Source organism: Schistocerca piceifrons, chromosome 3 (genome assembly GCF_021461385.2).
Source record: "Schistocerca piceifrons isolate TAMUIC-IGC-003096 chromosome 3, iqSchPice1.1, whole genome shotgun sequence".
In the NCBI taxonomy this organism is placed as follows: Eukaryota; Metazoa; Arthropoda; class Insecta; order Orthoptera; family Acrididae; genus Schistocerca; species Schistocerca piceifrons.
This window is the reverse complement of record NC_060140.1, coordinates 49,395,687-49,467,775: the sequence shown is the minus strand read 5'-3', so window position 1 is coordinate 49,467,775 and position 72,089 is coordinate 49,395,687.

Below are 72,089 nucleotides of genomic sequence, written 5' to 3'. Positions count from 1 at the left end.
CACAAATTGTTTTTACTGCTTACTGGCATTGTTCTTATGGCTGTAGAGTGGTAATTCTGTTACGTGAATTTTTTTACAAATGTGATGTACGTATGGGTTTCACTTTTCTATATATCTTTTTATAAGTGATATCTTATCATTTCTCTATAACTAATAATTAGGCCTATACCACATTCTGAAAAGTACAGTTTCATAGTTTTTGTGTGATATGTTAGGTGTTATTTACGATGCTCTACATACTAATTTAAACTCTAATATTTGGCATCAAAACAAAACGTTCAGATCCTAGTGCTGTTTAATGTGGCAATTATAAGAAGAGCAAGGGCACCAAAAAATGGAACAGAAACATAATAAGTAGAAAATCATAGACGAAACCTGCCATTGAAGATGCCATTGCAGAGAATAAAGTTGAAACGCGTATAGCACGAAAATTGTGTCTCATTCAGTTGTAGTCAGACGTCCCGAAAAGTAAAAATCATGAACATACCGTAATATTACACCCAGATGAGGAAGAGAGGACTACAGAAGTTGCAGGGGCCATGAAGTGTCTCGCCGTGAGCCGTAACGCAACAAGGAGAAGATACTGACGACACACATTCGAAATTCATAAGCTTAGAAGCTAGAGAATTGTAATGGCGCTCTCATGTAAAAACTTGAACAATAAATGTGACATTCGTTCGTCGGCAAAATCTCTAACCTACGCACAATGATCAAATTTTGGAATCTGATTCAATGAAACTGAAATGAAAAGTGTTGTTACATGACGTTTAATAATACGGGGCAACTCCACACTCGTAGCCTAATTCCAAATTCTTTGCTGTACGAGCAACACGAGGTCAGATACCAGATTCAGCACTTTCATCACGAAAGTAATGAAACGATGGAATTATTTGTAAGAAAAATATTCGAAAAATTAGTCGTTATAAACTTTACTTTGCTGCAAATATTGCTTTATCGTATATTAAATTCCTGCCTGGTAACACACGATTGCAAAAGTTATTTGTCCCCCCTCATATTAAAAATACCTGCGAAACAATTAACGTAATCAAATTTTCAGGCAGAGAGAAACGGTTTTTTTTAGACACGATACAAACACACTGCTACGTGCTGCAGAAATCTGCGGTGACAGGAATAATAATGTCACCAAGAGCCAAAATCGCAAGCGATCTGGGCGCCAGGTCTGTTTCCCAACTGCGCAGTGGGAATCAGCTCGCACCGCACCGGAAATCTCTTCTTTGATGCATCAGGTTTCTCACAGTTATCTACCTATAATAGTGAACAGAAGTTAATCACAAAATAAAAGGGAAAAGAGGAAACAGAAAAGACTCAGTATGAGCAAGCGTTATAAATCACCATCAAAACGGAAGTGAGGTATATCTATAGGAATGGCGACTTTTTCAACACAATATGACTTTTTTTTAGGTTTGCGCGTTTCAGTCGGTAAAAACGAAACCCTTATAGGGTCACTTTCTATTGTGTCTGTCTGTCTGTCTGGCCCACTGTTAATACTCCACCCTCTCAGGAACCCGTAGACGTGTCACATTGAAATTTCTCGCTTGCCAAGGTATGCGGTTCCTTGGAGATGCAAAAAACTGGAGCTTCACCGCCAATGAAATCAAAAGCACTCATTTTGATACAAACTCATTCATCAAAACTTGTATGGTGCTTCCTGTTGACCTAGAATCACAAAATTTGAGTTCATAGTGAAAGTAAACGAAACAAGCAGAAACTGTTAATTTTTAGTTATATCACACGAAAAAATATTTCTTTTGTGATTTGTTATCCAAATTCAGACTTAAAACATTCTGAAAAGTCTTGAAATTTCCGCACACCGATACCTTACGGTTATCAGTGTCGATAACAGGCAAACACTGGAGAGATTCTCGATGGGTGAGCTGTATATATACTATTTTACGTTTGTATGGAATCTTCAGTGCGAGTTCTACTCGCATTGTTGTACCACTGTCTTCTTCAACTACAGGTTCTACAAATTCACCTAAAGGAATTTTGTGAGACCTACGTATGTCGTTGTCAGGGCTTCCCAATTCATCTCTTTGAGCATTTCTATTACACTGTCACAAGAACTATACCAGCCTGTTACAATCGGGTCTCTGATTTGTTTCCTGTCTGTTGTGATGGCTGCTTGATAAGGACACCAAACGCTTAGAATTGTAGTTTTGTATACGGCTTTCTTCACAGATGCACCGTACGTCTCCAGAACCTTTCCAATACACAGTAGCTGTCTATCACCCTCCACAATAATGATTTTACCTGATCGCCCTTTTACATATCGCGTCTTAATATAGCCAATAAAAACATATACACTATGTGATCAAAAGGATCTGGACACCTGGTTGAAAATGACTAACAAGTTCGTGGCGCCCTGCATTGGTAATGCTGGAATTCAATATGGTGTTGGCCCACCCTTAGCCTTGATGACAGCTTCCACTCTTGCAGGCTCTCAATCAGGTGCTGGAAGGTTTCTTGGGGAATGGCGGCCCATTCTACATGGAGCGCTGCACTCAGGAGAGGTATCGATGTCGGTCGGTGAGGCCTGGCACGAAGTCGGCGTTCCAAAACATCTGAAAGGTGTTCAGTAGGTTTCAGGTCAGGACTCTGTGCAGGCCAGTCCATTACAGGGATGTTATGGTCGTGTAACCACTCCGCCCCGGCCGTGCATTATGAATAGGTGCTCGATCGTGTTGAAAAATGCAATCACCACTCCCGAAGTGCTCCTTAACAGTGGGAACCAAGAAGGTGCTTAAAATATCTATGTAGGCCTGTACGGTGATAGTGCCACGCGAAACAACAAGGAGTGAAAGCTCCCTCTACGAAAACCATGACGACACCATAACACCACCACATCCCAATTTTACTGTTGGCAGATGACGCTCACCGGGCATACGCCATACCCACACCCTCGCATCGGATCGCTACATTGTGTACCGTTATTCGTCACTCCACACAACGTTTTTCCACTGTTCAAACGACCAATGTTTCCAAGCGAGGCGTTATTTGGCATTTACCAGCGTGATGTGTGGCTTATGAGCAGCCACTCGACCATGAAATCCAATTTTCTCTCCTCCCGCCTAAATGTCATAGTACTTGCAGTGGATCGTGATGCAGTCTGGAGTCCCTGTGTAATGGTCTGGATAGATGTCTGCCTATTACACTTTACGACCCTCTTCAACCTTTGCTCTCTCTGTCAGTCAACACACGAGGTCGAACTGTGCGCTCATTGGCTGTTAGTGGCCTTTCATGTTTCAACTTACGTCTCACATCGGAAACAGTGGACCTAGGGATATTAAGGGGTGCGGAAATCTCGCGTAGTGACATATGACACAAGTGACACCTGATCAGCTGACCACGTTCGAAGTCCGTGAGCTCCGTGGAGCGCCCCATTCTGCTCTCTCACGATGTCTTATGACTACCGAGGTCGCTGGTGTGGAGTACCTGGCAGTAGGTGGCAGCACAATGCACCTAATACGAAAAGCATATTGTTTTGGGGTGTCCGCATACTTTTGATCACATAGTGTGTGGTATCGACAGTTCCAATGCCACAGCGTAGGTTGGCGCTACGAGAGTGGAATATCTTCGCCGACGACAGCGCCCTCTAGCTAACGCTGTGCGGCTCTACGAGAGCCGCTCGACTTTCGCCCCGGTTCATGAAGAGCAGACGGCCGAGAACCGTCGCTTTAGCTTAGCGTGATATCGAGACTTTCTTATCTGGACTTCAGCTGCACACCTGCGTGCTCTTCACCTAAAGTTATGTAATATGTTTGCATATGTTTATACTATAGTAAAACCACTTGTAGTACCGACGTGCCTTACCTCACCTCCTCCCACTCGCTTCCTTTCATTCGGCCTCTTTGTCACATTTCAGGAGCAGACCCACGCGCCGCCTTCCAGGCAGGATACAAAATAGTGTACACTGTGCAGTCACATTGTTGTAAGCACCTGTCAAAAACCTGAATAATGAACTCGTACAGCGCAGGCCACTACGAGAGGTGCAGGGAGGATGGTAGTCACGTTCTGGAAGGCACTGGCGGGGATGTGGAGCCATGCCGAATCCAGCCAGTGCCGTGGCCCGCTGTTTAGGAACCATGCCGCAAACAGCCCGATAGAGGTGGCCCCTTAGATTCTCGACTGGGTGTAAATCCGGTGAGTTTGGCAGCCAGGGGAGTATGGTAACGTCATCAATGTACTTTTCGGACCACACACGTACACTGTGAGCTGTGTGACTGGTTGCATGGTCCTGCTGGTACACGCCATCGTGCTGAAGAGAAACAAATTGCTTGTAGGGGTGGATGTGGTCCCCAGTGATAGATGCGTACATAGCAGGTGTAGAAGTATGAAACTGGAATTTGGCTGCAGTAATTAGACGTCTGTTGTTTAAAACTGTTAAACAATATTTTATTCAAATTTATCCCCACAGATGCATAGATAGCAGGTGTGGAAGTATGAAACCGGAATTTGGCTGCAGTAATTAGACGTCTGTTGTTTAAAACTGTTAAACAATATTTTATTCAAAATTATCTCCACTGTTATTTATAAATTTCTCGCACCTCTCCGGCAGGCTATGAATGTCACGCCAAACAACAAATCTTTTTTGGAAGTGAACCAGTCAGCCAGCCATTTTCGTACTTTTTCATACGAATTGAAGCGTTTTTCAGGGAGAATGTGTCCCATCGATGCAAACAGATGATAATCGGACGAAGACAAGTCTGGAGAATAAGCCGCGTACACTAGCATTTCCGAACTGATGGTCTCGGTCGTTTCCCTGACCCCGTTGTTATGTGTGTGATGGGTCGCTATCACAGAGCAATACGACTTTGTGTTGCCTTTCTCCATTTCCGCTCGTTTTTTGCGTAATTCTCAATTTAATTCGATATTTTGCTGTTAGTAACCATCAGTATTATCGGGTTCACCTGGTTTTAGCAGCTCATAATAGATGACACCCTTCCGATCCCACCGAACACAGAGCATTGTCTTCTTTCCAAAGCGATTTGGTCTTACAGTGGATATCGATTGTTTGCCTGGAGTCACCCATGATTTACGACGCTTAAGGTTCTCAAAACACATCCGTTTTTCATCACGTGTCACTATTAGATGGAGAAACGACTTTCTTTTGTATCTGGAGAGCAGCATTTCATAAGTGGTCTTTCGATCTGCTTGCTGTCTTTCATTCAATTCACGAGGAACCCATTTTCCCACTTTCTGCGCCTTTCCCATGGTTTTCAACCGAAGAGAAACGGCTTTCTGCGTCACGTTCAATTGTTCCGCGAGTTCCTGTTGAGTTAGAGTATCATCTTCATCGAATAAGGCCTGCAATTCGTTGTCATCGAACTTTTTCGGTGGTTTCCCGTGCTCTACGTTTCTCACATCAAAATTACCAGTTCTGAATTTTTTGAACCACTCGAAACACTGTGTTTTCTCAAGCGCATATTTGCCGAAATCACCGATAAGCAACCGATGCGATTCTGCAGCAGTTTTCTTCAAATAATAACAGAAAACCAATGCTATCCGCAAATCGTAGTTCGTAGGCGAAAAACTCGACATGTCTACGAATTTGAAACAGATACTGATGTATGGAACTTGGGTTGCTGTGTATTGAGATTCGTTGCCAGCCGTCACAGGAAGCAGATGCCGCTGCAGACACGGTCTCACGTGCCATACACTGACCGCTAGCACCCTCTATAGGGAAATTCCGGTTTCATACTTCTACACCTGGTATGTTAATCCATAGTGACATACAGAATAACGAAAGAACCCAGGGAACGCCAAGAAATTCCCCAGACCATAACGTTCCCTACTCCGGCTAGATCTTTCCGAAGACTTTTCCGGGTATCTTCTTTCAAACGTTCCGCGCCATACGCGCCGACGGCCAACTGTCCGATGGAACACGCAACGTGGAAACTCCAGAGTCGTATAGAGACGTATCAATTGCATACGCCCAACACCATTACAGAGCTTTTTTCACTTTCTTGCTCTTTTACCCAACCCTGCTCATTTTGTATGAATGAACAGTTTACACTTCATGTATCTGGTCATTTCTTTCAATTGATATTCCTCTCCCAACTAGCTGCACTATTCGTCTATTTTAGCAAAGACATTCTGTCGTGGCTTCCTCGCAGAGTCTCCAAAACACACCCTCTTCACAGGCGGAGCGGTAGTCCCATATTTGTTCTCCTTTGCTTCTATTGGCTTTGTTTTGCATTGGCTGCTCATCTGCTCACACGCTCCTATGCTAAGTCTTGAAATTTTCCTTAGCTTTCATCATTCCCCTCGAACTCAGCCATATATCTTGGACAAGCATTTTCACCCCACTTTTTGCCTGCCATAACTTCTCCTGCATTGGAAGTATAGGTTAATCCGTTTCGTTCTGAAAAGTCGAATCAAGGTTTGTTACATCCGACATTCTTAAAGCAAATATCGTTTCCCCAAATGTAAGAATATGCTCTTCTAATTCGTTTTCAACTTGGTTTCCAAAACGTTTTACTGCGATTAGAAGCTCTCATATTACAGATTCTATTTTTGGTTTTGTTGTATCCTAGCCAGTAATGCCAACCGAGCCCGCTGCCAAAAGGTTGGCAGCATCAAAGTACGGACGCCGTCCGCATAAGCAGCGCCAGCGAGACAGGAAATCGCCGCAAGTCTGCGCGCGCCACCGCTGGCTTCTGGCTTCTTAAGCGCTGGAGTCGCGAGCGCTAGGACAGTTCTGTATTCGCCGCTCAGTTGTATACTCGCCACCGAATTGTGTACTTGCTAGACAGTTGTGTGTTCATCGCAGCAGAATTGTTGTTTGACGTCAGCCGACGCTGACCTAGCCGCTCCGACTTGAACTAGACAGATTTCCGTAGACACGGAGTTCACTACTGTATTTCTGTATCTTCGTAATAAAGATAAGTACCGACTTTTATTTAATCAGAGTGTTTGGGTTTTCATCTTTCTGTTCACTGTTCCAGCGGACCGGTCGGCCCGCTATTAAAAGTGTGGCGGTGACTTCGTAAGCCATTTCTACAGCGAATTGTTTGTCGCTACGAACACCGCCACAAAACTGGCGACGAGGACTTCCGAACTCGTGTGCAGGGCTGGTTCAACTTGTTTCTGGTTTTCCTAATTGTAGCGATAGAATTTTGGGGGCTGGTTTAATTTGTGTTCACTATGTCTGCCGAATTACAACAGTTGATCTTCTTACAGAGTCAGCAAATACAAAGTCTGGTGGAAGCAATCGCCAAACAAGCGGCTAATCCACCAACACAAAAGGAACAAGCACAGGCAGCACCACAGTTCCGGGCTTTTGAGGAATCCAGAGAAGAATGGCGAGAATATTTCGCGCAGTTGCAGGCGCACATGACAGTCTACAGAATCACAGGTACTGAGCGGCAGCTTTATTTAATTTCCACTGCAGGCGTGGAAATCTATCGACTACTTTGTAAGTTGTTCCCGGAATCCCAGCCAGAAGCTTTAGACTATGACGTTGTTGTTAACAAGCTTGCTGAGTATTTCGAGTCGCGAGTTCATGTGGCAGCAGCCAGATTCAAGTTCTTCAGATTAAAGAAACTGCCACATCAATCTAATAAACAGTGGTTAACAGATTTACGGGGCCTCACCCGTCAGTGCCGATTTAATTGTGTGTGTGGAGCTTCCTACAGTGATGTCATGTTACGAGACGCTATTACGCAAAACATTGCAGATTCTCGTATTCGTGCTGCTATCTTAAAGTTGCCTGACCCGTCATTAGAGACTGTGATGAACATCATTGAAGCCCAAGATACTTTTGACTATGCTGAGTGTGAGTTAGATCAGCCATGTATTTCTCAAATTGCCTGTGCTAAGCAAGTTATGTCACGCCCGAGGCCCCACCGGCAGAGTCAGACTGTAAACACTAGCCGGCCGCGTCATGTTAAACACATTAGTCAGCCGCGTGTGCAAAATGATAGAGTTAAGTCTTGCCCTAAGTATGTTCTTGCTCATCCTCGTGAACGTTGCCCGTTGAGAAACGCGGTTTATCACTTTTGTCAAAGGAAAGGACACATCCTGACTGTTTGTTTGCGTAAACGCATGAACAATTCTAGTGCTGCCCAGCCCATGGATATTCATGTTCTTCAAAGCCAGCCCGCCCAGAAGGTCGCGTTTAAAGACTCTTCCACGGTTCGTGTGGGTAATAAACTTGTTCGCAATCAGCCACCCACCCAGCCCTCTGCTATGCGACCCAAGCGTAATTCAAACGCTGTAAAAAGTAATGTACAGACTGCAAGTGAAGCGGGAGTTGTTGTTCCACCCGCCCAACCCACGAGTTGTCGTAAGCAGCGAACACGCGCTAAACGCGCTGATTTTGTGTCTTCCGCCTCCACTGCACCGATCCAGAGACAGTGTAATAAACTATTTGTGAAGCTACGCATCCAGGATAAGACCTTCAATTTTCAATTAGACACTGGTGCGTCTGTGACTCTCATCAATAGTGCTACGTATGCGGCTATCGGCCGCCCTAAACTTTCAGCGGCAAAACATTCTTTGGCTACTTATAGTGGAGAACAAATTTCTGTGTTAGGTGTATGTAGCGTGCCAGCCACATTCCGTGGCAATACAAAAACAGTTTCATTCACAGTGCTCCGCGCTACAGACAGTGTAAACATTTTCGGATTAGACTGTTTTGACTTGTTTGGCCTGTCTATCCAAGACAATGTGTTGCAAATTAATTCTGTTGTTGTTCCTCAAGACAGCATAACCGAGTTGTGTACACGATACAGTGACATATTTAAAGACGAACTAGGTTGTGCTGCGAACTTTGCCGCTCATATTACGTTAAAAGATAATGCTCAGCCTCGATTTTGTCGTGCTCGTCCAGTGCCTCACGCCCTCCGGGCACCTGTAGAAGATGAACTTCGTCGTTGGCAAAACAACGGTGTTATTCAACCCGTTTCAGCGAGCCAGTGGGCTTCTCCCTTAGTTATTATAAAGAAACCGTCTGGCGAGTTACGTTTGTGTGCTGATTTTAAGTCGACAGTTAATCCTCAGACTGTCATTGATTCTTTTCCTTTGCCTAGACCGGACGAGCTGATGGATAAGTTAGGGGAAGCTCGTTTCTTTTCCAAAATTGATCTCCGTGAAGCATATTTGCAATTGCCCCTCGACGAGCAATCACAACAGTATGTTGTCATAAACACGTCGTTGGGGTTGTTCCGTTTTCTGCGTTTGCCTTTTGGTTGTGCGTCAGCTCCAGCTGTTTTTCAGCGTTTTTTGTCACAACTTCTGGCTAATGTGCCATCGTGTTGTAACTATTTAGACGATATTGTTGTGTCCGGTCGGACGCCTGCTGAACATTTCCGTAATTTGGAGTGTTTGTTTAAAGTGTTGTCTCAGGCAGGCCTACGTTGCTACATCGATAAACGTTCATTTTTCCTTACGGAGCTGGAGTATCTGGGACATGTTATTAATGCTCAAGGCATTCATCCCTCCCACTCATATTTAGCAGCTATTCGTGATTTGCCCGCCCCTCGCAATCTGCATGAATTGCAAGCAGTTCTTGGAAAATTGACATATTATATTAGGTTTATACCTAATGCATCACAGATTGCTGCACCGTTGCATCGTCTCCGCCGTAAGAATGTTCTGTTTGTGTGGTCAGCTGATTGCCAATCAGCCTTTCAGCAGCTTAAAGAGGCTTTATTGAATGATCGTTGTCTGGTCCATTACGACCCTAACAAGCCTCTGGTGTTAGCTTGTGATGCCTCTTCTTTCGGCCTCGGTGCTGTGTTGTCTCACCGAGTCGGTAACACCGAACGTCCTATTGCGTTCGCATCTAAATTGCTCAACAAAGCTCAGTGTAATTATAGCCAATTGGACAAGGAAGCGTTGGCTATTGTGTTCGGTGTCACAAAAGTCCATCACTACCTCTATGGTAGACCATTCTATTTAGTAACAGATCACAAGCCCCTGACGTCACTGTTTCATCCGTCTAAACCAGTTCCTCAGCGGACAGCTCAGAGACTACAACGTTGGGCTCTTTTGTTATCACAATACCAGTATGAGATACTGTATCGCCCTACAGCTCAACATGCAAACGCTGACGCGCTTTCTAGATTGCCGATTGCTGCGGATGATGTCTTCGATTCCTCTGAATACTCTTGCCATCAGATTGACGCCGATGAGCATCAATCCCTCCGGGATTTTCCGCTTGATTATCGTCAGGTGGCACGTGAGACAGCTACGGATCCTCATCTGAGTTTACTATTACGTTTTGTTCAACGTGGTTGGCCGTCCAAGGCAAAGGACATATCGGATCCTGTGGTTCGTCGCTATTATCCGCAACGTCATCTGTTTTCTGTTTCGCACGGAGTTTTGCTGTTACGCACCGAGAATGACCAGCTTCGTGTAGTGGTTCCCCAAGTGCTCCAATCCAAGGTCCTCGACTTGTTGCATCAAGGTCATTGGGGAGTGGTCCGCACCAAGCAGCTTGCCCGCCGTCATTGTACATGGATCGGCATTGATAAGCAGATTACGCAGATGTCTACAGATTGTTCGACGTGTGCCGAACACCAAGCTGCTCCGCCTCAACGCTATTTTGCGTGGGCACGCCCTGCCGGTCCCTGGCAGCGAGTACATATTGATTTCGCTGGTCCATATTGGAATTCTCGTTGGCTTATCGTGATAGATGCATTTAGTAATTTTCCGTTTGTTGTGCCCATGCAGTCTACAACGTCTGCACAAACTATACAGGCGTTGACTTCAATTTTTTGTATTGAAGGTCTTCCAGAAGTTTTAGTGTCTGACAATGGTCCACAATTTACCTCTGCTGAATTTGAAAGTTTTTGTTCTGCCAATGGCATTCGCCATGTTCTTACTCCGCCGTTCCACCCTCAATCGAATGGTGCAGCGGAACGTTTTGTACGCACATTCAAGGATCATATGGACCGCCTTCGTGTTACGCACTCTCGTCAGCAGGCCCTCATCACGTTCCTGTCGTCGTACCGGACCACGCCACGCGACGGCCCTTCGCCTGCGGAGCTTCTCCACGGCCGTCGTCATCGCACCCTACTACGGTTGTTGCACCCCCCGGATCGACCCGCCGCTTCTGAGCATCGCACGCGTTTTCAGCGCAACGACGCCGTTTTTTTCAGAGTTTATCACGGTCGCCGTCGTTGGGAACGTGGTACCGTGATAAGTGTCCAGGGTCGCGGTTTTTATACTGTTCAAGGTGCTACTGGGGTGCACAGGAGGCATCAGAACCAGTTGCGCCGCGCTGGCCGCCCGGATTCTGCCGCTCGTTCTTTGTCCACAGATTTGGTCCGCGGCGGGTTCCAGCAGCGCCTTCCGACTTCGCTGCCGCCCCCAGGGCAGCAGCAGCAGCAGCAGCCGTCGCAGCTACCACGCCGACAGCCCGTCCCGTTGATGCCTCCCGCGCAGCTTCATTCGGGAGCGCCCCAGGTGGTCGCTCCGGCGCCTGCGGTCCCTCTTCAGTCGCCACCGCCTTCGGAGCTGATGGACGTCGACCCCTCAGCCGGGCCGCCTTCCCAAGCGGTGGCTGTGCAGCCTGTCCTGCAGCCGCTTTCCTTGGGCACCCCCAAGGAGTCTGACACCGCAGCGCCTTGTCCGGCGCCCGCTCAGCAGCCGTCGACGCAGCGTCAGGAGACGCTGCCTCTCTTCGTGGGTCCCGACGCCCCGTCGCGTCCAGTACCAAGAGCTGCGCCCGTGGTCACAGGCGTGCACCCTGACCTCGGTTTTCAGTCGGTGTTTCCCGGGGCCCCGCGCAGCCAATGCTGGGGTGCGGACCGGGGACTGCCACCGACAACAGTCTCCGCCCCGGTCTCTTCTGCTACGCCTGCGGCCGGACCCCTCCCCCGCCGTCGACGCTCGCCACGTCATTATTCAACGACGGTGCGGCGATTTGGGGGGGAGGAGTGTTATATCCTAGCCAGTAATGCCAACCGAGCCCGCTGCCAAAAGGTTGGCAGCATCAAAGTACGGACGCCGTCCGCATAAGCAGCGCCAGCGAGACAGGAAATCGCCGCAAGTCTGCGCGCGCCACCGCTGGCTTCTGGCTTCTTAAGCGCTGGAGTCGCGAGCGCTAGGACAGTTCTGTATTCGCCGCTCAGTTGTATACTCGCCACCGAATTGTGTACTTGCTAGTCAGTTGTGTGTTCATCGCAGCAGAGTTGTTGTTTGACGTCAGCCGACGCTGACCTAGCCGCTCCGACTCGAACTAGACAGATTTCTGTAGACACGGAGTTCACTACTGTGTTTCTGTATCTTCGTTAATAAAGATAAGTACCGACTTTTATTTAATCAGAGTGTTTGGGTTTTCATCTTTCTCTTCACTGTTCCAGCGGACCGGTCGGCCCGCTATTAAAAGTGTGGCGGTGACTTCGTAAGCGATTTCTACAGCGAATTGTTTGTCGCTACGAACACCGCCACAAAAGGTTTCACTTTGAGCAATTCACTAAATTGTTGCCTTACGCATTTTCATTCAATCGAGGATCCACATGTAATAATTATGCTTTTGCAACTAAATGCAAATCTGTGCTTCACTTTTGGTAACGCCTTTCTGTTGCCATAGTCTAATAAAAATAACTGTTTAATATACAACTTAGGATAAAGGACCCATTGCAAAGTGAATCACACAATTTCTAAACATTATGTTGCACTAATAGTGTTAAACAGCACCGGTGCTATATCGAAAACTTACACTGAGGTGATAAAACACACAGACGGCGGTAGTAACACGTACACAAGGTACAAAAGAAAGTTCATTGGTGGAACTGTCATTTCTACTCAAGTGATTCACGTGAAAAGGTTTCCGACGTGATTAGGACCGCAAACAAGTATACAATTTTTATGAATTACACTGCACCACAGCACAGTGTCACAACGTGATTGGTTTGAAGAAGTTCTCGACTGCTACAGCGAGTGACTTGGCCACCCAGATTGCCTGACATATACCAGATCAAATATTTATGAGAATTATCTTGAGGTCAATTCGATCAAATAATCCTACACCGACAAGGCTTTCGCAATTATTAGACAGGATAATATAGCCGGCCGCGGTGGTCTAGCGGTTCAGGCGCTCAGTCCGGAACCGCGCGACTGCTACGGTCGCAGGTTCGAATCCTGCTTCGGGCATGGATGTGTGTGATGTCCTTAGGTTAGTTGGGTTTGAGTAGTTCTAAGTTCTCGGGGACTAATGACCACCGATGTTAAGTCCCATAGTGCTCAGAGCCAGTTGAACCAGGATAATATAGAGGCAGCATGGCTCAATATTCCTGTAAAGGACTTCCAACGACTTTTTGAGTCCACGTCACGTCGAGTTGCTGGGGGGTGGGGGGGTATCCCATCGTCTCAGTGTACAGCGGTACATTACAGGCAACGACGCCATTTTCTCTTTGTCAGTTTCCTACAAGCAAACCACAACGACTGCAGACTCATGACTGTCTTAAGATTACTTCACATATATTTGCCAATAAATCAAAACATTATGATGCCACTTACGATATAACAGTGATTGCCTTCGCCTTGTACACAAAAGTGAGATGAAAACTGTAACAAAACGAACTGCGTCGTCAGACAATGTGCTCCGCGAAACTCCAGCTTACAACTGACGCTATGGCTCCCGGAAGCGCGTACCTCACTAAATATCAGATGGCAGAACAGGTGGTAATTTCATAGTGGTAATACAGATTGGAAGATGGTACAATACGGAAAACTCTCCTTTGCCTGCTTTATGATCTGCAAGAGGTGTAGGAATAAAGTACGCTTTGTTGCTCAGCACCGCTTTTTCGTGAATCTGCGCTGAACTATGTAGAAAAGCTTGTTTTTCTCAATCGACATCATAATGTTTGAACACGGAAAATGCTCTAGGGTCCTCCAGTGGATGGACTTCCAACAACATCGGTCAGTAATTCTAATTCTGTATGTCTAATGTTTCAAGCTGCCTCGAATGATCTACGTTATTTTCCGCTGATGCCGGTCTCTTCACTCGGCAAAAGGTTTCCGATAAGTATTATCCCGCACCGTATTCAGTGTAAAATCTAACTGGGACTCAGGCAGGCCCTGGCATGTCTGTAAATGTGGGCGCTAGTAGTAATCCTTGCATTAGCAATGCCTACGCGTATCTCTGTACTTGCACTGAATACGATGTTCCCCACACCACCCCCTACGGCCGTACTGGTCTATTTCCACTGAAATGGCACTGCATCCTCTGTCACAGAATATACGACCAAAATAATTCTTCGAATTGAAGCGTAATTTGTTTGGGAAGTGCACATTGATTCATCCATTCATGGCCTAACCTCAGCAGTGTCACTGACGTAACAAAAACTGTATTATCTGGCCAGTGCTGTGGGCGGGGCGTATGACATACAGATCAAGCAAATTTTTCTTTATTAGGGCATGAAACAGTAGTCGAGAAGGCAATGTAATTCAGTCTCTACATTGAGCAAGTAGTGAAGGAAACAAAGAAAAAATTGGAAAGGGAATTAAAGTTCAGGGAGAAGAATTAAAAAATTGGAGATTTGCTGACGATATTGAAATTTTGTCATATACGCAAAGGAACTGCAAGAGCGGATGAACAGAACAGATGGTGTCTTGGAAAGAGAGTGTATGATGAATAGCAACAATTATAAAACAAGGATAAAGAAATATAATAGAATTAAATCAGATGATACTTACAGAATCCGATTAGGAAGTGAGATCATAAAATTGGTCAATGTGTTGCTATTTGGGCATTGAGTTAACTGCCAATGGCCGAAGTACAGAGGGTTCAAATGCGGACTGGCAACGACAACAAAAGCGTTTCTGGAAGAGAGAAATTTGCTAAAAGCGAACATAAATGTGTTAGAAAGTGTTTTCTGAAGGTCCTCGTATTGAGTACATCCTTGTACAGAATCCAGGACCAAGCTTTTTGAAAGGAGCGAAGAGAGGAAAATGAGGTAGGAGAGAGATAGAATGGGAGTATTCTGTTAGAACTGGAGCGGTGAGTAGATCTGTGGACGGATTTCATGACCAGTTTGGAGGATGCGGTTGAAGTTTAGTTGGTACATGGCGTATGGTGTTTGTGTGTATAAATGAATTTGTGGGTCCATGTTGGTACAGGGCGGCGGAGTGTGAGGGTTGATGATCAGGAATGAAACGATAGGGTGGTTGATGTCAGGTTCGGGAGAACTGTAAGAATGCCAAATTGTGTAATGTTGTAGCAGAAAGGGAATATGTTGATAAGTCCTTACAGGATTCCAGTAGTGATGGAGTTTTCGAATATAGAAGGTGAGTGATGCTACGTGGCATTCGAGGATTTGGAGGAAGTGACAATGTTTTGATGAAGTGGAAATCTGGGCAACGTTGTCATAACTGAGAACTGATCAGATCAGGGCTTTTTGAGTGTGGAGTATGGTGGCAGGACGCAGCCCCCAAGGTCAGACGGTTATAGATGGTCAATGACAGGTAGTACATCCGTTTAATAATCATTTCTTAAATGTAGTAGAAAGTATAGCAACAAACAGTTCAAGAGACAAATTATAAGAGTTTGTTGAACAGTCATCTGGCACAAAATCCAATCATGTTAGGGTCTCAGCCAATTATGCTTCTTAAATTAAGAAAGTTATTTATTGTCTTAAAAAAGAAAGCACATCAGGATTTGATGGGGTTTCCAACAAAATATTAACGACGTGTTGCCATGCAACAAGCAATGGGTATCCTGTAGTATGTAACCATCACTAACTGAGGGAATTTTTCCATAGAGATTGAAATATGCCATTGCTAAACACCTCTGTAAGAAAGGTGAAGAGGGAGACGTCAATAACTATCGATCCATTTCATTAATAACATAATTTTCCAAAATTTTTGAGAAGGTCATCTGATCTAATCTAAGATACCACCTGAGCTATAATAATATCCTCAGTAAATCACAGTTCTGATTTCAGAAGGATTGCCCAACTCAGAATACCGTTTACACATTCAATCGCCAAATTTTACAACCACTAAATAACAAAATAACACCAGCTAGTGATTTCTGCGACCTGTTTAAGGCATTTGATTGTAACACTGTAGTCTCCTAGATAAACTGAAGTTTTCTGAAACTGGTGGCAAGCAAAGCAAACCAGTGGATAATGAGATATCTAACTAAAAGAGTGTACAAATTTTTAGTTAATATTCAACCAACGTAATGAGATAAGATTCTTCTGACTGGGGAGAAAGCATGGTTCGCACGCTGACAGTTATTGATGGCCCAGCATTGAAATCAGCAGCAATTTGCGGAAGGGTTGCACTTCTGTCACGTTGAACGATTCTCTTCAGTCGTCGTTGCTCCCGTTCTTGCAGGATCTTTTTCCGGCTGCAGTGCTGTCGGAGATTTGATTTTTTACCGGATCCCTAATATTCACGGTACACTCGTGAAATGGTCGTACGGGAGAATTCTAACTTCATCGCTACCTTTGAGGTGGTGTGTCCCACCGCTCGTGCGTCGACTATAACACCACGTTCAAACTCACTTAAATCTTGATAACGTCCCATTATAGCAGCAGTAACCGATCTAACAACTGCGCCAGGCGCTTCTTGTCTTATATAGGAGTTGCCGACTGCAGCACCGTATTCTGCCTGTTTACACATCTCTGTATTTGAATACTCATGCCTATACCAGTTGCCTTGGCACTTTAGTGTATAACGCGTTCCAACCAAAGTATGAATCATCTGAGCCCTCCAATCATGACAGAATACTCTCAGTCCAACCCAGCTCTAACTAAGTCTAACGCTAACTCGGTACAGCCTTACGGACACAATGATTTGGCCTTTAAATAATATTTGCACCTTTCATATTTACACTACTTTCATTTGGCTGTCGACCATGTAATTGAAAAAGGTGCATAGCAAATTAAAAGTTTAACGTCTCGCCTAAAATTTCGACGGGAAAGATCGTTTCTCCACGAATCATGCAGACCACAAAGGAATGTGCTAGTGTTCGTTCCGACAGACATTTAGCGCGTCCATCCTGTTATCCTCCCGTGAAGCTAACGGTCTCTCGCTGAACTTTGTCCCAACACACAGCTACATTTACATTATCCGTTTACATATAAAACAGTAAATGAGCACAAAGTGGAGACTGCTGAACATAAAATGCACTTAAAAATAAAGTAAAATATTGGTTACAAGGACACTTCCTCCGGGCATCGGTATTCTCCACTGGATTAGAAACAGACAAAAAATTGTATGCTACCTAGTCAATTTAATGAGTTATAGATTAAATGAAAGAGGCACAGGAATCACCGTACGTCTTTCATAAACATCTTGCCCAGACCAAATTTATGTAGGGACTCATATTTTTCATAAAAGGATGAGGGACAAGGAAATTTTGGCTCAGGAGACATCGGAACGTCATCACGTAAGTAACGGCAATGGATGGGACACTAGCTCCAAACTAAAGAATCTTAACAGCCCAACCGATCTAGGAAATACCCTGCTAAGTGGCTGTAAAACCGTTGTGAGCATAAGTATGTTACAATTGTCACATGACTGCTCAGGAACACGGATGACATCATTTCAATGACTCTAATGCAAAAATGCTCTGGAGTTTAAGGGGCTTCAAATATCATCCAAATAGACTACCAGTAACATAATAATGGGTATAATAAGAGAGTATTACTGAAGGCAAAGACATGATTCACAACCAACTTCCAGAGACAATTCAATGAATAATTTCAGTGAATTTTCCAACTAACACTATTACATAGGGTGAAGGATACATCTAAACTTGGGTGTCATTCTCTATTAATATAATCAGAACACGACATTAGTAAAGTTTAAGTTGTAAATTATATTAACAACAATGAGTGAAAATACTATGTCAAAAAGTGAACTTAATAGTACCAGATGATCACTAAAGCTGTAGGTCGTATTGAGTAAGAATTCATTCCACTGTATGTGTAGTTAAACTTTACCGAAACAAATGTGCATATATCATAGTGTAGACAGTGTAAACAGAGATGAAATTATCACATATGAATATTCATAAACAAAAGAGTAACTTACAACACTTAATGATGTATAACACTACGTACTAAGTCAAATAAATAAAAGTAACAGATAGTGTAGACAGTGCAAAAACAATATTAAAATGAATGTATGTAGACTGTCAGAACAAAGATACTGTACCAGTACGCCATGTCGTGTAGCAACGCACCTATTATCAAGGACCGAGCTTAGTCACAAGAGTGCGAGTTACATGAAACAGCACGTATATGTTTACATTAAATTAACTGTTAAGACATGAGGAAAATAGACAAAGAAAGAGACAGACACACATACGAAGTGATGAAGAACACGTATCGAAAGACATACAACAAAAGACAAGTCGACTGAAACAGTACACTTGAAAAGTATACAAAAAGACTCCAATAAAAATATAAGTACGTACTCACTAATAAAATAATCATGACAATATCATAAGTGCTTCATAGGCAACTCAAACGTGTATACCCAAAGCAAAAGAACCACTTTTACGTGGATTCACTTTCACATGACAAAAACACTACAGCGCAGAGCTGTTTCAGGTGACACCTTTATCGTAGTACTACACTATCGACTCCTACTACGCGATATTAGTCAATGCCTTGGTGAGGTAATCATATGATGCCACTGTTCGAAGAACGACATGTCCTTTTGGGCAATCCTGGAGTACGTAGTCATTCATATGACCTCTGTTCAATAGCAAAGTGTTCAAAAGTCCAACTGTTCATCAAGACTTAAGGATTCAAAAATGTCCCTTGATTACAGAGTCTATGCCATTTTTCCATGCGACTGCAAATAAACGTAGTGGCACTGAAGTTTAATAAGTATCTATGCCTGTAGCAAATTTTATAAGTCCAACCATGTTCATTCAAAAATCATGAGACGTATTACTTTATATGTAGGGCAACCACAGCCAAAATAATCCATGATTAGAATAAACAAGAACGCTACTACTGTTGGAATTCTTTATTGGAGAAAACGACTGGTTTCGCAAATTAAGATGCAATTTAATTTGCGAAGCCAGTCATGTTCTCCAATAAAGAACTCCAACAGTCGCAGCTGTCTTGTTTATTCAAATCAATCGTAAGTGTGTTCTTTGACCTAAATGTCTTTGGAATGAAGACCACCCACGCCCATGCACTAGGGAGTAAATTAAATTGGTGGAAAATGTAGTCTATTTTAACATCACCCCACCTGCTCTTATGACAAAGTCTGCTCTTAACACTTAACGGTGGTAATTGAATCAAATGCTCCTGTTACAAATCGTTTATGATACTCTACATAACACTGTTCTAAGTAAGTAACTGCTCACTGTGTGCAAGCACTAAGTTCAAGATTAGAAAAGTTCATATATTAAGTTTGCTACTGACCAAAGAAATGGTATAATCACTGTCACCAAGTAACATCCATATTGTAGCATTGTAATGTCTCGTGACACACCAGCTGCTCATTCAGACACAAGTTACATAAGCCTGTACACCTTTCTAACTCAGTCTATGTGAGTTACAATTATCATCATTAGTTACAGCTGCCAAACGTCTGTTACTGGTCAAGTAGACGGGCTCTAAGACACTGATTCTGTCCCACTGACAACCAGTTCCCATTGAGCTGTAGCACTCTTGCTTTTGTCATGAGATGACAAAGGGGTGGAGTCAGCTGGACCTTCTGAAGAATAACTACTCAGTTGGCCTAAAGGGAGCCCATCACGTGGTAGTGCCTTTATAGCAGCATGCCGGGCCACTCTCAGGAGTGGGTTGCCTTAAGGTAAGCTGGGCTGCCCGTAGGACGTGTTCACCTCGGCTGTGGGCGCCGGTGGAGGGGGGTAGGCGTTGACAACTGACGCCAAGCTGTTGCCGGAGCAGTAATGTCTGGATGTCCTTGCGTTCTCCACAGCAGTGCCACTAACCTAACATCTCCCAGACAGCGATTCAGTTCTCGCAGTTCCAGACCTTCATCTCATGTACTGAGCTTACATGATATGAAATATGGGTACAACAGAAACAACAACACCTCTAAACACCTTATCAGTTACAAATAATTGTAGTTAAAAGGGGGCAACTATAAGCACAATTTATTGTAAAATTTAGAAAATAAATATGAATTATGATCATGCAACAACAATGTTTAACATACGGTTATATGTACACAATGGGGAGAGTATGCTTTACAAGCTATGTTGTCCTCCTCATTTACAGAACAAAAGTTATTATGATAGATAATTTTGATCTTGGTATTTCCTGAACAACAGAAGGTGTGAGCTGGAAGTGTAACCTGTAGTAACCAGTCTCAAAGCACAGATAAAAATTTACATTGTTTCTTAGATTTATCAATTCTGTAAAAGGGTTAACTAGTTGTGTTATGGAAGAGGGTGTTAATTCCAACTACTGCCTTATAACATGCCATTAACGGCAATAAATTTGTGTATACCACCTATCAATGGAGTAACGCATGGTACACTATCCGCAACCTATTAGTTCCACCGTATTATGGTTAAATTATTCACTCATTTGTGAAATTGGAGATTAGTCCATCTACAAAGTGCTTAAGAACATGCTCCCAAAATATAGGTAACATGGGCACCTGTGTGTCTGCCATCACTAATTCTCACAAAGATTTGTTGAAGTATATCATTGGTACTGACACCAAGGTTATCTGAATTCTTTATTATCTTTTTTTCTTCCGCTAGGCCCACAAAATTAGCTCATTCTGTATGCTAAGTGCACATCTGCAACTATCATTAACCTCCCAAGAAGCGCAAAACCTTGCATACATTTCAAACACATCTTTGTTCCAGTCAAGCTGTAAATTATCGGATGAAAAAAAGTTAGAGTTCAGCTAAACTTTAGTAGTGGTTAATTTAAAGTTGTGAATGCACTCGATTCGATTTTTAGGTTCCCCTTCCTGTCTGTTTGCATCGCTTGAATAATAAAGCAAGGCGTTTCTATCAGAATAGAAGTCTTAATTGTGCAAGCTTGTCGCGATTACTGTAGAAGGATTGGATTATCAAACAGCTCCCATGAATGGAAAGTTAACACAGCTGAAGTCCTAACTTCAGTAAGCGTAAAAGTTTCTGATTATCTCTGTCTGATAGAGATATGTACTGTTTTTTCCGTGCAAGTTTATCCAGCACAATTTTATGCTCTTCTTCTCTGTCTCCTAGGACGTCCAAGCTCAGTAGCACTTCAAAGTAGAATCAGCACCTGTTTGTTATTCAAAATAACATGATTATTGCCTTCGAAGAAGCCCATTAACATATTTTGAGTGGAATGCACACACTAAAGGAGTTACCTATCCATCCATCTACGAATCATCCAGCGTTGTGGGGGCCTTCAGACGCGATGTTGAAGCAGAGAAACACGTTGTGATAGTCGATGTGATACCAACGTTTCTGGGGTGTTTGATGCCATTAAGTTCGTATCATATTCCTCAAAACACAGAGGTGAATGGATTATGTGTAAGGTGTGATGTTACAGTTGCTGCTGAAGTCTTAATAGGTGTAAATACTTCTTCCAAATATAGGAAGCTCTTTCTAGGAAGTGTCAATCCATTATGATGTTGGACAATAATTCGGATCTGACCATTATTATTAAACGTTGCTGCGTCAAACGGTTTGTGAGAAAAGTATTTCTTACTAACGATACTCACGTAATATTGAACCGGAGTTATTACATCGCGTGATGTCATTGTGAGAGTTCAATCTTATGGATTAACAAACTCTTAATCCTCTTGTGCTACCCTCTGCTACGCTCTGCTTTCACTGCAAAGTGGTTCAAAAATGGTTCAAATGGCTCTGAGCACTATGGGACTCAACATCTTAGGTCATAAGTCCCCTAGAACTTAGAACTACTTAAACCTAACTAACCTAAGGACATCACACACACCCATGCCCGAGGCAGGATTCGAACCTGCGACCGTAGCAGTCCCGCGGTTCCGGACTGCAGTGCCAGAACCGCTAGACCACCGCGGCCGGCGCAAAGTGGTCTTCTGACGGGTGAGTATGCCTTATTTATACTTAATACTCTTAATGCTGCTTGAGACGGAAAAGTACTATAATTTCCTCACAGCGTAAATCCATTAGATTAGCATCCTGACATGGTTTTTGGTTCAAGATGGTCTAATATATATACAGTCACAGGGAGGTATATTTGGTTACCGGAAACCTCTACAATTTTACAACCTACATCCACTGTAGGAAAAAACTGTATCTGTAGTATGGGCTAATCAGTCGTTGAAGTATGAACTCGTCACAGCATTTCACTCATCGTGAATCGTACTGACTGATATTGTGTCCTCCAGCTGATTCTACTTGCAAATTTTATCAGTATTATGCTGCAGCAATTGACCCCTTGAGGAAGTAGCGATTCAATTGAGCCTTCGTGGCCAAAGCTCATGGTCTCTTCTGCTGTTTTTATCTCTGTTTCACTTGTATTAATGTTTGCATGTAACTTAGATCCTTTTGCAGTTCGTTTTCTACACACATTTTAAACACCAATATCACAATAGCCTGGAGGTATTACCATAACTTACCCACTTCCTAGATGCAGTTTTTTATTTGCCTCGTTGACATCAGCTACGCTATTTTATGTTTCAAGCCTGATCAATGCACTTCTCCACTCCACCTTGCTTAGATCTATTGGAGGAAAGTAGTCGCTTTTAATGAAGAATATTCCTTCACTGTTAGAGTGTACGGTATCTCATCTAGACCTCAAATGATACACTGATGGGCATACTACTTATTTTTATGCAATTTTCTGGGCAAGCATTAGACCGATATGTCCACAGAGATATGAATTCAAGACTTGATAGCGGCGAAAATTGTAGAACACCTGGTTCTTGTCGGTGAAGTAATTACACAATTCTTCTTGTGGTTTCAAATCGCCATATAAATCAAAGTAGTGTATGGTATTTGGTTTTTTTAACACACACAACTTATTGAGTTCCGTATCCTCCACAGCATCAAAATTGAGAATTCCACATTCCTTGGATTTCCTCATCATCCCTGGCAATGTATCCATCATAAACATGCTGCAAAATCTTGGGATTTTGAGTTTTCTGTTGAGTTTAAATATTTCTATGTTTGTAAGCAGTCTGTCCTCGAGTATGGAATGAGGTTTTTCATGAACAACCCAAGCCCTTTCTTACATGGTTTTATAGTCCCTTAGTAATAGCGATGGCCTTTATTGTCACACTATGGGCTTTAGCCTCCTGTAGTTGCTTCTCTGTGTTTCATGCGTTACCGCTTGAGTTACGGCAGCAGCTCACGTAACTAGCGAACCAACGGCTGGCTGACAGTCCAATAAACGCCAGGGTTACAAATGGAATTATTCTACCAGATCTACTTGGTATTGGCAGAACCCTGGGCATTGTAACACGTCTTTTTCCTCCTCCTTTCTGCCTCAAAGCATATTTCGCCGCTGCCACCAGTGACTGGATGCAATTTTTTTATAAACATCCCGTAGTTGTTTTCTTCTTCTTTAGTGTACAACAAGCTGCATTCAGAATTTGCTTGAAGGTTATCCCAGCATCCAATTTAAGTTTGATACACATTCCCGTATCGACGTTTTCTTTCTTCGACGTAACTGTCCAGCTTAATCAGTTAATATTTGGTCCACAATTGACGATCTTTAATTGTGGTGTAAACAATATGCTCCTCGACATTTCTAGCCCTCACCTCTGTAAGACTTTCAATTTCCATTAGTTTAGCATTGACTGCCTCGAGTTTTCTGTCAAAGTATGGATGCAACTGCTTTTTACCCTCTGAACGAGTGTCAGCGCATGTTCAGATTCGTCCATAACCTACAATATAGTGATACAGTTACGTTTTTATAGGCTGCCTTTTACACATAATCTCTTCGAAGATTCGTCTATATCAGCCATCATTCAATTTCCTAGTTTTATTTATAGCCAGAAAGCCATACTGTGAGTTATTCCATCAACCACCGCATGTGGTAAGGAATTCAGTAATGACTTGCCAGTTCGTACATGTGCTTGGTAAATATTCTTTAAATTCAGATCGTCCCGTTTGAAAGTGATAATATTGTTCACATTATCCTGGACCAATTGCTTTTGGATTCTTGATTATTTCCGTATCAAATAAAATATAGTGTTTAGCGTATGATGGCCAAAGTTGAAATATCTCTGGATCAATCCTGATATTTCACTGCGACGATAAAAAATATGAATTCACTGTCTCAACACAATGGAATATCGCTGCTTTCGTTCAACATCTGGAATGTTACTTCCTCAGTACTATACAAAATCTCCTGCAATAGCCGATATTTTGTCTGAAAAAGGGCTTTTGAAAATATATATGCATGCTCGAACTGGACGCCCTCAGGATGGTGTTAAGAGTGTTTGAACAAGATTTGTCTTCCCACAAATTGAAATTCCAATACTCAGGGCAGTTACCGGGAAGTAAATGATCCATTCATCTTTTTCTTCCACTTCCCAACATCATAATACTGCACGGCCAGTCTCTTACAATAAGACCCTTGTTGTGAAGTTGTTCCATCCACTCAGTCATGGTGGTAATTATTCATTTACATCAGGATGCAGGTAGTTTTATAGGGATGTAAAATAACACGCGTTTGGCTCTCACACTTTACAAGCTCTTACAAATAGCTAGGTATAGATACAAACTAAAATAATATCATAGTTCTCTGTCCACATCTAACAAAATGGAATCCTGTATTTCTACCTCCATCGGTACATAGCGTGCATCGTCGGATTTGAGATATGGTTTCTCCGATGGGCGGAGAGTTTGGCGAGCTAACTCCAGTAGATTGTTCTATAATGTCTCATTGAATCGGTAGACAAATGACTGCCACTTTTGTCGACACTCTAGCTCAGGGGCGGCCAAGATTTCTGCTCGCGGGCCGCACCCTGTCATGAGTGCCATACCGCTCAACTACGCTGCACATTTCCTCCACTTCCACACCACACTGTCTGAGCACGAGGAGGGAGGAGAGGAGAGGAAAAACTGAGAACTCGCAGCATTTACGTGGCAGCACAGCTGCGCTACATATGACTTGGTTTCATATTCTACATATTTTGTCAACACCATGGATCACAAACAAAACCAATTTTTAGTATTATTTAATTATTTTTGGCGCACTGAAGACACAGTACAAACTGTTGGTGTACAGACAAATGCAGATAATTTCACAGATTTTCGCACTCAGGTTGCCACGTCGTCACTTGCTTAGTTTCATAAGAGAAAAACGATCTTTCACACAAATACGTCGATCAAAATATTGTAGCACTTTTGCAACCTTATTATGGAGACATGGAAACTCTACGTGAGGAAAGCAACATTTTTAACGTGAAAGGACTTGTCATTGAAACGGGGACACCTTGTAGGTCAACCAATTACATCTGCGCATGCACAGGGGCACTTTCAATTGAAATGTCAAACAGTCTAGATAATAGCTCGAAAGCAGGTGTGAGACTGACAGTGACCTCAAAACAATCTTTTTAATTCTTTCAGGGCCACAATGAATTCTTCAAACGTCACTTTTTCAACAACAGCAAGTTGCTTCAGTCACATCCTGAGCACTGGAAACAGATCTCGCCTACATGTCATCGTCAACACTCCCTTCACGTTGTGCTGTGCAAAAAATACAGAAAACTGAACGCTTAGCACCGTGATGTCAGAATGGTGGGCCTTTTTCTTTTTTAAATACTTACATCCGACTTTTTCAACAATCGACAACATTGTCAAGATGCAGATGCAGCGATGGAGCGTTATGCATGGATATATATAACCTACAACTTGCTGCTGTTTAGAACATTTCCACTAGCGATGTAATAGCAACAAGAAATATGTCTTAAGTATAACATCATGCAAACATATACTAAGAATAATAATTGTAGATAGATGAATACTTACTGAAAATCTTACGCTTCTTGCATAGTTTGGGACAGGATAGGCATTTTAAGAATGGTATACAATCACAGGCACGGTGTGTTGGTCGACCCAGTCATGTAATGCATCTTCTTCCGATTCTGATCCACAGCAGTTATTTGTTGAACAATATTCCTCCTGTCTACATGGTTTCGCCCAACCGTTATAAAGCCCTTCCATTCTTGATCTAGAAAGCTGTGAGAACATGTCGTGATAGATGTTTACAACAAATACGCTTGTCAAATTCTTCTTCATTCAATGCAACCATCTCGTCAATTGAACACATGACACACAGACAGCGATAAAATGGCGGTGTTATGTGTGTGATGTTATCGGACGTTAGAAAAAATTAATTCATATTAATTATAATATTGTGTTGTCACAGATTCTGTACACTTGGCTACTGAGCACGGATGCAGCAGTGTGATACTATGTGGTATGTGCAGGCACATGCGTGGGGCACTGGATTATTCATCTATCTATCTATCTATATCCAAATCCCGCTCCAGCTAGTGCCGGGTCTGGGTGCTGATGAGTCCTCTCCATTTGGCTCGACCCTCCCACCACTTTTCTTCCTCTACTTGATGCCAGGTCACACCTCTGCTTTCTACAGAGATTCTCACTCCCATTTTCCAATGTGTTCTTGGGCGCCCTCTAGGTCTTTTCCTATCCATCCTTAGTTCTTCCATAATTTTGGGAAGTCTCTGCCCATGCATCCTCTTAACATGCCCATACCATCTTAATCTCTTTCTTTCAATTTCTTCTCTCATACTTTCTTGTTTGAGGTTGGATTATCAATACTCCGCAGTATAAGCGTGCATGCGTCATGCAAACTACAGTCGCCTCTCGCTCCCACGAAAAGCGCAAGTGCAGCAGTAGATGCAGACGTGTGCTACACGTACGAGTATCACTCCCACGAAATGCGTTAATGCAGTAACTATGGCAACGCTGCACTTCACGCACTCCAGCAAATTTTTAAAAAAATTACACGCTATTAGCTAGCAAACTGACACAAGCCGGGGGTGGGGGTAGGCCTTGGCCAGTGGCTCGATGCAGTTCCTGGTATGGTCTTGTAATGTGCACTACAGATAAGAAAAAATTGATGCTGATGTCATCAAAATTCATGTCCATATCTGCAGTGTTTCACTACTAACGAAAATGTAAGATCACTATTAGGGAAGCCGAAATTAACACTTTGATTTTTTGGAAGGGCATAAGGAAGGTACAGTAAATCTACAAAGAAAATTACATACAAGAGCAAGAACAAACAATTCAGATTATTGTTCCATTGTACGAAGTCTGTATCATGTAAGCCCAATAGCTAGGGTCGTAAAAGGTAGGCATAGCCCACACGAAAGTGAGTTTGGGGAATGTAAATAGGGTCTATGGACGAAGGCTACATTGTTTTCATGACCAGGTCGGTATCTCACCACCGTCTGGGCGTCTCCAGTCTTTGATGGCCATCGGGGCTCAGTTGGAAGCAGGGCCGATTACTGAAGACAGCCCGAAGACGTTTCTGGAGACACCACAGACAACGGTTGAATAAAGCCTGCATGTCGCTCGCAGTACAGCTCGACAACGAGGAATCGTGGTCAGTAGTGCCATTTCTTTCCGTAGCAGCAATCCTTTAGTTCTCACTGGCAAGACCCTTACAGCACAGCGGCACGTCGACGACATTTTATACCCCATTTTGTTGGCCTTCATGGTAAGCCATCCTGAGCGTACATTTCAGGAAGACAATGCCCACCCGCACGGGTAGTAGTTTCTACAGCTTGTCTCCGTGCTTACCGCACTCTACCTTGGACAGAAAAATCGTCAGATGTGTTCCCAGTTCAGAATGTTCCCAATTCCAGCCACCTCGGGATTTTGACGATATAAAGCGCCAATTGGACAGAATGTGGCGCGATATCTATCAGGAGGACATCCAGTAACTCTGTCAATCCATTCCAAGCCGAACATCTGTTTGCATAAGGGACGTAGATGGACCAACAGGTTATTGACTTGCTCAACTTTTGAAAATCTACCTCTTGACTAAATCAACTATTTTTCTGAAATTGTAATCATTTGTTTTTCGGTAGATATACATCACATCTACGGATTTCCGTCCTATTAGAATAATTCCTTCGTGGTATGTCGTTCATTTTCTTGTGGTAGTTCCCTTTTCGTGTAACGTGCCCGCAACGCCACCGGAGGGTCTTTGATCTCGCGGTGGGCAGTGGTCATTATCCTTTGCCTCATCAGTTGTTGTACGGTTTGGGTTCACCATTCTGTATCTTGTAATGTAGCGCCGTTCTCGGTAGAAACAGAGCGGAATCATTTAAGCGACGAATATTACAGGTACACGTGATACGCCCACTAAACTCGCTGGGCAGAACAGGTAATAGGATTGTGGAAAGGGCCAAAGGTTGAGGTCAGTTTCTCCTTCTAATTGTCATTTATTGTAATTTAATAACCTCTACAACCAAAGCGGCACATAGCCGGAGCTTTACCGAAAGCAACTCCTTCACGGCTTAAGGCCTCCAAACAAGAAATCTTAACAAATCAACAATATAAAAAATCCAATTAAGATAGCAATAAAATAATTAAAAAAACAGCAAACATATGCAAAGTGCAATACAAATGGCTTATGGCCACAATTAAATTTAAAAATTTTACAATATATTACCATAGACTTTTAGAGACAGAAGGCAAGAACGTTTCACAACAAGAAATCTTAAAAATCAACAAGATTAATATGCAATTAAAGAGCTAAATGAAATAAATAAAAAAAACGTATCAAGGCTACGTGGAAAGCCTTAAGGCTAAGAAGATAGAACATATATATGTAAGGTGCAATACCAATGGCTGAAGGCCACAACTAAGTTTCAAAATTCTAAAATACATTACCATAATCTTTTAAAGGCAGAAGGCAGCATTGTTTAGGCTTGAAAGATAAACTTAAAAGTTAATTATGCAAAATTTTTAAGAAAATAAAAAAATAACCATAAGTCTTGAATTTAAAGTACCTGACAGCAGATAATTAAACACCGGTGGCACTCAGAAGCCTCCAGGGAGGTCGGTCTGCCCTCGTTCACTTAGGTGAGACAGGTGGTGAGCCCAACAATACATGATCCGTCGGGACCCAACCAGAGGACAGCCACGGACCGAGCGACACAACGACTTGCTTCCCGTCAATCAGTGCATGAGAACTCAAACCAGAAAGGTTACAAACGTCATAATCCACAACGGAGTCTGTATTAGCTGTCAAAATTAAACACCATGTTGGAGAGCGACAACAGGTGAGGAAAGGACGCTGCCTGAAATTACGTTAGTGGCCAGGGCAGGTAACCGGAACACTAACGGCCACTAGGCAGAAAATTCCGCTGGTACACTTACATTTGAAACACGGTAATATAGTTGAATTCACTCCAAAGAACACTGACTGAATTTACGTCAGTGCCCAGGGCAGGTAACCAGAACACTAACGCCACAAGATAGAAAATTCCACTAGTGCACTCAAATTGCAGTCGACCAAAATAGTTAATTGCACCGCATGGCGGTTACATTTCAGCAGTAGAAACACTCGGTGTTGCTCACAGGAAAACCTGTCCAACAGCAAACGACCGAAACGAACCACCACAACATGAATGGACGTGGCTTGGGTAATTGAAACCACTACTCAACTTTGATGTCCTGGGTCGGTGAACCACGAAGCTCGTAGCTATCGGGCAGCTCCACACACGCTACGACATTCCGAAGGGCTGCAACAACCGACTGACTGCCTCCAGACCCCCTAACCGGAAACAATATGCACCAAACCAAAGATGGTACGCGGCGCAAATATCGATACACATCACTGATGCCACACGTAGAAAGAAGAAGAATCACCACGTAACCGCAACAAGGGCGGGAAACCAAACACAGATAGACAGCGAAGTTCACGAAAACGCATAGTTGGGAGTGAGCACGACTCAACATGTTCCACGAAAACGCGTGAGCACGGCTCAACATGTTTCTTTAATATTTAGATTTGCCTCCTAAGGACCACATGAAATTATTGCCTGGTATGTATTCTTTCTTTTCTCCTTTCTTTCTTTCCAGTTATTTTTCGTTCTTTCCCTATGTTTTTCTCTTCTTTCTTCTGTCGATAGTGCACCTGTCTTTCTTTGTTTCCTCCTGAAAGCCATTAACTCTTTTTCTTTGAACCTTTCTGTTTCGCCTATTTCTTCCTCCATTATTTCGATTTTCCTCAGGTCTGCTTTAACTTCTTTTATCAAAGTCTTTTTGTTATCCTGTTTTCAGCCGCTCTTTTTAGGTGTCCATAGAATGCAACTTCTCTTCCTCATCGTGTCTCATAGCCATTCTTTTTTTTTTTGCAAACTTCTTTATTACTTCTTAATCTCCATTTCCCATTCTTATATTTTGGTCCCAAAATTTTCCTGATTATTTTCCTTTCCTTCTTTTCTATTTCACCTGATTGTTTGGCTGTATTTAACGAAAGGCATTCTGATGTATAAAGGCATTCTGGTTTAATGACAGTATTGTAGTGCCTAAGTTTTGCATTTATGGAAATAGATTTCTTGTTATAAAAGGTTTTTATTAGTTGAAAACCACCTTCATTTTCCTTGCTCTTGCTAAGTTAGTATCTTGTCTAAATCATTTGTATTATTTCACCCAGATATTTAAATTTTGTAGCCTTTTTTATTTTGCCATAATGAGTTTCCGTATATTTCTGTGCCTCCTTCACATCTGTCATGTGCTCTGTTTCTTTTTTTGTTTTTTTTTTATCATATGATATATGTATGCCTATTTTTGTTGCTATCCCTAGTAGGAGATTTATCTGCATTGTTGCAGGTTCAGCAAAGATGGCAAGATCATCTGCAAAGGCCAGATGATTAAAACACAGATTATCCCCATTTTTCCCAGTTGTGTTTCTTCTAATTCCTTCTTCTTCTGTTCTTTTCCTCCATTCCTTGATCACCTTTTCTAGCACACACTTGAACAACAGTGGGGGCAATCCCATCCAGGGACACATTAGTGTTCTACATTCTTCAATATTTACTCAGTAACAAGAATTTCAAGACTATACCGTATGTGAAATTCAGTGCGAAATGTCTTACTGAATTGCGCTCGAGTGTGACGGCGGACCGACCAGAGGGTGAAGGACACTTCTAGCGAGAGTCGGCTAGCGACCGTGGTTAGCCTCGTAGCTGCTGCCCGACTTTCTCATTCCGCGGCACGGAATCAACCGATGTGTATCGACCGGTTACATAAGAAAGCAGCGCGTGTCCCCGTCCTGGAGGAATTCCCTCCACCTCACATCTCGGGCCACCTGCTGGCGGTCAGAGCACTCGGGGGCAGTGACCCACGCTGGAACTTGGACGATTCGTAGGGGGCGCACCAGCCATTTTCTGCCTCCTACGCTGTTATATCGACGCGGTGTGAGTCAGGGGTCATGGAACGAATCACTGCGCAAGTACTTACCATAACGTAAGTGGAGTAGGAACAGTCGTAGAAAGAGCATGTTCGAGGTTTGAATTTATTGGTAGCATGCTGTGAAAATTGGTACCGTACTGAATAAAATACAGTCAACTTCCATAGGAGATTGCTTACAAAACATTAGTTTGGTCCATTCTAGAATACCGTACAGGCGTTATCCACAGGCACTGCATGGAGGCAACTGGGCATGTTGAATGTATACATACACAGTCTGTCCCACAGGAGAGATGGCTGGTTTTCTATTCGCGTAACTTCTAGCGTCATACGTAAACGGATGCATGAATTAACTAGCGTAGTATTTCGACTATATTCTGTTTCAAATTTAACAGCGCTGGCATCACACTCTGGTCTAATAAGTTTTGTTTCCTGTTGGATAAAAGTACCAGAAACACTGTCGAAATGATACAGACTGTTTACAGTAGCGAATCAATGAGTCGTGAAAACGTTGTTAAGTGGTATGCAAGATTTCGTGGCGGTATAGTGAGAACACAGAAGATGATGATCCAAGTCCACTTGGAGTCGAAGCAAATGTTCGGAAAGTCGCTAAAATTCTTCGAAATGATCGTTGTGCTGCTGACAGGTTAATTGAGGATCTCACTAGAATTCCTAAAACAACTGTTCATAGCATTCTAACCGAAAATTTGGGCAAAAAGAATATCTACTGTCGCTTTGTCACTCACTGACGAGCGAAAAGATTGCAGAGTGTAACACCGAGGAGACATGAAAAGATCGGCCGCTAGGCGCTCAGACTTCACGTCTTGCATCGTAACAGGTGATAAAACACGGTGTTAACAGTACGAGCCACTAAAAAGTTCCAAAGCAAAACGTCCAGAATCTCTGAGACCGAGAAATGCAGAAGAGCTATGTCAAGACGCTGCACACTGTTTTCCATCCGGAAAGTTAAATGCTGAATCTAGATTACTTTTAAATCGTTTATGAGTAAGGGACTGTTCGGGTTCTACCTGAATGGCGGAATCAAGCAGCATGGTGTTGCATAACAATGTAAATGTGCCCAGAAGCAAGATCCTACCCGAGTTCTAGACTCAAAAATGTGTCGTGGTGCTTCTATACCCTCTTCACTCGCATAATTTCTCTTCTTGTGGCTTCCGGTTATCTACAAAACTGAAAATGGATATGAAAGGAAAGCATTTTGACACGATTACAGATATCCAAGAGGTTACGACCATGGTACTAGAGGCCATTTCGAAGGTTGACTACAAGAATCGTTTCGAAAAGTTTTCCAACGCTTCCACAAGTATATTGTCCCACAGTTCTTTGTCACAGGAGACTATCAAGAGTCTTAATTCTTACTGTGCTGTACCACCTAGATTATATGGCCTCCCTAAGGTCCATAAAGAGGCTGTCCCGTTGAGGCCGATTGTTTCTAATATTGGTGCTCCGACATATCGTGTAGCTAAACATCTTGCTAGTTTGTTGAGCCCACTAGTAGGTAGGTGTGAACACCACATTAAGAACTCTGCAGATTTCTTACGTCGATTGCTGGGATTGCGTTTGAATGACTCTGATATTTTAGTCAGTTTTGATGTGGTTTCTCTTTTCACTCGCGTTCCTCTCTCTGATTCGTTGCAGGTAATGGAGGTTAAGTTTGGTGTCGAGTTAACAAATTTGTTTCGACATGGGCTGACTTCCACTTACTTTTTATTCAATGGTCAGTACTACGAACAGACTGATGTAGGTGCAATGGGAAGCCCGTTGTCACTTACTGTGGCCAATTTGTTTATGGAGTACTTTGAGGAACGTGCATTGAAGTCAGCGACTTTGAAACCTGAGTGTTTTTTCAGATATGTGGACGATACGTTTGTTGTTTGGCCTCATGGTAGTGAGAATTTAAATCGGTTTTTGGAACACCTGAATTCAATCCACCCTAATATTCAGTTCATTATGGAGGTGGAAAAGAATGAATGCCTTCCCTTGCTTGATGTGCTGGTCAAAAGGAAGACTGATGGTACGTTGGGACATTCTGTTTATAGGAGCCTACTCACACTGACTTGTATCTGCGAGCTGATAGTTGTCACTATCCAGCCAAGCGTGAAGGAGTACTTCGTACCATGGTTGGCCCACGTTATCTCAGACCCTGAAAATTTGGCAGCTGAGCTATTACATCTTGAAGTCACCTTTCGTCAGAATGGTTATAGTGAGAGGCAGATCAAACGTGCGTTGCGCTATCAGCCTTCTGTGCACCGGGTGAGTGACGATAGCAACGAAGTGGCACCTAAGTCTACGGCCCTTTTGCCTTACGCAGGAAGCATTTCCAACAAGATTGGCCATATTTTGCTGAAATATGACGTGAAATGTGTTTTTCGACCACCTTCTAAGATGAATGCCTAGTTGCGTCCGTAAAAGATGATCTTGGTTTGCGTAAGGCTGGGGTCTATCGTATTCCTTGCAGTTGTGGCATGTCATATATTGGTCAGAGGATCAGGACTGTGGAAGACCGGTGTATTGAACATAAGCGTCACACACGCTTACAACAGCCGAGCAAATACGCTATTGCAGGACACTGCCTTGACACCGGTCATCCTATGGAATACAACAACACGGAGATTCTGGCTTGCACGTCCAGCTATTGGGATAGTGTTATTAAGGAAGCTGTTGAAATCAACCTATCAAGCAACCTTATTGACAGAGATGGTGGATTTTGTTTAAATGCTGCTTGGAATCCGGCTCTGTCTCTCATCAAAAAAACAGAGGAACAGAATTAGTGCTACCTCACCTGTTGATTAGTCAATATCGATATTTCTGGGGTAGGTCATCTTTGTTTGTGTTGACACTTGTTCTGTGTGTGGTATCTTGCTTGTTTCTCCTCTGTGAACCAAGGTATTAAATTTCCTTGCACATTTCTTCCTCCTTGCATTTGTGCCTTGAGAATGGCAGGGCGTGCTCCTGTCGAAATATCGGCGGTGGTCGACGACGTCACCCGGCAGCAAACCCGTAAGTTGTTCGATTGCTCTGCTGATGAAAAGTTCCGTCAAAATATTATCTCTTCGCGTGGCAACCAGGATGGCCAGCCAGATTATGTGATTCGTGGGGATTTGTGAAATCAAAAGTGTACGTCAACAAACCACAAACAATACACCAATTGAAGGATGAAATGAAAAGGATTATTAACGGCATCCCACCAGATGTTTGTGATTGCGTCATCGAGAACTTGAATGAACACACTGCTAGTTGTATGGTCATATAGAGGATAAAAATGTGTGTGAAATCTTATGGGACTCAACTGCTAAGGCCATCCGTCCCTATGCTTACACGCTACGTAACCTAAATTATCCAAAGGACAAACACACACGCGCATGCCGAACGGAGGACTCGAACCTCCGCCGGGACCAGCCGCACAGTCTATGACTGCAGCGCGTAGACCGCTCGGCTAATGCCGCGCGGCTATAGAGAATATAATTTTTCATACGCAAATGGAAAAAGTTACTTAACGTGTCTGCAAAGAAAGCATTCCATTTTCAGTAAATTTTGTACGTTCTATAGAACATAAATATTCGTCCCTACTTCCCGGATACCCTCTGTAACATGTGGATAGTTAAACTGTACTTCGTCGGTCGTGCCTCATCTTGCACCGTGAAACAAGAAACGGTCATTTACCGTGAAACCTGTGATGGCTTAACATTAATTTCTGTCTTGTAAATGGAAATTTGTGTCAGTTTCCAACAATTTACTTTCAAAAAGTATTTAACTTGTATCTGCTTTTTGATAATATTTCTCCTTGATTAGATTTCACTTGCTGATTACTGGTGTGTAAGGTGAACGTAGAGTTCTGCGTTGTAGACCTAGAGCGGTCAGTCGGGCCAGACCGACCGCCGTGTCATCCTCTGCCAAAGGCGTATCGGATGTGGTACGGCGTGGCAGCTGGCCAGCACGCCGCTGCCGCTGTCGTCGCCGGGACTGGAACCGCCACTGATCGCCGGAGCAGATCCTCGGCTGGCGTCACGAGGCTGCGTTCACCACGTGCCACACCTCCTGCCACGGACAGATCCCTCGCACTACCGGACCCTCCTCATCGCACTCAGCAGCACTCACCACTCGGCTATGGAGGTGTGTAGGAAAAACCTTTCTCCGAGTAGTTTTTGTAATATCAGATAAATCGTACAGCATATAAAAAGTGAATGCCATCGTTTAAAAAACGGAATAAGAAAATATGTTAAACTTCCATTAGATGGATGGCTAGAGACGAAAATGCATCGAGTACACGACTGAGAAGACCCGCAGTGCATTGCTGGGTGTGGAGTTCTACTCGGCATTTTCCTTTTGTCTTCGGTGAATTATTGCGGATTAGCGAACATGCACCCGTTCAGTAAAAAGAGAGATCCCAAAGCAGAGCGTCGAGACATTAGCTGGCGGAGGTAATCTGGGTTAAAAGCTATGGTCTTGGCTAGTTTTATTTTTTACTGTAAGGAAAATTTGAGAGTGATTTTTGTGTGTGTGTGTGTGTGTGTGTGTGAGAGAGAGAGAGAGAGAGAGAGAGAGAGAGAGAGAGAGAGAGAGACAGAGAGAGAGAGAGAGTCTTCCTCTGGTGACTTTGATCAGTACTTCTACGGCTTCCATGGCGTCGCACGAAGTCACATTCGCGGTGGCGGCATACTTCGTGCACTCGTAATGGCGATGTGCGGCGCTCGAGACAAAGTGCGTGACGTATTGCTCCTCGAATTTCGTGGGAAGCGTTCATTGGCGGACCCAGATTATTTGTCTGCACTGCTACACCTATGAAATCACTGAAAATTGATCGCCAACGATTCTTCTCCCTACGCCAGCGACAATATCAAAGCCTTGTACGGTGTGCTGACAAAAATTTGAAAATAGCAAACCCACAACACACTAACATGTCTAGTAAGGTCTTCGCAAACTACTGCCACACAAAACATCTTGCAGTCCTCTCGGAATGAATAAATACATGTCCTGTATGGTTTTCAAGGGAATCTCGTTCCATTGTTCCTGCAAAAGAGTGGCAAGTTTAGATAACGATGAAAGAGGTGGATAGCGATAACGCACCCCCGTCTCCAAAGCAGACCGTAAATGCTGAGTCATAGTGAGGTCTGTTGACTGTGGTGGCCAGGGCAGGTGCCAGAATTCACCCTCAGCTGAGTAAACGGGGGCCCCGCCGTCTTGGAATACCGCATCACCATTGAGGAACAAACATTGTACCTCGGGATCGACATGATGAGCGAAAATGCTCACATAATACCTAGCAGTAATGCAGCCTTGATGAAAGGAGAAAATAGAAAAATGCAGTAAATGAAGCAGGCAAAAAGGAATACAAACGTCTCAAAAATGATATATACAGAAAGTGCAAAATGGCTAAGCAGGGATGACTAGAGGACAAATGTAAGGATGTAGAGGCTTATCTCAGTAGGGGTAAGATAGATACTGCCTACAGGAAAATTAAAGAGACCTTTGGAGAAAGGAGAATCGCTTGCATGAATATCAAGAGCTCAGATGGAAACCCAGTTCCAAGCAAAGAAGGGAAAGCAGAAAGGTGGAAGGAGTATATAGAGGGTCTGTACAAGGGCGATGTACTTGAGGACAATATTATGGAAATGGAAGAGGATGTAGACGAAGATGAAATGGGAGATACGATACTGCGCGAAGAGTTTGACAGAGCACTGAAAGATCTGAGTTGAAACAAGGCCCCGGGAGTAGACAACATTCCATTAGAACTACTGACGGCATTGGGAGAGCCAGTCCTGACAAAACTCTACCATCTGGTGAGCAAGATGTATGAGACAAGCGAAATACCCTCAGACTTCAAGAAGAATATAATAATTCCGATCCCAAAGAAAGCAGGTGTTGACAGATGTGAAAATTACCGAACTATCAGTTTAATAAGTCACAGCTGCAAAATAGTAACGCGAATTCTTTACAGACGAATGGAAAAACTGGTAGAAGCCGACCTCGGGGAAGATCAGTTTGTTGGGATACGTGAGGCAATACTGACCCTACGACTTATCTTAGAAGAAAGATTAAGAAAAGGCAAACCTACGTTTCTAGCATTTGTAGACTTAGAGATCGCTTTTGACAATGTTGATTGGAATACTCTCTTTCAAATTCTAAAGGTGGCAGGGGTAAAATACAGAGAGCGAAAGGCTATTTACAATTTGTGCAGAAACCAGATGGCAGTTATATGAGTCGAGGGGTATGAAAGGGAAGCAGTGGTTGGGAAGGGGGTGAGACAGGGTTGTAGCCTCTCCCCGAAGGTATTCAATCTGTATATTAAGCAAGCAATAAAGGAAAAAAAAGAGAAGTTCGGAGTAGGTATTAAAATCCATGGAGAAGAAATAAAAACTTTGAGATTCGCCGATGACATTGTAATTCTGTCAGAGACAGCAAAGGACTTGGAAGAGCAGTTGAACGGAATGGACAGTGTCTTGAAAGGAGGTTATAAGATGAACATCATCAAAAGCAAAACGAGGATGATGGAATGTAATCGAATTAAGTCTGGTGATGCTGAGGGAATTAGATTAGGAAATGAGACACTTAAAATAGTAATGGAGTTTTGCTATTTGGGGAACAAAATAACTGATGATGGTCGAAGTAGAGAGGATATAAAATGTAGACTGGCAATTGCAAGGAAATCGTTTCTGATGAAGAAAAATTTGTTAACATCGACTATAGATTTAAATGTCAGGAAGTCGTTTCTGAAAGTAGTTGTACGGAGTGTAGCCATGTATGGAAGTGAAACGTGGACGATAAATAGCTTAGACAAGAAGAGAATAGAAGCTTTCGACATGTGGTGATACAGACGAATGCTGAAGATTAGATGGGTAGGTCACATAACTAATGAGGAGGTATTGAATAGAATTGGGGAGAAGAGGAGCTTGTGGCACAACTTGACTAGAAGAAGGGATCGGCTGGTAGGACATGTTCTGAGACATCGAGGGATCGCCAATTTAGTATTGGAGGACAGTGTGGAGGGTAAAAATCGTAGAGGGATACCAAGAGATAAATACACTAAGCAAATTCAGAAGGATGTAGGCTGCAGTAGATACTGGGAGATGAAGAAGCTTGCACAGGATAGAGTAGCATGGAGAGCTGCATCAAACCAGTCTCAGGACTGAAGACCACAGCAACAACAACAACAACAATGCAGCCTTACAGAATAGCGTTGGGGTGAATTTAGTACGACGACACAGCGGCAAAAATCGTCAACGAACACCCTAACAAGTACCTCTCTTGGGACATAAACTCAGCCAGGACATGGAAACAGTGTGAAACACGACTCCGACCAGTGACATTTTTCCGTTGCTCCACACAATAGGTTTTATGGCTTTGGCGTCACGTTCTCCTGTTACGGGCATCTGTATCACAGATGAGTGGTTCTAGAGTCCCAGGTCGCCCTGCAAGCCCTAGCTTCTGGAGATGCATTCATCTTGCTGTGGTGTTGACAGGGTTCTGCAATTCTTCCCCTAAAATACGCTCTAAAGTCATAATAGAATATTAATTGTCCTGACATGGGGCATATCAAAAAGGCTACAATGGGAGTAAAAGTGCTCATATTTAATTTAAAGTTAATGACAGATTCAAACAAAACTTACCACTTAATTCGAATATGTGCTCTGTTACGTTACATTTCTCCGTTCCGATAAAACAAGGACCAGAAGTCACTGTAGAGGAGCGATAGGTTTGATGACGGTTGACCGTGTTAAAATGTACCACAGTGTGATGAAATATGTCACATAGACTCCATCTTCAGACAGAGAGGATGCAAACATTCCTCTGATAACTCGCGGATAGTGCCTAATCTTCACATCACCAAACTTTCGCTTCCCAGTTGTAATGGTACTCGAATTACGTAACTATTGCGGCACCTCATCTCAACCTCTCGATACCAGCAATATTCTACTGTGTTTCTGTGAAGTAGTTAACATATTTCTGAGACAACATTCAGGTTTGATTTCATTAATGTAGAGGTACTTTGATACATCGATATGTTTATTTTACAATGATGTTATTCTTATGTGTATTCTTTCTTTTGTCGCTATGATCTTTGTCGTACTTGTAACTCTGATTTTTGGGCGCGTAAGCAGTGATTAGAGAGTCAAGTCTTGCACGTCATGTTGAAAAGACGCAAATTGTAGTCAGTTTATAAAATGTGAACTTTAACAGTGGGGAAGATGTTTTCAAGTATGTTTTGTATTGTCAAGTGATGTTTTGGAATGACTTGCGTGATATTGCAACAAAAGCAATAAAAAAAGAAGCGTAACTTAAATTCGGAGTGCTGGTTACTTTTTTTACATCACCATTGTCCTAACCTTCAGAGGTTTAATATTCAAGAATGGTTTGTCAAACACATCTATAAAACTTTTAAATATGGCAGAATACCACCTAGGCCTCTTTGCATCCGAGCTTGGAATCATCACTACCTAGATTTTCGACGATAGAGCCATGAATTCACAACGAGACCAGCGTGGGAAACACGAAAAGATGAGTGCCTAGTTTATCCAATATTTCATGAAATGACTTATTTAACTGTGCTCTAATGACACCTGCCACATAATATAACTTCGTTGTTGCCCAAAAATGCAGCATTTAGCAGCGTCAGCAACACCACAATCATAATTAATTTTCGGCCTTTGCTGTGGTAGGGTTGTTAGACAGTGGAACTTGTCGGCTGAAACAGGTAAAAAGGCTGAACAGACAATTAGTGACATTAAGGAATGTATTCAATGAATTATAAGTCATTTAACTCATCACAAAATTCATGATTCCAAGTTAACTTAAAATTACAAATATGTCTTCCTTGCGACAACGGAACGGACGATGTCTTGAATGGAGGCTATAAGAATTGGAAATTTGTGATGAGGTCTTATGAGACCAAACTACTGAGATCATCGGTCACTAAGCCTACACACTACTTAGTCTAACTTAAACTAACTTACGCTATGGACAACACACACACACACACACGCCCGAGGGGGGACTCGAGCTTCCGACGGGGGGGGCCGTACGGATCGTGACAAAGCGCCTTAGACCGCGCGACAGGATGTAAGACGAATATCAACAAAAGAAAAACGAAAATAATGGAACGTAGTCGAATTAAATCAAGTGATGCTGAGAGAATTAGATTAGGAAATGAGACACTTAAAGTATCAGATGAGCTTTGTTATTTGGGGAACAAAATAACCGATGATGGTCGCAGTAGATAGGTTATAAAAGGTAGGCTTGCAGCGGCAGTGTAAACGTTTCTGAAAAATATAAATTTGTTAACATGAGGAGACACTGAATATAATTGGGGAGAAGAGAAAATTGTGGCACAATCTGACTAAAAAAGGGGGTCGATCGGTAGGACACGTTCTGAGGCATCAAGAGATCACCAATATAGCACTGGATGGCAGCGTGGAGGCTGAAAATCGTAGAGGGAGACCAAGAGATGAATACACTAAGCAGATTCAGAAGGATGTAGGTTGCAGTAAGTACTGGGAGATGAAGAAGCTTGCACAGGATAGAGTAGTATGGAGAGCTGCATCAAACCAGTCTCAGGACTGAAGACCACAAGAACGTGCATCTAGACTGCAGAAGCAGAAGAAATCAAGTGAAGTGCAAGAAGAACTCTTAGTGAGCCTCCCATGTTTCGTGCAAAAGAAGATCAAAAATATTTGCATTTAGAGTCAGAAGATATACATACTATTTCATTAAATAATTCAAATATACGATACAATTTAATTACAGAGCCCCTATGAGTGGCTACGACAAGAACTGGAGAAACTAAGACCAAACTATTCAACCATATTATCAGGGGATTAGCTAAACACAGAATTTTTGCATATTATTTACAGTCTTATGGTTATAATTGAACTGTATTGTTCATAAATAGTTTCCTGACGGATAGTTATCGCTTCAAGTAATCGAAGATCACTGTGTCATTTTACACCGTAACCAGTTAACTAAAAGAAATTCATTACATTTGGTTTAACCGTCTTCCAGGCAACATATCTGCAAACCGTAAGTGTATAAAAAATTGTGTCAATAATAAGAGTTGGTGTTTGGAAACATTTATATTAAACATCGTAGTACGGTCTAATACACTTGCCAGTTTTAAGTCCTAACCATCGATCCACAATGCGTGGGAGATTCATGTCTCCTTGTTGCATTGACCACGGGGTTTGAGTTTATCAGCTGCAGTATTCCAGGCCTGATATATGTTGCGACAGGTGATGACCAGGAGTGTTTCATCCAAAGAAATGGCATGGGGGATGTTATGTGCCTGCGCTAGGATCCAAGCTGGTACTCAGCCTCTTGATATAAGGCCAAACAGCCAGAACAACAGGCAGAAAACATCCCTCCAGTTTGACAGGCGTCTCAAATTTACCTCAGTCAGTCCAGCGATTTAGTATGCATGAAAAATCGTACAGTATAATTACCGACACGTAGTGTATGAACCATGTAGGACGTACTAAAGATAGTCATTGTTGGTACACAAATGAGATTACATACACGAGAAAATGATACACATATACATATACAGGGTGACAATAATTCAACTATACGATAAAAGGTAAAGTAGTTACAAACTACGGCGTGTTCACACTTTGTTCAACATGCAAACATCAGTACAGATATTCGGATTTAGGTCTGACATGTTGTAGATGCGCTACGGTCACAGGTTCGAAACCTGCCTCTGCCATGGATGTGTGTGATGTCCTTAGGTTAATTAGGTTTGATTAGTTCTAAGTTCTAGGCGACTGATAACCTCAGAAGTTAAGTCGCATAGTACTCAGAGCCATTTTTTTGTTCTAGATGCTTGCCATCATTGGCGATGATGTGACACATACGAATAGGAAAATTGTGCACGACTCCCTGAAGTGTCGGAACATCGATACTGTCGATGATCTCCGGAATGACTGTTTTCAGTTCAGCAACGGTTTTGGGATTGTTGTCTTTAATATAGCCCTATAAAAAGGAGACACATGTGCTCAGATCGAGAGAATATGGCGGCCAATCGAAGCCCATGCCAGTGGCCTCTGGGTACCCCAGAGCCAGAAAGCTGTTCCCAAAGTGCTCCTCCATGATATCAAACACTCTACTGCTTCGATGCGGTCGAGTTTCGTCTTGCATGAACCATATCTTATCGAAATCAGAGTCACTTTGGATAATGGGGATGAAATCAACTTCCAAAACCTTCACACAGTGTTCGGCAGTCACCGTGCCATCAAGGAATGTCGCACCGATTATTCCGTGACAGGACATTGCACACCACGCAGTCAGCCATTGAGGGTAAAACGACTGCTCGATAGCGAAACACGGATTCTCAGTCCCCCATATGCGCCAATTTTCCTTATTGATGAACCCATCCAAAAGAAAGTGGGCTACGTCACTACACCAAACCATACGGTGAGTATTAATTCCCGTCATGCGCCGCGGGCAAACGTGCAGTGTGAAGGTCCTAACGCAAACCGTTCAGAAGTTATGAGGATTTTATTTCATGTAGTTCAATAACTGTAACCCTGAACATTTATTAGATGAAATGGATCCGTGGTTTGTGTTGGAAATATTTGAATTTCTGCGGTTAGAGCGTCACTCAATTATATTGTATTGTCACAGCTGGTAATAACCGAGTTCATCCACTCAGGATCATATTTTCCATTAATGCCTTAGCGTGTGAAATACGAGTGTCTGTACTACACCGTGCACAAAATCATATTCGTAATTCAAGTCAAAAATGAGTCGGCACCAAGCAGAGCCACCGACAGTAAGAACTGACGACACACCTCGCCGGGCGGTCACCTCAAGCCCACTACACAGTTGCCTCTCGCTCGACGGCCGTGCAGAGTTATTAAGTGAGTGCTTGCAACACGTATCAAAGGAGCCGCAGCCCAGGTTCCACTATTCTCCACGACACCACAAGTAATTAGCAATTGGCTAAGTACGTCTCAAGCTAAATACATACCCAGCGCAGAGCATACCTCAAGATTTCAGTTTGTCGTCCGTAATAACACGCTCAGACTCTGTACTACTTTAATTTTACAGTCGAATGTTCACACGGTACGAGTCCAGCATTGTCCTGTCTGTTATGGTATTTAGTGTCACATTACGCAAATGAAGCGGTGTTTCACTGTAACACTGTTTATCATTATTTATAGTCGACGTTCTTGCGATTTACCACACTGATTCCAAGATTTTCAGCAGAACATAATTTGTTATCAAGATAAATATATACATACATCTCGTTTTAGGAACTTTGCTTATTAACTTTTGCATAGATACATTTACATTCATTTATTAACTTCCTATCCGTGGTCCTGGCCTGATTCATCAGCTATTGTTTCAGGAAGGTAACATAATTACATAGGCTACGACAACATTGTATATTACCGGATAAAATTCATCTTCTGTACAGAATGTCGGACCAAACCAGAAGCAAAATTCGAAGAAAGCAAGAAATAGAAAGAAGCAAACGCACGAAGCTGAGCATAATATATACTCATACTACCATCTGAGGAAACTCAAAGTACAGTACTCATTCAATCTCGCTTATTCTCTTGTCCTAAAATCTACATAGTTTGATATGAATAATACTAGTCACATTTTCCATGTATAAATTTGTGCTTAGTGCACCCCTCTCATTTCGCGCTTAAAATATCCACCTCATAAGAGAAATTCCTTCTAACTACTGCTTATATACACACAAGGTGAAGAAAAAGTGTCACATTTGGTAGTCGGCATATGATTCCTCGTTCCAATTCAAGACAAAAGTGTATCTAACAAAATCTAGTCCCACCAGCAGGTTTAATAGGAATTCCATTTAAAAAACAAGGCTCTGGCAACGCCGTAACTGCGTGCAGTGTGGCCAAGAACAGGCAGTACGAACTCAGGGCTGTCTGCGAGCTGTCCCATTAGCTCAGTGAGACGACGTAATGGCGCGGGGAACGGATATGCAGACTTGCCAATGTTCGAGTCGTATTTGCGTCGAACTTCTTTTTTTTCAGTTAAAGCATCAAACTGTATCCAATTTACACATCCACAATGCGATATCTTGTGTAATTCTTTACTTAAACATTAAGACATAGCACGAATTTATTACAAACGTAAATGACCACATTATTTCGTCCAAAGCTAATGGAAAATAATAGTCGATACAGTAACATCGTCTGTATACAACGAAGTACAAAAAATAGGTAGGCTACATTAACACAATAATTCAATACTATACGTTTGACGTCCAGGATCATACTTTGATGGACCCTACGCAAGACACCTGCATCCACCATTGCTGAAGCGGCATGCACGCGATCTATTAGGTCGTGTACATCCAATGGTGGCGTACTATAAACTTATTTCTTTAAGTGTTCCCACAAATAAAAATCTAGTTAAAGTCCTTGGAACGTGGAGGCCAGGACACTGGACCTCCACGGCCAACTCACTTTCCTGCAAACGCTTCATTTAAATGGTTACGCACATTCATTCCAAAGTGTGGCAGTGCACTCTCAAGCTGAAACCATAACTGTCAGCGAACACCAAGTGGAACGTTTTGTAATGCGTCAGACGAAGCATTGCAGAGAAACGTACGATAAAGGGGCGCATTTAACCCGCCTGCCTGCTTTGTGCCAAAGCATGCCTGAAACCCATGTTTACGAGTGACATGTGGGTTGTGTTCTGATCCATAACAGCTGTTGTGGAGGTTCAAAACCACTTCACAAGTGAAGCTAGATCCGTCAGTGCACATCACGTTGTTTATAAAATGTTCATTATCATCTACATGCCGAACCGTAATACTACCCAATTCCCTAGAAAATCAAAATTACAATCTCACCACAGTTATTTAAAGTAAATAGGAAGCCCGGGACCATTGGTGATGGACAAGCTTGTGATTGTTTTACAGTTTTAATTTGACTCAAAACAGACTTTATTATAAACGTCAATTCGGACATTTGCTCTATTACTGATGCAATATACAAATCTTCACTTTTATTGAATTACGTAAACACGAATAAGAATCATATTATTTTGCGTCCGAAACCAAAAGCATTGATAGTGGGCACGGTGAATAATCAATCAAAAACAATCATTCTTGTTTAACCATGTCTCAAGAGACAAATAACACTATACACTTCCAACCACAGAAGTTACATAGCCCCATAATAAAACCTCATAAAGAGCAAAGAGATATTAAAGCTTAATAAAACTGAACTGCCTACATAACGCTCCACAGTGAAACATACTTATACTAAGAATACAAAGTGGGCCAACCAAGGTCGCAAACTTGTACCCAGGAATAATAACAAGTTGCACGTTCATTAAAGATACACAAACGATTAACATAAATCTTAAATAAGAAGTGCTAGTAATAATCAAGCAATAAAATGACTTACAGAAACGGCAATATTAACAGTGTGGCCCCACTTAAGTAACGGGAATAATGACTCAGAATGATTCCCAAATTGCACTTAACTGTAGAGAACAGCGTTAAGGCCCACTGCAGTGTTTGGAAGCAATTACGCTACGGCCGGCAGGCAATACGAGCGTTCACTCCCCACGGCTTTTGCACAGGGTCACATAGCAGGCGGTATATGTTATATATAGTCCGACCGACCCCACAATGAGTGGTCCGGACAAGAATCCATAACCGGCCGACGCCAGGGAACGAGCAGTCTTAACAAATGGCTGCAGCACAGATATATTGCAATGAAAACAAGGTCAAATCACAGCCGCATTGGAATATATAATAAGCACGCCCCTAAATTCTTAAGGAGCAATAGTCTAACATTAGCAGGAAACTTAGAGATCACTTCCAGTTGCCTTAAGGCACTTTCAACATTAAATAAACATACCAAATACTGCCGTGACAAATGATTACACCATTACCTCTACGGCTGCCGGCCACGTACACAACCGCATCCAGCCCCAAAGCGGACAATATGTCCAAAAACAAGTTAAAATTTGCATGAAAACCACTTGAAACACACACTCCACGGTTGATCAAAAACGGAATGAGGAACACAGCGTCCTTAAAATAGCCACTGTGGAACCAAGTTCAGAATCATCTCCGGCATCTACTCATGCCACAATAAGTTTCACCAATCTTCTCAGTTAAACACAGAATAAAAGTCATACGTAACTTGGGGCTTGAAAAATCCGAGCTGGAAGCTGTTCAGCCAATGATCGGCACCGTACATCCGGCGCGCGCCAAAAGACAAGGACGGCGAGCACGGCGGGGTCCATGCACCACGGTTAGGGACGCGGGCTTGTTTTAAACACAAGTTGGCTCGTTGAACGCCGACAGAGACTCACCCGTCACGCGTTCACCCGGAAAACCCGCCAGGGGAGCAGTCAAAGGTAGCAGGACAGCCGAATATCGACATCAACGATGCAAGTCGAACACCCTAGCGCCAGGCGCCATGGCTCACTTGACACAAACGCCATTCACAACACTGTAATTGTCGAATTTGGTCTTCTGGATAGTGGTGTAGAGTTAACGTGTAATGAGATGGATGCAGTTCTTCATCGTGCAGTTCTAGAGCAGTCTTCGACATCTCTGGAACTGCCTTGCAATATCGTGTGTACCTCGCCATGGTGACTGGTGAACGGATTCAAGCATCAAGTCCACCATCTGTGGAATATGTCCATTACTTGTGAACGAAGTTTACCGGTTTCTCGAACGCGTTGCTCCAAGGCGTTTCTCTGGGCGGAGAATAACGTTCTAATCAGGAAGGCGCCTTTGAGGGCACCGTGCAGAATATCCATGAGCATCAGTAGTAGCCAGTCATCAGATGCACCCAGCCCCAAAAGCATATTGACTTATTCATCGTTAGTGTACACTATCTGGAAACCACCCTACACGAACTTCAGAGGACCAGTTACGGTTGTGCACTGGATGATTACTAGACACATGCATGCAGTTTAATAGATCCCACTGTCACGTTATAGGCTAAGGTTTTATGACTAGGATTCGAACCATAGCTCGATGGTGGATATGGGTTTGATGTGCCAGTACTCTACACAGTGACCTACGACAGCTGGTGTGGTAGTATGGGAAAATACACGCTCCTCTGTACATTCTGATGCGCAGCAAATATGACAGTGTTGCCAGTCCCCCGTTTTCGTACATGTGTTTTCAAAGTGCTCGTCCGCAGCTCGTGGTCGTTCGGTAGCGTTCTCGCTTCCCGCGCCCGGGTTCGATTCTCGGCGGGGTCAGGGATTTTCTCTGCCTCGTGATGACTTGGTGTTGTGTGATGTCCTTAGGTTAGTTAGGTTTAAGTAGTTCTAAGTTCTAGGGGACTGATGACCATCGATGTTAAGTCCCATAGTGCTCAGAGCCATTTGAACCATTTTTTCAAAGTGCTCCCTGTCGGACTTTGCTGGATATACCTTTGTTTCGAATCTGGGTGAGGAATCACAAGCCGATCTCCAAGTGCAGCATTTTTTCTTCAGCCTGTATATACGGTACATAGACTGGCAAGCAGTCTAATCGTAAGGCAGCATTGTGGATAGCAAATTATTCCTCTTCCAGTTCAGTAGATAGGAAGTGAGAACCTCCTACAGGTGTGTAAATACTCGCATTAGACTCCTTCACTTAATAGTATCTTTCCTTAACGTCGTTAAGGTATGTTTATTTTCTGTTTGATTCATGACTCTTACGGACATTGCATGTTAATCAGTTATAAATCACCTTCAAAAAATACACTTAAAAATAGATATTAGATTATTTTTATTCATAGCGGTAATTTTCAGCAAATTTAGTATTATTCTTTTTCAGGATAAAATCCAGTCATCAGTTGCAAATGCACTTTTATTTGTTCTACCGGTTTCGACAAATTAACTTATCATCTTTAGAAGCCTACAAAATAAGTGATATTATAAATCTTTAGATCTTGGCTGTATGTTTATGTGAAGTATAAAAAGTATATTACAGAAACATACTTAATACTGGTTTAACTGATGTCAGTATCTTCTTCATAGTAGCATAATACCATGATATGTTCAGAAATGTACATATAACATGTGATTATTTTAAATACTGATCGACAATCTACAGTAACTGAATCACATCCATTATCTGATGTGCTAACTGCAAAGAACATATATAAGAGCATATATAAAAATTACAACTAAGGTATATAAAATGTTATATATAATACATTTGAAAAAAACATGAGACATAGTTCTAATACATTTTTATGAGAAACGATAGGTAATCAAAATAGTGTCCCTTTTTAATCCAAGTTGATCATTCATCATCTCTTCCAATTTTGGAGGACATTTTTATAAATTTCAAACTCTTGTAAAGGGTTGATTTTGTAGACCTTGTCAACTATATATAAAATGTCCATGTTAAGCAAGGATGGAGGAGGAAGTGTGTGTATCTCTGTTTTGAGATGTTCTGCAATATTTAACTTGCATGAATTCTCGCCGTCTTTGTTGAGCAAGTGTCCACGAAATCATTGCATTAAAAAACAGACTCTATTTTCATAGCATATTATTTCTTACAGACTGTGAAAATTAGCCCATTCCTTTCATAGATTAGAACAATATGTCACATTTTTCAAATTTATTATGTATAACTTCTTCATACACCTTGTTCAAATCTCTTTATATACAGGGTGATTCAAAAAGAATACCACAACTTTAGGAATTTAAAACTCTGCAACGACAAAAGGCAGAGCTAAGCACTATCTGTCGGCGAATTAAGGGAGCTATAAAGTTTCATTTAGTTGTACATTTGTTCGCTTGAGGCGCTGTTGACTAGGCGTCAGCGTCAGTTGATGCTAAGATGGCGACCGCTCAACAGAAAGCTTTTTGTGTTATTAAGTTCGGCAGAAGTGAATCGACGACAGTTGTTCAGCGTGCATTTCGAACGAAGTATGGTGTTAAACCTCCTGATAGGTGGTGTATTAAACGTTGGTATAAACAGTTTACAGAGAATGGGTGTTTGTGCAAAGGGAAAAGTTCTGGACGGCCGAGAACGAGTGATGAAAATGTAGCACGCATCCAGCAAGCATTTGTTCGCAGCCCAGGAAAAAGTCCTATGAAAAAGGTTAGTTATGAAACCTTATCGTCTGAAATTGGTTCAAGCACTGTCTGCAGCTGATAAGATTAAAAGAATCGATTTCTGTGATTTTATCCTTGCTCAAATGGAAACAGATGAATCTTTCGTTTCAAAGATTGTGTTTAGTGATGAAGCAACTTTCCACACTAACGGGAAAGTCAACCGTCACAATGTCTGTATATGGGGCACTGAGAATCCGCGGGAAACAACTCAGTATGAACGTGGCTCGCCTAAGGTGAACGTTTTCTGTGCCATTTCAGCCAATAAAGTTTTTGGTCCCTTTTTCTTCGAAGGTGCTACTGTAACTAGACTACAGTATCTGGAGATGTTAGAGAATTGGCTGTTCCCTCAGCTCGAACAAGAAGCACAACAATTCATATTTCAGCAGGATGGAGCGCCACCACATTGGCACTTATCTGTCCGTAACTAGCTGAACGTCAACTACCCGAGGCGATGGATCGGCCGCCAGGCAGCCCGTGACAGAGCACTTCATCACTGGCCTCCAAGAAGCCCTGATCTTACCCCCTGCGATTTTTTCTTAGGGGGGTATGTTAAGGATATGGTGTTTCGGCCACCTCTCCCAGCCACCATTGATGATTTGAAACGAGAAATAACAGCAGCTATCCAAACTGTTACGCCTGATATGCTACAGAGAGTGCGGAACGAGTTGGAGTATCGGGTTGATATTGCTCGAGTGTCTGGAGGGGGCCATATTGAACATCTCTGAACTTGTTTTTGAATGAAAAAAAAAACCTTTTTAAATACTCTTTGTAATGATGTATAACAGAAGGTTATATTATGTTTCTTTCATTAAATACACATTTTTAAAGTTGTGGTATCCTTTTTGAATCACCCTGTACAATCACAGCTCGTCTTGTCTGTAGTTCAACTATGCCTAGATGGACTATATATGTATACAGCATCACCCCGATTCCCAAACCTCCTGAAGATATGCTTTTATATTTGTACCTTGTTTATATGTTCCTTGTTTAATGACATGTTCATACAGAAATATTTTCCAGATTTGACAAATTAAGTTACATGCACTGTCAGTTAACAGTGTGGCAGGTTTCCCAACTGTTGGGATGTGATGGTTGACTATTCTCTTGATGACTGGAGCTGCTGCTGTTGACTTTGTAGTGTATAACGTAACATACCTGGTGAATTTATTATATGAGGCTACAACATTTTTAACTCCACCCACTGCAGAGGGGAGAAGTCCAGCAACGTGTCTGCAGAGTATTTGAAGTGGTCGCATTGGTACAACAGGATGTAATGGTGCAATGTGTGATTTACTGGTGGGCTGTGTTTATGACAAATAGAACATGTTTTTAGTAGTTGTTGTGTTTCTTGTGTTCATTTTCAAATGTTTGGAAAGTAACACTATAAGCAAATTTTCTGTACACACTTAGATGTTCCTTATGCATATACCTGATTAATGCATCTTCGTAGGCACTAGGAATTCAAAAACACCAAATATTGGGATTTCGATTTTTTCTGTAGAATATGACATCATTTTGTATCTTGTAGTGCTGGTTCAGTTTGTCTAAGGCATTTTTGTAAGTAATTTTTTTATCTTCTGCCAACGACTGTCTGCATTTCGTAAATCAACCATGTTCCTACGTATGTATAAATCATAAAGACGCTAATAACAATATTGCATAAGCAGTTCACAACAGTCAGATGTTTGCTCAGTTATTTCAGTATATTTGAACGATCCTTGTGGTAATCATGATAGTGCACCTTGTACCATGTTGTCTCTTTGGGATATGGGAATGACTTCAGAATTGTACTCCTGAAGAAACAAAAACCATCACAGTAAGTGAGGGGTGCAGCAACTAACATAATATGAGGTAGCTCAACATCTGATGGCCACAATAGACTTTAATTTTCTTTCCACAGATGTAATAATTTGAGTTTATAATAGCTCAAATCACTGCTAAAGTTGCTAGTCCAGTAGCGGAGAATGAGTGTTCACGTTCAGGTAAGGTGCGACTAGAAAACTTGTGATTCCATCTCTCGTTTTCCCTTTTCCTCAGGTATCTGAAATAGACAACTCCTAATCCAGAAAATGATGCATCAGTAACCAAACAAAAATCTTTACTCATATAGCATGTTGTAAAACGTCGGATTCATTGAAGCCTCCCTTATTGCATTAAAATCATTCTAACAATCACTTGACCAAATCCATGGTGCAATTTTCTTACAGATTCTTAGCATTACTGAACTGTTTAAAAGCTGATTAGGTACAAATAGATGAAAAAATGAGCATAAGCCATGAATGCTTTAAGTTATTCCTCAACGCATCGGTATGGGGATTTTTTATGGCAGTACTGTCACTGGGCTCAGGTGTCTTTCCAGCAGAGATGATACTGTGACCAAGAAATTTAGACTTTTGCGTTATCACCGTCACTCCTGCCTCAGAGGATCTGTGTTTATTTTCCAATAGTTCTACGTGTCCTCATGTTTATCAACATACAAGCAGTTCAGGTACTAGGACCGTATCTAGGGTAATGATAAAAATTCGTGGACTCACATTTAACCCAAATGGTAGTACACAGACCTGATAGCTTCTTCTACTGAAAAATAAAGGCAATGTATATCTTAGATACTTTGGTAAGTTTTACTTACCAGTACAAACTTCATAAGTTGATACTAGTGATGAATTCAACTCCAAGACATTTCTGTAACTATTCTTCCACACTCTCTACACTAGTTCATACCAGGGCAATAATCTTGTTAATTTCCCTCGCATCCGAAACCAAACGAACATCGCCGCCGGGTTTTATAGCAGCTGTTTTAATTATAAACATTATCAACTGTAATTTTCCGTCAATCACTGGTTCGACACTTTCCCCAATTTTTTGGAATTTCAGAAGGAGTCTTTCTTTCCTGTCTGTAAATTGAGTTTAAACTACAGTTACCTCACTTGAAACAGCACCTATCGATTCAGTAAGTTTTGCAGCACGCTGGATATGAGTATTTAAAATAGCCAAATTCGCTTTTATTTCCTCAGTAAGACTTGCACTTACATTAAATATTAGAAATGCTAGTTAAGTTTTAAGATTTGTGTTGTTCGTTTCCAGCTTAGTGGCTGGGTTTGTATTCATTGCAGACATATTAGAATTCATGACCACCGTTTAACGCAAGGTTTTTTTAAAAAAATCATTCCATACAAAATGAAAGATTGATGTCAAGCCTCCATTGTTTGAATCACCTCTTGTTTGAATTTTACTGGCGTTGATTGTGGTTCTTTCTTGACTCTAATCAGAATGGATTCACTCAACGGATTTGACCAAAAGTTTGCACCTTCCCTAGTCTCTGTTACTGATTCCTGCTGAAGCATGCTGGAGCTATCTCCGCTCACGTATCCGCTATCTTACAAATGTGTCGTTGTTGCTCACTTTGTTGGCATCCATCTCGGATTCAACTGGTCCGATACAGTTTGACTACAAGCCATCTTCCTTCGTTCCCTTTCGTGTCTAATTAATATTCTAATACAGTCAAATATAAATCGCTGTAGAGTTCTAACCGGCTTTCTGCCTAGTATTTTGTAAGCTGTTGTCATAGCCTTACCAATTTTGGTATCTCTTTGTAATGCGATTTTTACGAAACTGAAGGTTACGTAAATCATATATTGTGATGACACACAAAACTGAGACGTTCTGTCACGAGAAAATCACATAAAACAGAATCCGTCGTTCCTTTATATAAAAAAATAATTTAAAAAAAATAAAAAATAAAAAAACAGCCATTTATTATTTCGCTGTTGGGAATTTAAATTTAACTACGAAATATTAAGCTTTTGCTTTCAACCACGTTTGAACACGGTATAGAATTGAGATGCAGCGTCTAGAAATCAAAGCTCAGGGGCATAATATACACGTAAAATCGGCTACAGTCTGGTTCATTTTTTGTTAGTAACGGCACCACAAAAACAGCCGTTAACCACACATATTCGCTCTGTTCACTACAGCTTCTCGTCTCACTCAATTGAGTTTTAGCGTAACATTATGCACTGTACAAATATTTTACGTTTACAAAAATTAACTTTTAACCACCTTTGAATTAATTTCTGAAATAACTTTTGACTCATGTGAGGTAACGAAGTTTATATTTAATTAACATAATCAAAAATAACTTGAACTTCTAAACAAATCATGAAGATGATTGCGGGTCCGATTTATAATCATGGTAGACACTTAAATACACTTCGTTGTTTTTATCGCTGTCTACCTTAGTCGTAAGTCTTACGACTGGTTCCAGTTAGTGTCGCAGCAGTATTGTAGACTCGAAAAAAAACTGATTTCAGCTTGCCTTATGTCTGTCCCTCTGACATCGAATTACGTTTCTACGAAGATTCGGCCACTAGCTTTGAAGGAGCAAATGAATATAATGATTCTGAAGAAAATGTCAGTTTATTTTGAACAGAATAATAGTTGTGTTAAGTCTGATGGACTTTCACTTATAAACAAGATAGATCAATGCTGATCAATAAACTACGTAACACTGTGGATACCATTTTGCATTTGAAGTCATGAACAAGATTTTCAGTTATTTAGAAGTTACCGATTCTGCTTTACAAATGAAATGATACACAAAGAAATCAACGATGAATAGGGCGACCGTTATTAGGAATTAAAACAGTATTAGCCCTGGAGAAGCAAATATTTAATTATTAACCACATAACAGTGATAAGTGTGGTGTCACCGCCAGATATCAGGTGGCAGCCTTTAAATCGGCCGCGGTCCGTTAGTGTACGTCGGACCCGCGTGTCGTCACCATCAGTGATTGGAGACCGAGCGCCGCCACACGGCAGGTCTAGTCTAGAGAGACTCCCTAGCACCCGCCCCACTTGGACAGCCGACTTTGCTAGCGATGGGTCACTGCCTACATGCGCTCTCATTTGCAGAGACAACAGTTTAGCATAGCCTTCAGCTATGTCATTTGTTACGACCTAGCAAGGCGCCTTATTAAGTTACAATAATTACTATCTTCAAGAATGTATTCTGAACAGATAATATTGTGAATCATGTAACGTCAAGAGCGACGTTCATCATTAATGGATTAAAGTTAAGTATCAAACTAATTACGTCCGCTTTCTCAATTCTCATTCCTTGTCATGTTCCAGACCTCACGTCAGTAGAGTCCTTCCCTCCTCACCCCAGCCTGCGTGAGCTAAAACGCGTTCATTTCGGCTTCCACTCGTAACACGGTGTTGGCTCTTCTGCTAACACTAAAATAAGCGCTGTCGTAACAATTACCATTTAGAAAATTTTTACAAAACAATTAGAAAAATATTATGACCAGCTGAATCTTGGGAGAATGATGTTAAGAAACCGAATAGAATGCATCAATTCTGACAATGGCTACATCATTTGATTCAATATTATTGACTGTAGATCGTCAGTTATTATTTGCTTACCATTGCATAATGAGCCCAAGCTAAATTATTCATTTTATCTTGGAGTATAAAAAGATTATTATCTTATGCAGATAAACCTAGCTCGTACTGTTTAACAGTAGAAACTACATGGTGCTTTCATTGAATAACATACTGTAGAACTGTTTTAACTGCATAATTCAACACAGATGGTCGGTAATCATCGATGGTTACCTCTGTAACAGAAGACTGTTTCACACCCTTTGCTATGCGTACTACACTTCTTAGTTCAGTCTCGAGTTGATACATTTTAGCTCATGGCCTGAAAAATTAAGTAATAGGTTGACCATTCAATTCGTATTTCATTTTATCAACCTCCTTTATATTTATAAGTGGAATGTTGTGTCGATTACTTACAGGAAAACTGAAGAATCAATCCATATATGTGCATCAGTCCTGATAACATCATAAATATGCGTAGGTAGTTCTACATGCTGTGCTAGAAAGTTGTTTAATATATATGTATATTTATTATATTATTATTTTCGTATCCAGGACAGTACAAGACAGTTACTTACAACTTAAAAACGTATCTAGAGTACAAACGTAAGGCTTTGTACATGTCAAATTGATTCTGAGGTCGAAAATCCAGCAGCTGACTGCTGGAACATTTGCTGAAACCAGATCCTCCAGGGTGTGGGCTTCGGGCACCTTTGGGCAGATTAAGAGGTGATCAGCATCTTTAAGATCTCTACTTTCACTGGTAGCGTCTCCGGAAATTTAGCCACACCACATCAAATTTTGTTTGCTCCACGTCATCCCAATCCACAGACTGTTCAAAGTTTTCCTCGTCTGGCCCGATAGCTGGAAACAAGCAGTGAGCTCCTCCTTTAGGTTTTTGGTATTACCTCTAGTTGCCTTGTTTCGTCGCAGTTCTATGCAGTGAGTGAAAGGTGTTAATTCAATTGCTCTAGTTGGTCGAAGAAAGTTCTTTCTCGACTTCAGCGGTAATATCGGGAGTTTTTGTCAACTGAAGTTGGTCGTAGGCAACCAGCTATAATGCGGCCTGTCTCGTTAAGAGCGGTGTCAACATGCCTGTTGTGTACAGAGTTCTGCCAGAGTGGTGTAGCATATTCTGCCGTAGATAAACACAGAGCTGGAGCAGACGTATGTAGAGCATTTGGCTGAGCCCCTCATATGCTGTTAGTGAGCTTGCGCATAATATTATTTCGGCTGCAGACTTCATGGTCTCAAAATGATTTTTAAAAGTAACTGCTCGGGCGAGTTTTATTCCGACGTACATATGGGTGTTCCAGGTTTGTAATTGCTTTCCCTTTCAAGCTGCTTCCAGTCTATAAGGTGGCTCTTTGAAATATGCACAATAGTCGTTGGCTGCTATTGCCTTATCAAACGCTGCAGTAAGACTGTTTAATTCAGTACCACATAAATTTTCATTATAAATAACGCTCCCGTGAAAATTAGGATTTGCAATCAGTGCAGCAGCTCCATATCTACATTTCCTGGCTGTCACTAATTTTAAGGGCCTCATTTTTTGTGCATGTTCACAAAATGACATACAGTCTCTTGTCACATCCATATTAATTACGAAGATACCGCTACAAGCATCATCTTTGCAAATAGTATTACAGTAATTCCGGCTGCATTAAGAGAGGGAAAAAGTCAACGTTGTATTTTCTCTATAGATTTAATTCATTATATTAACTACTGTCAAGGTGTCAATAATTGCGAGTGCGTGAGCTTTTGTGTGTGTGTGTGTAACAGAGAGAGAGTGAGAGAGAAATGTTTGTGATGGAGAAAGAGGTTAGGTAGCAAACAAGGTAACAAAAGCAGAGATTTTGCCTGAGTAAAAATGTACAAAGGTTTCGACCAGATAGTATCACCCGGTTACGTTTAAGCGAGTCTGTTCCTTTCTTTTACATTATGTGAACGGCAAATGGCGTTACCTGAATTAAATACAAGCTTTATGATGTATTTAGAAAAACAAACGTGACCAGCCGTTTGTTCCACAAAATATTTCATTATTCCTTCTTTTATTTTGATGACAAACCGTTGTTCTATGTAATACCCCTTTCTAAAAAATTTATCTTCTGTTTGTGTGTATCAGTATTTGTAATAACATAATGTCGACGATTTTATATGTAAATGCTTGAGTAGTAAAAGAAGGCACAGCCTTCAAATTTTTTAGAGAGCCGCTAGCGGAAGTCTGGCACTTATCTTTCTGCTTTCAGCTATCGCATTGTACGCATCGTGAACTGTAGCTGGAAATTATTTCATAATATATCATCTTATTTTGAGTTACTTAAGTGTTGCTTTCTTATCAGTCTACCAGCTCACAAGTTTATTTCATTACTTATTGTTTACGAGTTTTGTTTTTCATAATTTCTAGCAGGGAAGACTCAAGAATTCGATGTGCCACCGATTCGCCATTGGCGTGATTTTATTACTAATTTGCAATGTCCATTTTCAATTATTATGTGCGCGGAACCTGTAGTCACTCAGAGAAGAAGTCAGAATTTTTTCAAATCAATCATAAGCAAAGTACGATTATCAAACGACAATGTGCAGATTGCATTTTCTAACATTCAGTGGGTCCACATCCTCTGTTGCGCCGCTTCCAACACCGACCTGAGATATTTACTATCCTCATTCTGGTGAAAAAATAATTTCAGATATTTCAGTTGGCGGAGGTGGAAGCCAACTCACATCTACCTACATGATCAATTACCTCCGTTACTGGACCGTACTTCACGCAGTTACAGCTTCCGACAGACAGGACGCTTTCACATTTTTTTCTCTTTGATCAGTCCTCATGGGGCTTACACAAAGATTAGTTTTGCGAAATGTAGTCTTTATGCATTGCTGCTGTTGAAAATTGTAATATAACGAAATCAAACAGCCAGGAAAGCAAAAACTGTAAACCACTTTTATCGTGATACGGAGTAAGTTCATTTTGTTTTCAATACAATACCAACGTTTCGCGTTGATGAACTCATCAGGCACAGCAGAAGAAGAAAAGTATAACCAGCAGTTCGACTGATAGCAACAAACGCGCAACTAGACGTTATGTACGTGTTTAGTTTCTCGAGATTGGTAATGGCGTCAGATGGAACACTTTCAGCCCACTAAGTTTCACAATTAAATGAGGTTTTGGAACAATGGAATACTGGAAAATATTAAAACACCCCATGACCCTTGTACTGGCACGTAACGTCTTGCTCTTTTTGATGTGATCGCTAATTCAGGTCGTGTGTTTTGTTTTCTGATCTTCATGAACATATTAAACAGAAAATTTGACGTCTGCAGGTTGCGTCACAGAAATACCGCCTCAAGAGCAGCAGGGTGTAAAGTGGTAAGTTCCTATGGGACCAAACTGCTAAGGTCTTCTGTCAGGGTGTAAAGGTTTCTTCAGAAGCGACTCATTGATATTCCCGTGGTCGAAATTTTTAATTGCCTTAGTGACAGGTCGAGGAAACACTGTAGTAAGCCGAAAGCTATTTTCGTTGACTGATTGAATGTAGAGTACTTGGTCAATAGTACAGTGCAGAGATGATTACCCAGAAAATCACATCGGCGATAGCAAATCAGACTGATGAATCACCACTCAGAAAAAAACTACTCACATTTAGGAAATCATACAGAAAAACGTGATTACCCATTTTAGACGAATGTATTGCAGGATAGAGCAGATACCACGAACGATGTCGGCGAGAACTTGCTTTCAGGAGTAACTTATACGACGGAGCTGTGCCAATTATACCTGCGTGGCTAACGAACCCCGTGTAATGAGTATAACGTGTCGTTATGTAAAGCACGGATTTTGCAGGGAGCGATGGTTGCATTCCACGTGCGAAACAGCATACATTCGAACACTGTAGTGCACGGGTACAATGTCGAATTACAGCCTGGCAAGCAAAACAGCGAATGTGGTTGAGGACAATTGAAACAAGCCACTTTCTCGCGCTGCACCGTCGTTTCATATCTGTGTAAGTAAGTCTGCCAGTGCCCTAGTGCTCTGCCGACGTAAAAACTGTTCCTTTTGGGACCACAAGAGCTTTCAGGCGACTGATCGCTTCAAGAAGATTTCTGCAGTTAATATTAAGCACAAAGAAAGGAATTTAGACGAAGAATGGAACGGAACCATTGGGAGAAACCTTGTCTCCGGTTTTGTTCGCCGTCAAGATCCTCTCTCATGGTTATGGAGCGTCTTTCTTTATCATGAAAAACTTTTGAACAAATTGTCTGTTGCATTCTAGTGCGTGCAAGTTTAATCAAATGAATGTGATACACCTCTTCTACTGAAAAAAATATCGATCTAGCTCTACACGTGTGTCAGCACAGCAATAACTTGAGTGACTAAAAAAAGAGGCCATATACAGTACCATATTATTATTTTTTTGTTTTAATATGGAGTTTCTGAGTCTCGTTTGTTTAACATCAATAATATCTCTAATTCAGCTGTTATCAACATTATTAAATGAGGTCATCAATACTTTCATAATATTTAGAAGTTTTAATGGAGAGAGAGTACCATTAGTTTATGGTCGTAAGCAAACTCATAAGGAGAAGGAGGAGACTGTGGAATAAGAGATGTTGAACAGTTTTATCCACGACAGTTAACGAATTCGCCTAGCTCACATGGGTTGCGAATAAGCGCAAAGTGATTGTTCGTGAAAGGATGTTCTAAACCAACATTTGGAACTTCAGAATGGCAGAAATATGTCCCAATGAGTAAAGATATATTGCTTACCTGCACATCCATCTGCAACTACGTTTTCAAAGATATAGTTCGTGTATTGAAAGTAGGTCGCTGATTGAAGCCCCAGTTTGGATGTAACCTGAATAATCCACAGCAGGAGTAGGTTTCCACTCTCATGAATGCCTGTAGCAGTACGGTATATAATTTAGTTCCAAAAATGAGATTTTCGGCACCTCTTGCTCCTTTTTAAACTTTTTTTGCCAGCATAACACCATCGAACTTTTAATTCCTGTAATAGAAGAAACTGATATTTAGTCTTAGAACTTTAACTACCATTGCTAGCCGTCCCAAGCCGCATGTTTTCATAGTTTTGATGAGATATAGTGGCGCTACAGTTTTCTTCTTTGGCAAGCGAGTCAAATATGTAATGAAACAAGATAAGTTCTAAAGCCGTGCATTTCGCACATTTATTTACTTATTTTTGCATGTATAAGCCGATATCCAGTGTTTTCTTTGTGTCCGAGTAAAATCTATGTCAGATAAATTCGCCTCCAAACCATAGTTCCAAAAATACCATGTAAGATTTAAACGTGTTTTTGTGTTGATTGTATCAGCAATCATGATTTCGTATGCTATACTGTTCATGGTTTGTACGATGGGTGCCACGAGAAACGTATTTTTTGCTATTGCATCAGTTCTTGTAATCACAATTTGCGCTTTATCAGTTTCCGATGTGGTATCCTCATTCAAAGAACCATTCACTCCGAATTTCAGTGTATATAAACGTGAATAAAGGTATGTTTTTGAGAATCTCCGGAAGATAGGAGTGTTGTGCATGATATATTTCGCGGTAAATTGGCGTTTGTCATTTACATTCTATGTAGCATGTATTGTAACTGACATATCGTGTTACATTTAGTTTTTCTTTCCAACAAGAGTGTACTCGGTCTGTATTTACCGTAAATTTACGCTATTTTCGAGTTTATTACTGATTATAACCTCAAACACGTTTTAGGAAACCAGTAACTTTTATCCCAGGTTTTTCAGTTGGCTTAACAGAAATCTAATTTTGCGAAATAGTAGCTTCAGCTCTTAAAAGTAATTAGTTACACTTTTAGCCGAAGAGATTCAAAAATGAAAAAGGAAGCAGCAAGCTTAAAGTTATCTGTTTACTGTTCAGAAAAATGGCACCGTCCACAATGCAGTCCCACTCTGAATGTCGTCCTTGAACACCGGATGAGTTGGTAGATGTTCGTATGCAGATGGAAATCGCCCTGACTACTGTCACATCATTGATAGAACTACCTATCAAAGCTACCTTAACTACTGTCCTCTCCCGTACACACCCAGGTGGCAGAAGGCATGGAATAGCGATATGAAATACAGATGGCGGTGTATCGCGTAATCAAAGCATAAAGGGATAGTGCTTTGACGGAGCTGCCATTTGTAATAAGGTGATTTCTGTGAACAGCTTTCCGACTTGAGTATGGCCGTACAACGGGAATAACAGACTTTGAACGCAGAATGGTAGTTGGAGCAACACCCATAGGACATTCCATTTCGGGAGTCGTTAGGGAATTCAAAGATCCAAAGCGTCAAGAGTGTGCCGAGAACAACAAATTTCCGGCATTACCTCTCACCACGGACAACGCAGTGGCTGACGTCCTTCATCTACATCTACATGGATACTCTACCAACCACATTTAAGTGTGTGGGAGAGGGTTCATCGAACCACCTTCAAAATCCTCTATTATTCCAATCTCGTTTAGCGCCCGGAAAGAACTAACATCTATGTCTTTCCGTACGAGCTCTGATTTCCCTTATTTTAGCGTGGTGATCGTTCCTCCCTATGTAGGTCGGCATTAACAAAACATTTCCGTATTCGGAGGAGGAAGTTGGCGATTGGAATTTCACGAGAAGATTGCTCCGCATCGTAAAACGCCTTTGTTTTATTATGTCCATCCCAAATCCTGTATCATTTCAGTGACACTCTCTCCCCTATTTCGCGATAATACAAAACGTGCTGCTCTTCTTTGAACTTTTTCAATGTACTCCGTCAGTCGCATCTCGTAAGAATCCCACAGCACTATTATAAAAGAGAACGAACAAGCGTAGTGTAGGCAGTTTCCTACTAAGAACTGTTACATTTTCTATGGTAAGACTTCGTCACAACATTTTCTATGTTCCTTCCAATTTAAGTTGTTCGTAATTCTAATTCGTACGTATTTCGTTGAATTTACGGCCTTCAGATTTAACTGATTTATCGTGTAACCGAAGTTTATCGGATTCCTTTTAGCAATCATGTGGATCACCTCACACATTTCGTTATTTAGGGTGAATTGCTAATTTTCGTGCCATACCGATATCTTTTCTAACTAGTTTTGCAATTTGGTTTGATCTTCTGATGACTTTACTAGTCGATAAAAGACAGCGTCGTCTGCAAACGACCTAAGACGGCTGCTCGGTTTGTCTCCCAAATCGTTTATATAGATAAGGAACAGGAAAGGGCCTATAACACTACCTTGTGGAGAGCCAGTAATGGCTTCTGTTTTACTCGATCACTTTCCGTCAGCTACTACGAAGTGTGACCTCTCTGAAAGGAAATCACGGATCCAGTCACATAACTGAGACGATATTCTATGAGCACGCAATTTCACTTAGCCGCTTGTGTGGTACAACGTCAAAAGCCCTCCGGAAATCCAGAAATACGGAATCAATTTGAAATTCATTGTCAATTGGACTCAACAGTCCACGCGAGTAAACAGTTGTAAGAGCGATGTTTTCTAAATCTGTGTTGACTCTGTATCGCAGGCCGGAGTGGCCGAGCGGTTCTAGGCGCTACAGTCTGGAACCGCGCGACCGCTACGGTCGCAGGTTCGAATCTTGCCTCGGGCATGAACGTGTGTGATGTCCTTAGGTTAGTTAGGTTTAAGTAGTTCTAAGTTCAAGGGGACTGATGACCTCAGCAGTTAAGACCCATAGTGCTCAGAGCAATTTGAACCATTTGACTCTGTATCAATAACCGTTGTCTTCGAGGTGATTCATAATGTTCGAACACAATATATGTTCCACAATCCTGCTGCATATCAACGTTAATGATCTGGGCCTACTACCCTTCTTGAATTTTGGTGTGAGCTGTGCAACTTTCCAGTCTTTGGGTACGGATCTTTCGAACAGCGAACAGTTGTATATCATTGTTACGTATGGAGCTATTGCATTAGCATACTCTGAAACGGACCTAATTGGTATACAGGCTGGACTTGCTTTTATTAAGTGATTTAAGTTGCTTCACTATTCCGAGGATATCTACTTCTACGTTACTAATGTTGGCAGCTGTTCTCGATTCGAATTCTGGAATATTTGCTTCGTCTTCTTTTGTGAAGGCATTTCGGAAGGCTGTGTTTAGTAACTCTGCTTTGGCAACACTGTCTTCGATAGTATCTCGATTGCTATCGAGCAGAGAAGGCATTGATTGTTTCTTGCCGCTAACATACTTCACATACGACCAGAATCTCCTCGGATTTTCTGCCAGGTTTCGAGACAAAGTTTCGTTGTGGAAACTATTATAAACATCTTGCATTGAAGTGCGAGCTAAATTTCGAGCTTCTGTAAAAGATCGCCAACTTGCAGATACTGCGTCTGTTTAGATTTGGCATTTTTTTCGTTGTTCCTGCAACAATGTTCTGACCCGTTTCGTGTACCAAGGAGGATCAGTTCCATCGTTTGTTAATTTATTTGTTGTAGATCTATCAATTGCTGTCGATACTACTACTTAGAATTCTAGCCACATCTGGTCTACACTTATACCGTTAATTTGGAAGGAGTGGAGATTGTTCTCAGGAAGCCAGCAAGTGAATTTTTTTCTGCTTTTTTGAATAGGTATAGTTTCAGTTAATTTTTGGAGGATTTGGTGGTTACAATATTCAATGTCGGTAAGCTAATCCAATGTTCACTAATCTCTATATCCGTTTTGGTGCTCGTTATTAGATGAGGAATATTTGTTGCTAAGAGGTCAAGGGTGTTTTCACAACCTTTTACTATTCGTGTGGGTTCCTAAACTAATTGCTCGAAATAATTTTCAGAGAATTCGTTTAGAACAATTTCGGATCATGTGTTATGCGTACCTCCACATTGAAACATGTACTTTCGCCAACATATCAAGGCTAAATTAAAGTCACCTCCAACTACAATCGTATGAGTCGGGTACGTGTTTGAAATCAAACTCAAGTTTTCTTTGAACCTATCAGAAATTGTATTATCTGAATTGAGAAGTCGGTAGAAGGATCCAATTATTATTTTATTCCGGTTGCCAACAATGACCTCTGCCCATACTAACCCACAGAATTATCTACTTCAATTTCGGTACAAGATAAACTACTTCTAACGGCAACAAACACGTCACCGCCAACCGCATTTAGCCTATCCTCCCGAACACCGTTACGTTCTTCACACAAATTTCGCATGAGCTTATCTCCGGTTTTAGTCATCAGCTTTAAGCGCTTTTAACGGTTTGAGCATCAGTGCTTTCTGTTAGCGCCTGGAGTTCTGGTATTTTCCCAACACAGCTACGACGACTTACAACAGTTCTTCACATAACGGCTGACAGCAGCGGTGTTTGCTTAAAGTTGTTAACGCTAACATACAAGTGCCACCGCATGAAATAACCGCAGAAATCAATGCGGAACGTAGCGGTTAGCACTGTGTGGCGAAATTTGGCGTCAACTGGCTGAACGACTTGTGTGAGTGCCTTTGCAAACTGCACGACGTCGCCTGCAGCGCCTCTGCTGGACTCGTCACCATATCGGTTGGACCCTGGACGAATGGAAGTCCGAGACCTGGTCAGATGAGTTCCGATTTCAGCTGGTAAGAGCTGATAACATGGTTCGAGCGCGGCGCAGACCTCACAAAGGCATGGAGCCAATTTATCAACAAGACAGTGAAAAAGCTGGTGGCGCCACCATAATGGTGTGGGCTGTGCTTACAAGTAATGGACTGGATCCTTGTGTTCAGTTACTTGGAGACCATTTGCAGCCATTAATAGATTTCATGATCCCAAACAACGATGAAATTGTCACCTGGCCACAATTGTTCACAACTGGTTTGAAGAACATTCAGTACAGTTCGAGCGAATGATTTGGCCATCCATGTCGCTCAACATGAATCGCATCGAAATTTATGGGAAATAGTCGAGAGGTCAGTTTGTGCACAAAATTCTCCACCGTCAGCACTTTCGCGATTATGAACGACTATACAGGCAGCATGGCTCAATATTTCTGTAGGGGACTTCCAGCGACTGGTTGAGTCCATTCCACGTCGACTTGCTGCACTATGCCGAGCAAGAGGAGGTCGGACATGATAATTGTACGTATTCTATGATTTTTAGATTTATATCACCTCAATGCATACTGCCTCCGCCACGTGGAGTACGGGATCTGTCACTACTCATGTGGCTTGACAGTGAGTGGGATGTCAGTTGCTAGGGCTAAGCGACCTGTTCAGGGCCAACAGGGTTTTATGCCCCTACCCCTAACCAAAAAGTGTGAGAGGGGTCTTCACTGAAATAGTAACTGAGTCACTGATACTCTACTCACATGGAAAATTTGTCGCGTCCTGTCTCAAGTGGAGGCATACGCAAAATGGTAGGGGTCTATTAATCATTAGCATCTCAGACTTATGGTGAATGACGTATGGCGAATAATGGTACCCCTCTGTGAAATGGCAGCAAGGTGTGGGAAGGAACACCAAGTATACCTTGTGTATGACTGGGGGCCTGATGCAAGTACAAAATTAGGAGGGTACTTCAGCAACAGGATACAAACAGCTGCAGAAACAAACAGCGCCTGTCGTCTGGGCTCCGAGTTCATCCTTGGATCATTCCTGCGACTGGCAGAGAAGGTTTAGAAGACCAGCCAAGTGTACACAGTTTCAACAAACTTCTCAATTTGCAGCATTTTCCCCGGAACAGATCGTGCCTTCTGGTTTCTCAATCGAGTTTAAGGCTTGAACCAGAGACCATGGAGATTTTGTAACCAGCTCAGATGCTACTTCCGAAATTTCGCCAAGAGGGTAGAGAACTATAAGGTCGTCCTAAAAGGGTAAAGTGGGCAGTGCACATTAGACACTGCTACCTCAACAGCTGCCTCGATGTCGGGTGCACACGCAAGCTTTCTAAATTAGGCGACTCTCCATCTATTTTATATAACGATATCTGCAGGGAAACCAGAAGTGTTAGTAAAAAACCCAAATAAATGTCCTCTACGGACGAGAATATCAAAATCACGATGATTACCTGCCAAAGCATTTACAACTAAGTGTCAGAGTTTGAAGAACTCCTAAAAAGTAGTGGAGCTCACAGAATATGGGGTACAGAAAGCTCGTTAAAACTTGAAATAGACAGCAGTAAGATTTTTGTGGTAACTCTAGGGGTACATCGAAAGATAGGCTAATGGCAAATGCAGGTGATGTGTTTGTCGCAGTATACAAGAGATTCAAATTCACTTAGATAGAAACTCAGTATCACAGGAGTCTTCTGTCTACCAGCAGACTCACCTCCAGACTTAACCAAAAACTTTAGAGAAAACGTAAGGTCGCTAGTATGTAAGTTATCCAATCATAATTTCTTCATCGGAAGGACTCTAAGCATCCAACAGTCAACTGGGAAAATTACAATTTTGCAAGGGGTAAGCGTGACAAGACGGCCAGCGAAACATTACTTAATACTTTCTCTGCGATCTACCTAGAACAGGCTGTCTGGAAGCCCACTCGTGATGGCAGTACTTTCGATTTAACAGCAACAAACAGACCTTACCTAGCTCTGAGGTGGTACGCTTAGCAACTGATATCAGTGGACAGGGTACATTGTGCCAGTAATGATAACCAATGTGAAAAGGGCAACTTAAACATGCACAAAGATTTATACTTTTGACGTACTAGATAAAGCGGCAGCAGTGCCATATCTTAGTAAGGAACTCATAACATTTAGCTTCAGAAAGCAGCATGCTTAAGATCTGTTATAATGTGCCCTTTGCTTATAACGCTATTTCTGCCTGTTAGAGTTCTGGCACAGTGAGCCGAGTATAATGTGCCTGCTCCAGTGTTCTTTTCTGTTTTTGAACTTTTTTAAGTGTTAATTATTAAATACTTCTTTGAGTAACGTGTTATTATATACAGTTAGTTCCACAAGAGAGTGTATGCCATAATTTTAAATGTGACGTCCGCAGCGACGTCTCTGATAGGGGTCTCAGACCCGTAATCAATACTCTTTTGCACAGTGTATAGCTAAACAGTGTGGGAGTTGAGTGTTTTGTTTTGTCGTTTGCACTTTAAAATGAATGCAAAATATCCGAATCATCACGAGGCACTGTTCCGTGTAAATCATCCAAACAGACCGAAGCTTTCATATGGAGCTGCTGCTAAAATTCTTAGAAAGTCAAAGACATTCGTTCCGAAGTTGGTCAAACGATATTTAGAGGTTGGAAACGTGGATGATTTACCGGAGAGAGGGCTAAGGTGCAAAGCTGCAATTGGATTGACTATTAGGTAATTGTGCAGTTAGTAATAACATGTATTTTCATGTAAACATACATTTATAATAATGTCTTTTATTTCATACAGATAACGGGATGCACTTTCTTGTGAAAGTGACTGTACGTTCATAGGCATACAATGGGTGCATTACGCCTCTCGCCATATGAGTGTACGTAATACACCCAAAAATATTGTCAAACATGATCGTTTTGGTGGATCCGATGTTATAGTGTGGAGATGCAAAATGTCGCATGAGCGTCCTAATCTCCAAATCTTCGATCACGGCGCACGGTCAACCTTATCGTGACTGTACACCTCTTTTCAGTGGTGCATTCGATCCTGACTTCACTTTTACGGACGACAACGCGCGAGCGGGTCGAACAGCGCGGGAGTAGCTGCTGGAACGAGAGGATGTCCGGCGAATGGGCCGGCCCAATCGTACCCCCAACTCGAATACCATCCAGCAGGTGTGGGATGCGGTGGGAAGACGTACTGCAGTACGTCCACGTATATCAAAAACCATCCAGCAGGTATCAACGGCGCTGGTGAAGGAATGGTACGTCCAACCACGAGAACTGCTTACCAACCTTATGCTCAGCATGGAAGCACGTTGGAGAAGAGCGTGCACAGCTGCGCATGGTGATCACACACCCTGTTAAGAATCAAATCCTGCCGTTTGTGATCACCAGGAGACCATCATAAATCGCGGTGAGTTCTGTGTAAGTTGTTGTTGTGGTCTTCAGTCCTGAGATTGGTTTGATGCAGCTCTCCATGCTACTCTATCCTGCACAAGCCTCTTCATCTCCCAGTACCTACTGCAGCCTACATCCTTCTGAATCTGCTTAGTGTATTCATCTTTTGGTCTCCCTTTACGATTTTTACCCTCCACGCTGCCCTCCAGTACTACATTGGTGATCCCTTGATGCCTCAGAACATGTGCTACCAACCGATCCCTTCTTCTAGTCAAGTTGTGCCACAAACTCCTCTTATCCCCAATTCTATTCAATACCTCCTCATTTGTAATGTGATCTACCCATCTAATCTTCAGCATTCTTCTGTAGAACCACATTTCGAAAGCTTCTATTCTCTTCTTGTCTAAACTATTTATCGTCCATGTTTCACTTCCATACATGGCTACACTCCACACAAATACTTCCAGAAACGACTTCCTGACACTTCAATCAACGCTTTCCTTGCCATTGCCAGTTTACATTTTATATCCCCTCTACTTCGACCATCATCAGTTATTTTGCTCCCCAAATAGCAAAACTCCTTTACTACTTTAAGTGTCTCATTTCCTAATCTAATTGCCGCAGCATCAACCGACTTAATTCGACTACATTCCATTATCCTCGTTTTGCTTTTGTTGATGTAGTATCCTCTTGCTTCCAGCCGTTCGCAGTACCAAAACAGCAAGACCGTTTTGGTTATTGTTACAGGGCCAGATCAGTCAATCATCCAGACTGCTGCCCCTGTAACTACTGAAAAGGCTGCTGCCCCTCTTCAGGAACCATACGTTTGTCTGGCCTCTCAACAGATAGCCCTCCGTTGTGGTTGCACCTATGGTACGGCTATCTGTATCGTTGAGGCACGCAAGCCTCCCCACCAACGCCAAGGTCTATGGTTCATGGAAAGGGAGGGGGGCGGTGTAAGTATTGTCTTTGAATACCAGTGTCATTTCTATTCCTCCCATTGCATACTTCTTTCAGATATTTTCTGTATTGTGCTGTACTACGATTGGTGTTCAGTATGTAATGCAACACATTTATCTCGGTCAGTTTCAGTTGAAACAAATGCGGTATTTCCTGTAGGACGTCGTGCAATACTCCAGCTTAAGGGCCGTATGGCAGTCAGGTCGGTATTCAACCGCTGTCATGGTCGTCTTCAGACACGTCTTCGCTGCTCCTCGGGTCTTAGTTCGAAGAGGGACTCATTACTGAAGACAATTCTGAGAACAGTCAATGAGATTCCAGGCTCAAAACGTGCGTGTAGACGTCCTGGGCTGCGGTGGGGTTCGAACCTGATTGTCACTTGCCACCCAGCCCGAGCACAGGGTGTGATGGTCTATAGTGCCATCTCTTTTCATAAAGGACACCTTTGGTTGTCATCCAGGGCAGCCTTACATCACAGCGTTACGTCAACGCCCCGTTTTGTTGCCCTTCGTAGCAAGCCTTCCTGCTGTTACGTCTACGAAACATAATGCCCGACCACATACGGCGAGAGTTTGTACTGCTAGTGTTCGTTCTTGCCAAACCCTACCTTGAACAACAAGATCGCGGTATCTCTTCCCAACTGAGATCGTTTGTAGCATTATGGAGATGATCCTCTAAACAGCTCGGGGTCTCAACAGTCTCACGCACCAACTGAACAAAAATTGGCGAGGTATTCCTTAGAACTCTGTTAGTCAATTGGAAACCGAATAACTGCTTGCATAAGAGCCAAAGATGGACGGGTTATTAACTTGTTCAGTTTATGGATGCTCTTTCTCTCGAATAAATCATCCAATTTCTCTGAAATTGCAACCACTTGCTTGCCTGTACACGTACACCACATCTAATGATTTCCGTTCCATTGGGATGAGTCTTATAATAATATAGCATAACAATTCTCCTTCACTCCTGTCGCAGTCTCTTAAACTGACATGCAACCTCGAAAAAAAAGGTCAGAAACGAAGTTGACTAAGCCTGGTACATAAATAACTGCAAAACCATATTCTTGAAGCAACAGTGCCCACTGAGCAAGACGACCATAAGTTATCCCCGCAGTCATGAGAATATTTGTGACCCGAATTGACTTTGGCATGACGTCAGCAGGAATGCAAAGGCGGCTTTGGCCGAAATATAAACCTGAACTGCCTTCTCACCTACACGTAGGGATAGGGATGCGTCAAGGAGAGCACCAGCCATAGCAGAATGATGTAATCACGCCCCACTCCTCCGGACTCTCTTACCCTTACCTCTATCCTAATCCACTCCTCTTTTTTTGTAAGTAAGTTAATGAGAGGATTTCTAAGACAACAAACGCATATTTTGCTTTCCCAATCACAGCCTCATATTTTGCCACCAAAAAAATGTTCAAATGTGTGTGAAATATTATGGGACTAACTGCTATGGTCATCAGTCCCTAAGTTTACACGCTACTTAACCTAAATTATCCTAAGGATATCCTCCCACCGGGACCTGCCGCACAGTCTATGATTGCAGCGCCCTAGAGCGCTCGGCTAATCCCGCGCTTTTCCCACCACTAAAAATGAAACAGTCAGTCAGTATGCATCCGAAGAAATGGCCATCTTGTTCTCTGTATCCCACTTGGCGCCTAGACATGACTGTTGTTCGATCTTTGCACCCACTTGGTGCAGAGAAAATGAACCCTCAAATGAAGTGCCACAATGTTAGTTCCACTTCTAAATTGTCTGCACTATTCTGAAACACGTAAAGATTTTGGCACTATCGGCGTATCTTACAGTTTAAGTTACACCCCACACCCACATATGACTATCGATCAATTTAACTTTGTGCATCAGATAAACCAATAAGAGAGATTTTAAGCCGACACACAGATATTTAAATCTCCTAATCACAACCCAGTATTTTACCGGTTACTGAAAGGAAACAAACAGTCAGAATGTACCCGAGAGCCAACCATCTTGTTCTCCGTATCCAACTTACCGCCCGAACACCTCTGTTGTTCGATCTCTGTACCTGGTTTTACAAACTATAATGAGCCTTTAAATTAAGTGACATAATGTTATTCCAATAAGTACATTGCTTGTATTATTGTTCCATAAAAGTAAAAAATACATGTGGCTCATTTGTTGCCCTACTCGGGTGCCACGCACATACAGGATACTATGTAATGGTGTCTTTATTATGCAACACAATATACCGTATCATGCAGTGCGGAACTAGGGATTTCACTCAAACGGAAGTACATGGACCTTGGTATATTGCTAGATATAGCGTGATTCAAAAAGACAGAACAAATTTTAATTGTTTAAGAGAAACTACGAAAGAAACACATTGTGCATGTCACTGGATAGAGGAAGGTTCAAATTTTTATGTTTGCACAGAAGCTATACATACACTCAACATGAGCACCATACGTTGCATGAGAAACAACGAAACGGCAGCTATTTCATTCCACTAACGAATCAACAGGTCACTGTTTATTGAAGCTACATCTTCAAAAATTTGATTTCTCAGTTCTTAAAGTATAGTTCCCATAGGTGGGACGAAGAACCTGTCTTTTATATACGACGCCAGGACTTTGTGACACCCAAATATTTATATAATGGTGGTTTACTTTACCCCATAGATGAATCGTCAATTAGTCCGAAAAGATTTGTAGTTCGAAAAAGTGTCCTCTACCATATCTTGGACAGCAGAAATGCCAGATTTGTACCTTCTGTTGTGGTCGCCGTGAAGCAGTTGATGATGTAACTGCAGCCTGTAAGGCTTCATATCCAGGCATCGTTTCAGAGCACGCCACACCGTTATGTGGATAAGTTGAAGTTCTGCCCGTCTTGTGAACGCATCTCCGGTACGTTGGACACTTTCGTCACACTTACACGGCCCACCGGTGCTCTTCCCCTTGCATATGCAACCAACGTCCAAGATTTTGTATGCCAGTCGTAGATCTGCTTGTTGCTGAATCGAAGGCAGAATGCACATTGCACTCGAACAATGGTCTGACTATACGCAAATTCCAACATACAAAATGATTTCTCTTTTCGTGTAGCCGCCATGTTGCTACAAAGAAACAACTGTGCAGCTGGATCAAAACGTTTAACCTTCCTCCATCCAGAGACATGCGCAACGTATTTCTATTTCATATAGTTCGTTTGTAATAAACAACTGAAACCCGTTCTTTTTTTCCTTGAAATACGGGGTATTGCGCTTGGAAATATGACTACCTAATATCAAAGCGTGGCTTCCGTATGCAAGAAGACAACCAATGAAACAGATATGTGCTTGTGAACAATAAGAAGACAGTTGGAATAGGCAGTTTAACGTGGATGAGCTCAAGTTGTAACGTGGTCATGTCATTCAGATTTTTGTATATCGATGTACACGTCAGAGA